This window comes from Lemur catta, chromosome 9 (genome assembly GCF_020740605.2).
Source record: "Lemur catta isolate mLemCat1 chromosome 9, mLemCat1.pri, whole genome shotgun sequence".
Lineage (NCBI taxonomy): Eukaryota > Metazoa > Chordata > Mammalia > Primates > Lemuridae > Lemur > Lemur catta.
Window position 1 is genome coordinate 44,399,940 of NC_059136.1, and position 72,089 is coordinate 44,472,028.

Sequence of the window (72,089 nt, forward strand, 5' to 3'; positions counted from 1 at the left end):
AATACATATGATTCCAAAGACAAAAACTCTAAAAACTAGTATAACTAGTTTAATATAAGAGAGACAGGAAGTGGCAATGCATATTCATCTGACCATTGTTTGAATCTGAGAGATTTAAACTGTGATCCTTAAGCTGACAGTAGACTTTTTACATTTTAGGAGGTCATTTAGCAGCTAATACACTTAAATTATTTTGAAGAAAAGAATTAAATCATTCACTGACAGAAATCGAATTTTCTGTTGTAAAGAGTTTAATTGTTAATGAGACTGTGTTGTTTTTGAGGTGATGTAACAACTGCCAATGTTGAGTTTCTTTAAAACCACACTAGCAGATAGGATGTATATGTTTCAAGCATTTAATCTGTATCAGTTGAGAAAAAGCATATTGAAAATAGTAAAAATGCTTACACCCCTTCTCTCCCCAGCTTGGCATTTTATCCACCCTTAATGACAACTTCTTAAGAGTCTCCATTAAAAAACAAAGAAAAGAATAAAAAAATTGCCCAACTAAAACAGCAATTAACTTGACGAAGCTTTGAGTTCTGGCTACCATGGCCACGTGGCTAATGGACTCCAGCCAGTGAGAAGAAGTCCGATACAAGCCAAAAACAGTGAACTCAGAATGAGTGGAGCACAAGACTGCCCACTTCCTCATGCACCTGTTATAGCAACATAACAAGGGTAAAAATATGTTGTTTTTTGTGTTGTTAAAATCCTGGAAGGATACAGCACTTAAGGGTGGGAGCTGCTGACAATGAGGAGCACATGTGCTTAAATGTCTATGTTTCCTGCATATTTTACTTTAAAAATGAGTCTAAACCCAGAAACTGGACACAAAAGTAAATTATTCCCTCATCTATATCTGTATCTGTCTCTTCTTCATGCTACAAAAAAATATTTGTAGAAATTTTAAGATTCTTCCCTAGGTATACCGCAAGCTTCATGAGGGCAGGTATTATCTCTGTTGTATTTATCATCATATCCCACAGTCTAGCTAGCACGTTGTGCGGCAAACAGAAGACCCTCTATAAATACAGGGTGACTGAATGAATAAACCCTCACATTTTATGGAGCTAGTTTGAGATTTCTATGTTACTTTCGTCGCTGTAGAGTGATTAAAATGATTTTTTTCCTGTGTCAGGGGCACACAAAATTGTACAACGACAGCCCTTTTCTTCAAAACAAGCACAAGAGGGCCCGGCGCGGTGGCTCACGCCTGTAATCCTAGCCCTCTGGGAGGCCGCGGGTGGATCGCTCGAGGTCAAGAGTTCGAGACCAGCCTGAGCGAGACCCCGTCTCTACTAAAAAAAAAAAAAAAAAAATAGAAATAAATTATCTGGACAACTAAAAAATATATATATAGAAAAAATTAGCTGGGCATGGTGGCGCATGCCTGTAGTCCCAGCTACTCAGGAGGTCAGGAGGCTGAGGCAGTAGGATCGCTTGAGCCCAGGAGTTTGAGGTTGCTGTGAGCTAGGCTGATGCCACAGCACTCACTCTAGTCTGGGCAACAGAGTGAGACTCTGTCTCAAAAAAAAAAAAAAAAAAAAAACACAAGCACAAGAATAACGCTAAATCTAAATATTAACTGTACTGGTAGGCACTGCGCGTGCGCCATTTGCCAACTCCGCCACTCGAAGACCCTCTGATAAGAGGATCACCTTTGCGCTTGCTCAGTTGCGGGCTCCACAACCAGAGGGCGGGTTCTAAAGAAAAGGAACCGGTCATGGCGTCTGCGTCGCTCCTTCTGGAGACTTTGGCTGCCTGCGCAGGCGCACAGGTACCATTTTGACCGTAAACATCCTGCCGATTTGAACCGAGGATTTGGGCGGCCGGAAGAGCCGCGGCGTAACGGCAGCCATCTTGTTTGTTTGAGTGAATCGGAAAGGAGGCGGCGGCTGTGGCGGCAGCGGGAGCTGCTCCGAAGCTACACTTCACCAGGGATTCCCCTTTCCCCGCCCCCTCCCCCAGCCCTTTTCCCCTCCCCGGGCCACCCAGCCCGCCCAACTCCCAGCGGAGAGCAAGGTAAGAAACTCGGCCGACCCCTTCTTTCCCCCCAGCTCCCTCCCCCACCCCTGCCCCGCCGTGCTGCCCGCGGGGACCGGGACCCCGGGGGCGGGAGGAAGAGCGGGAAGGCCGCCCTCGCCGCGCCCCCGCGTGCTGCCACCCCCCGTGCGCCCGCGCGGCGGCGCGGCCCGCCGGGCCCTCCTTCGGCCGGGACCCGCGCAGGCTGGGCCCGCATCGCCCCTCGTTCGGTAACAAATGGTACTGATCCGTTTGAAGACGTACTAAAGCCGCTACGTGGCCGGTCCCTCGGGGAGCCGGCCCTTATCTCCTCGAAGAGGCCAAGGAAAGCCTGGGCCGCGGAGGGAGAGGAAGGAGGTTTGAACGAGCCCGCTCTGGCGACCGGGCCGCCTACTCCTCGGGTGAAAATGGCTGTCTGGGAAGACGCGGGTTCCGGGCGGGGGAGGCGGTGGTGGGCGCTGCGCCCGCGGTGCCCGCTCGCAGGGGACAGCAGCCGTCCGCGGGGCCCGGGTGCGGGGGTCGGGGACGGGCGGCCCTGCCATTACGGGCACGGTGGCGCCGAACGGGCCCCTCGGCCGGAGACTGCTGCTGTCCCCCGCCCCGCTTTTTTTTAAGGGAAAATTTTACATTGGGAATTTTAAGTATTGGGCAGGCCGGTAGAAAACGTGATGAAGGGGAGTTACTTCTGGTTCTTTGGAAATTAGCATAATTGGTTTTCCTCTCAACTTTTCCAATCAATTTTTTAAAAATAATTAGAATGTCGGATGGTGTAGAGACTCCGGGAGGTGTGTGTTTTTGGTAAATGCTTGAAGCCTTTTTCGTCGCTGAAAAATGCTTTGCGAGTGATCGGCTCTGGTAGTGTGGGTGACAGTGTCCCCGGGTTGTTGCCGGACTTAGCGGCCCCTTTCAAATTTGAAAGAAGGAAATGCTGGGAGATTTGTTTGCTCATTCTGATTTGTTCTGGCTGTCTTCAGCGTTCAAAAACGCCATCGTGATGTAAAGGGTCTCTGGTAAAGGCTTGTGTTTATCAGTTTGTCTTTGCAATCGAAAGTTAATATTTGCTTTCATTATATACTGTTTAGAATAGTAATAGATTTCGAGGCGGGGAGGACGCCGCTGTTTTCTTAAAATGAGTGTAAATGCCAGTGAGCCATGTGTCTGCAGAATTTTTGAGGACAGGCTGAAGAAGCTTTCCTAACTGTAGTCGTTAAATACTTTCGTTTAATGTTGGAGGCAACTCATTATTTTTGGATAGGCATTGATGAAGACATATGCCATATCCAATGATTAAATTACTTAACAGGTTGTATAGTTGAGGTGACAGCAGTGCATAACTAATGGGTTGTGTAGTTGAGGTGACAGCAGTGCATAACTAATGGACATAGTGCTTTTTATAAACAAGTCAGAAATTACATTAGTGGAACATAACCTTTACCCTTACTGTGTTTATAAAGGCCATAGGCTAGTATACTGTAGAATTAAGCTTTTGACTTAGAGTGGGAGGTGAATAAAGTATTCTTAAAATTGAGACTTTCTTTCCTAATGAATTCTTATTTAGCAGAACATACAAATTCAGAAAAATTTTATCTTTTACAGTTGGGTATAAAAGGGAAATTTTCTAATTCTTGAGAAATAAAGATTATGTTTTTTGTTTAAATGTCATGGCAAAATTACTAAGCGTGATCATGCTGGCTGGTTCATTTTTTGCTGCAAGATTGTTTTCAAAGTTACTGTTTGTATTTACCTATGTTGGGTATGCTGTTCTATTTGATTTTCAAAATCCTTATTGGTGAATATTATCCCCACTTCACAGTTGAGAAAGCTAAAACTTAGACGTCAAATGACTTACCATTGCACAACAACTAAGGAGGGAGCTGAATTTGAACCTAGAACTGTCAGATTGTAAAACCCTTGGTCAAAGGATGTTAGAAATAAAAGGGAGGAGAGCTCTAGTGTGCAGGGTGAGAAATAACTTCTCTCTGAGATCCTTCTTCCACCTTGCAAAGAGATACTTCCATTCTTATCTAAGTTAGGTGTTGATGTTTTCCAAGGTTAGTAAATCACCAGACTTCAACTTTTCAGGTTTTATAATAGGGAAACTGAACTACGTAGAGGTTAAGCAGCTTAACTTGCTATTCAGTGGCAATGCAGGATTATGTCTTTACTCCCAGTGTAGTAGTTTTTATTTTGAAAGGTAATATATATGAACGCTGGGAGTTTAAATAGAAATCAGACAGTACATAAAGGAAGGCCTCACTTTCCCTGCATACTCTCTTTCCAGAGGTAATCAATGTCCCCCATTTTTTCCCTGCATACCCACTTTCCAGAAGTTAGCAGTGTCACCAGTTTTGTACATACTGCACAGATATTTTAAACTTCAACTGTTCTGCATTTATCCTGGAGATTTTCTATATGAATACAAATTTTGTATCCGTGTTCAAGACTACAATGTATAGTTGTCCCCAGGGGGATTGGTTCTAGGACCAATCGTGGATGCTCAAGTCCCTTGTATAAAATGGTGTAGTATTTACATGTAACCTATAAGCACATCCTCCTACATGCTTTAAATCATCTCTAAACTAACTTATAATACCTAGTACAATGTAAATGCTATGAAAATATTTGTTATACAATACTTTTTATTTGTATTTTTATTGTTACTTTTTTGTAGGTTTGTTTTTTGTGTTTTTTCCGGGGGGGGTTGCCTCCTAAATATTTTCGATCCCTGGTTTAGTCCTCAGATGGGTTGTCCATGTATACAGAGGTCTGTGTTCTGTTGTATTGGTGTATTAAGTTTTCATGGTGCTTATTGATGGTCAGTTAGGTTATTTGTAATGTTCTGATATTCTATTCTGGCAAGGCAGCATAGCGTTGTAGTTCAAGCTTCACTTCCATTAAATACTAGTGACATATACCTGACCTCTCCTTTGTTCTGTCATCTGTAAAATAGGCCAGTATTTACTTACAGGATGGCCATGAGGAGATTGGATACCTAAAACATATAGTGCTTAGTGTTTTCTTTTGGTTTTTCGGTGGGTTTTTTGTTTTTCTTTTGTCTTTAGTATGATATACCTCCAAATATATCTTTTATATTGATTACTGGAAGTACAATTTCTGCCTAGAAAATATGAGTTTGAAATTTCCATAAGATGTTGCCAAATTTTTCCTTCATACAGTTCATACCAGTTCACGTAACAACTATCCTACCATGCTTTCTAGTAGATGTGTGAAATTTTGGTAATGACTGATATTATTCTGGAAACATAAGCTTTGAGTTTGAGTCTTTGGAATAATCCTAAAGAAATTCCTTTTTTTTTTTTTTTTTTTTTGTATTTCTGAATAAGTTTTTTTTTTTTTTTTTTTTTTTTGAGACAGAGTCTTGCTGTGTTGCCTGGCTAGAGTGAGTGCCATGGCGTGAGTGCCATGGCGTCAGCCTAGCTCACAGCAACCTCAAACTCCTGGGCTTAAGCGATCCTACTGCCTCAGCCTCCTGAGTAGCTGGGACTACAGGCATGCGCCACCATGCCTGGCTAATTTTTTCTATATATATTTTTAGTTGGCCAGATAATTTCTTTCTATTTTTAGTAGAGACAGGGTCTCGCTCTTGCTCAGGCTGGTCTTGAACTCCTGAGCTTCAGCGATCTGCCCACTTCGGCCTCCCGAGAGTGCTAGGATTACAGGCGTGAGCCACTGCGCCCGGCCTGAATATGTTTTAAAATATCAGTCTTTTTTCCATTTTACATCAGATTTTAATTTTTTAGGATCAGTTGAAAAAAGTTGCTTGCTGCTTTAGAAAAAACTGATTCAGAAATTATGAAATTGCTAAGCTGTGCTCTAGTATCAAATGTAGGTTTTCTGCTAAGGTCTTATATAAAGAATTAGAAGAATGTAGAATCTTCAAAACCTACAGAAATTAGTCAACCTTTTTTTAAGGTTGGATAAATTTTGGTATTATTGAGGAAACAATTGGCTTAAAAGACAATAATGATTACACTTTCCCTTTATTCAGATAAGAGTCAATAGTTGATGCACCATAGCTCCTTTAGCTTCCTTTAATTATTAGGGTGATTTCCTCTTGCTAATTATTTCCCAGATTAATTTTAGCACCACTCTGCTTTACTTACCTTCCATCCCATGCCAAGAAGGCATCTATTTAGGAATCTCTGCCTCTGCATAGCTGGGATATTTTGGGCATGGTGCTCTGACCAGCTGCTGAAGTGCTGGCCATGAGCTACTGACACCTGTTAAAAAGTGCCAGTAGTTTTAATTTCTAAAACCTCTAAAGTTTTTTACACATGTTAATTATGAGATGACTTAGTATATCCTGCTTAATTATTCATTAAGCGCATATTTAGTAATTGTCATGTGGCATACAGTATTCTAAGAACTAAATATTAAGGAGTTTTTTGTTTATTTGGAACACAGTTGTTTGCTTCCATAATGAAACTTGGGGTTTGTCATGTATTAATACAACAGTAACTGTATTTCTCAGAACATCCTGCCATATTGGGTTTCTATAAAATTCTCTAAATTTTATTTATAACACTGTATGTAGGGGCAGCTCAAGTTTTGCACTAACAAACTTTTTTAAGGCCTGAAGTAGAAACCGTTTGAAACTTAAGAGGCTCTCTTTGATTATCGGAAGTATATTTTGATGTACAAAATAATAAGTGGCAAATAAGGCACCCTTGAAATGTTACTATTAAATATTTCTTCTACCTTAGAGTGTTTGATCTGAATTCTTCTTAGTATAGTATTCCTTAGTTCTTAACTCCAAATTTAGGAGAAAGAGTTTACAATGTTAGGCACTGAAGTCTGTTTTTGTTTTTTGTTTTTTTCCTTTTGAGAAAATTTTCTTAGTATGAATTAATGGTCCACTGGGAGCATTATGTTCAGAGAACGAGAATTTCAGGACCCTTTGCTATTAAGTGATGGAAAATGGAGATGAGACAAACCTGACTGCATTACTCTTGTACCACTACCCCCTACCGTCCCACATATTTTTGACATGCTTAAAATCTCTTGCCTGTGATATTTTTAATTAAAATATATATTCTGTGCAGTGTTGGAAAGAATGAGCATGTTTTTATTTGAAAGTACAATAAACACAATTCTCATTTTAAAATTTACAGTCTCTTTGTGAAAACATGAAAATTAGAGTTATGTATATCTTTTTTAAAAAGTTAATTCAAAAAAGACTTTACATTCCCACCAACAGTGTCAGAGATCCAGCTTTTTCTGTATCTTTGCCAGCATTTGATGTTGCCACTATTCTTCATCTCTTGCAGTAGGTGTGGGGATAACTTGTTTGGCCTTAATTTGCATTTTTCAAATGGCTAGTGATACTAAATATCTTTTCATGTTTATTTGCCAATGGTAATCCTCTTCTGTGAAATTTTTATTTCTTTGATCATTTCCTAATTGGATTTTTTTTTCTTGCTCTTGAGTTTTGGTAGTTCCACACATATTCTACATCCAAGTTCTAGTCAGATGTGTGGTTTGCAAGTATTTTTTTCCAAGTTCTGTGGCTTATCTTTGCATTCTCAGTGAGGCCTTTTGTAGAGCAAAAGTTTTTAATTTCATGAAGGCCAATTTATTGAGTGAGAACTTTTTCTTTATGGGTCGTGTTTTTGGTGTTGTGTCTAAAGATTCTTACCATGCTTTAGGTACTGAAAGTTTCTCCATTTTTTTTTCCTAAAAGTTTTGTAGTTTTACATTTAAGCCTATGATCTATTTTGAATTAATTTTTATATAATATGTGAGGTTTAGGTGGGTTTTTGTTGTGTTTTTTTTTCTTCTGTTTATGGATAGTAGTCAATCAGTCCAGCACCATTTGTTGAAAAATCTATACTTACCCCTTTGAATTGCTTTTGCAGTTTTGTGAAAAATCAATTGAACCTGTTTGTGTGGTCTATTTCTGGGTTGTGTATTCTGTTTCATTGATCTATGTGTTTTTCCTCTCTGCCAGTACTACAGTGTTGAGTACTATAGCTATACAGTAAGCCTTCAAATTGGGTGGACTAATTCTTCCCACTTTTTCTTTTTCAAAGTAGTTTCAGCTTTTTCTAGTTCTTTTGCCTTTCTGTATAAATTTTAGAATAATCTTCTCTATAGGTGTAAAACATCTCACTTATTTTGATAATTGTAGTAGAAACTAAATATACAGTTTTCATACTTACCAGCAATCGCAGTTTGGTACATTTATCCCAGAGAAATGAAAACTTGTTCAACAAGTCTGTACACAAATATTTATAGCAGCTTTATTTGTAATAGCCCAAAACTGGAAACAACCAAATGTCCTTCAGTAGGTGAATGTCTAAGCAAATTCTGGTATATTTATTGCATGGAATCCTACCCAGCAATAAAAAGGAACATACTATTGATAAATGCAATAACTTATCTGGATCTCAAGAGCATTAGGCTGAGTCCAGAAAAATCACATACTATATGATTCCGTATGTAACATTCTCAAAATAACAAAATTAGAAATGTAGAACAGAGTGGTGGTTGCCAAGACTTCGGAATGGTTGGGAGCAAGGGATGGGTGTGACAGAGCTTTGTGGTAATAGATTAGTTCTGTATCTTTTTGCACAAATCTACACATTATAAAGTGGCATAAAATTATGTATACACATTGAACCAATGTCAGTGTCTTGGTTTTGATACTCTCTTGTAGTTATATAAGATGTCACCATTGGGAGAAACTGGGCAAAGGATATGTGGGACCTCTCTACACTGTTATTACGACTCCTTGTGAATCTATTATTATTTCAAATTAAAATTTTTGAGTAATTTTATGTATTGTAGGTGTACTTGATTTTATTTCTGTAAAAGCAAGATGTACATCTTATTCTAGTCATGAACATTTTAGAAATAAGCAGAATTCATTTAGTAAAGTAGATTTCTTTTAAATCTTCTCTGAAACAGGGAAACTAAATAATATAAGGGAAATATCACACAGTTAATATACTCTTGCAGATGGGGGTTTTCAGTCTACCTTTCTTTTCTTAATGCATTGGCATTGGCCTGCTGAAAGAAAAGTAAAATGTCAATAACATAGTTGTTATTCCAAGACTATTTCAGTCATAAGATAAATTTTATATTGTGCCATTGTCCTGGATTTAGTATTTAAATTATAAGTAGACAAGTGCTTTTCAAGTTCTTGAGTTATAAAAAACTATGTATATAATACTTTTTTTGAGCCTCAGTGTTTCTAAACTACCCACCTATAAAATAGAGGCACCCTACCTGCTTAGCTTTGCCTGATTGAATGTGAAATGCTTAGCACAGTGCTTGTCCACATGGTAGCAGTTTTACAAAGCATTTAGCTGAGAATCTCAATTTTTAATGAGATTCTAAAAAATGGAAATTTCCACATGGATTATTATCTGTGCCTGGGTATCTTTCTTCTTAGATATTCTTTTGCCATGAAAAATACATTCTCTAGTTTTTGGCCAGTAAGCAGTTTCCACCATCAGTAATCAGGGTAGGGGTAGAATAAGACATGAAAGAGATTTAATCTTTTTGTCCTTTTTACCTTTAGCTCTTAGTATTTTGGGGACTTTTTTTGGCCCTCTCAAAATTAAAACAATAGATTGCTTTTTAAAATGCATATTACATATTTACTCACACTTTTTGTAGTTCTTGTATTTAAAAGAATAGGAAACTTTTCAGATTTCTTATGTCTTGATAAATATTTCAATTCTCATATGATACTTACATTAACTTTTTGTTCCTCTCAGGTTTTCTTCTAATTCATAGTCAACCGGAACAATGTTCTACGCACATTTTGTCCTCAGTAAAAGAGGGCCTCTGGCCAAAATTTGGCTAGCGGCCCATTGGGATAAGAAGCTAACCAAAGCCCATGTATTTGAGTGTAATTTGGAAAGCAGTGTGGAGAGTATCATCTCACCAAAGGTATGTTTGATGTTGCTATTTCTATTTACTTTGTTGATGGTTTATTGATATGTGAAATAGAACTTATAAAACAACTTTTTAGGTAGGCATCTGTGTATATTGGAGGCAAGAAAAATCCATAGATTGATTATCCAAAGTTTTGCTCTATTATTATATGAAGTCTTTATCACTGCTAGATATTTGTTGTGATCACAGTTTGATTTTTCTCTTTAAAAATTCTCTAAGTGCACAGATATTTTCATTTGTCTGTTTTAATGGCCAATAAGCGTGAGGTGGGGCAGTGTCCAAATATTTTATATTTAGCTTTCTAGGTATTAGAAACATGTACTTAAATATATATATAAATGTTTCTGATCTAGGAATTTACAAAATATCCAAAATAAGAGACCCATTAATTAGAAAAAGGTTCAGGGGCCGGATCTAACTATCTTATTCACATGGCAAATATTGTCCATGTCACTTGCTTTATTACATCAGCTTCACAGGCCTGCTTGCTTTTTCTTGAAGATACTAAAGTTTTTCCCTATCTTAGAACTTTTGTACTTGCTATGTCCTTTCCAAGGAGCACTTTTTTCCTAATATTTGCTCCTTTCCTTAATTACTGTCTGTCTCCCACTAGGATGGAAGCCCCACGTATGTATGTCCTTATCTGCCTTGTTCACTGATCTGTTCCTAGAGGAGCTTTTATTGACATCCTCTGAAACTGTTCTGAAGCAGTGGTTTCCACACTTAAGTGGATTTCACAGATATTGATAGTATAACTTAAACTAATAATTCATGGAGTTTTTGCTTTGCCAAGAAAGGACTTTTAAAACACACAGATGGAATTACCATCTACATCATCATTAGCATTTCATTGAAGAACAGACATAGAAGGACTAATCTCAAAGGAAAAACCCTTAAATATAATTTACATGTATCTTACATGTGTATTTTTAAAGTTCTTTCCTGCACCTTCTGTTTACATACACATACACACCTGTGCACACGCATCGCATGCACCAACTATCTTCTTGTGAAAATGTTCCAGATCACAGCTGTGTGGACAGCATTGGGAACTACTCATCTTAGAAATGTCAGTTTAGACAATGTTGGCATACTGTGTTAGATAAAAAGAGTAATTTTTATTGCTGGAAGAGTAAGAGAAATCTCAGCAGAATAAAGCTGGGGATGTATCAGAGACTTATTCAGAAAAGTTATGTGGAAAAGTGTATTTTTTTAGGTGGGGGAAGTGAAAGATTGTGCTTGGAATTACCGTAGTTTCCATTTGCATATGGAATTTTGCCTGGTTTTAGAGTTATTGCTAATGGAATTTGTTAGTATTAAAGACATTTATATCATTCTTTCTAAGAGTATTATTAATTTGAAAATTTTAATAAAATGAAGACTTTGCAAACAAAAAGAGAAAAATACATAGTCTGTAATTCTGTCACCCGGAGAAACCTCTAGTGATATTTTGGTATGCCTGGTAGACTTTTGTATGTGCGTGTATAACACACATAATTTTTATGTATGTGTACTCAAAAACTGCATTGTATTGTTTGTAACAAGACTGCGCTCAGGAACAGACCCACCATCATTTTTAATGATTGGAATTTATAGTGTCATAGCCTCTTATCCACAGAACCTATATAAAATTTGAAATAGACTTGACCTAAACTGAAGTAATTTAAATATTCATAAGTTTACTATGGAAATGCTTATGTGTATGATTGTTGGGAGCTGCTCTGGCCCATCTTAGGAATATTGTATGCATGTGTTTTTGTGTGTACACACTGCATTGCCTTTATTGTAATCAGAAAGCTCTGAATTCTAAAGCACATTTGGCCCCTAGGCTTTCAGGTAAGCAATTACAGACCTATAAATCATGATTTATTTTACGTTTCTCTTCTCTTTTGAACAGTTTACATTATTTCTAATTTTCTGAAATTTGATTCTTGTCCTGTACAATGCAACCATTAAAAATGGTAGAAGAATAGTACAATGGAGAAAAGATAGTCTTTTCAATAGTGCTGGAATGACTGGACATCAACATGCAAAAAAAAAAAAGAAAAGAAACAAGCTAAACAGACCTTATGCCATTCAAAAAAAAAATCAACTCAAAATGGATCATGGACTCAAATGAAAAACACAAAACTATGAAACTCCTAGAAGATCATGTAATGCCAAATCTAGATGATCTGGATTTGGCAATGACTTTTTAGATACAGTACCAAAGGCACTGTCTGTGAGGAAAAAATTCATAAGCTGGACTTCATTAAAATTAAAAATTTCTGCTCTGCAAAAGACACTGTTAAGAGAATGAAAAGAGAAGCCACAGACTGGGAGAAAAATCTTTACAAAAAAATGTATATAATGACTGTTATCCATATATACAAAGAACTCCTAAAACTCAACAATAAAACAACCCAATTAAAAAATGAGCCAAAGACTTTTAACAGACATCTCACCAAAGAAGATACACAGAAGACAAATAAGCCTATGAAAAGACACTCCATTTTATATGTCATCGGGGAAATGTAAATTATTATGTCATTAAATATGAAATGTCCAATTTCAAATCAAAAGTGTAGTTTATTATATCTCAAAGAAGAAGCAGTACAGTTAATCAAAGTATGTGCCTAAACTATCAACACAGTTTTACCATCTTAATGGTAGCTTATTTATACCAGCAATGAAGAAACCTGGAGAGCAAGTGGCAGTGAAATTGCCAAAGGCTTTTTCCACAGCTTGTTGAGTTGCATATTTTTCATTGCAAGAAGTGGTCCAAAGCCTGGAAGAAGTGGTAGTCAGTTGGTGCAAAGTCTGGTGAATACGGTGGATGACAGAGTGTTTCCAAGTCCCACCTCTGTAGTTTGAGCAGCATTGTTTGTTGACATGTGGTCAAGCATTGTCTTGCAAGAGGATTGGCCTGTCTCTATTGACCAATGGCTGCTTAATTGCAAGCATCCCCATGAATTCGTCCAGTTGGCTGCAGTAGACGTTCACTGTAATCTATTGACCAGATTTCATGAAGCTGTAATGGATAATACCAGTACTGGACCACAAAACAGACACCATTAGCTTTTTCTGATGAAGATGCAGTTTGGGCCTATTGTTTGGCACTTCATCTTTATCCAACCATTGTGCCAAACACTTGCAGTTGTCAAAAAGAATCCATTTTTAATCCCATGTAACAATAAAGTGTAGACATGGTTCGCCTTTATATCATGACAGCAAAGAAAGGCAAGCTTCAAGACGATTTCTCTTCCGACAGTCATTTAACATGTTAACTGTCATGTGAGTTTTATTTAACTCATACTAGTTTTGAGCCCGGGGCCTCTTGAAGCATGTGTAACCCACACTTCTCTTCACCTTGGGAGCCTTGAGAATTGTAGCATATATCTCACACACAGAAAACAATAAAAAATAAACATTTTTCATTAAATTAGAAAGTATTACTTTGTTTTCAAAGTTTTAGTTCTGTTTTTGTAATAAAACAACATGCCCCCAAGGAAAAATATTTTTTTCTAGTGTGGCAGTCAGTGTGTTCATCCATGTGGTACCCAACTGTCCAGCTTCTTTACTTTGCCAATTTGTTTGAAATGATCCAATATTGTTGGAATAGTAACGTCAGACCTTGCTGTTAATTCACACATAGGTTGTAAAGGATTCACTTCCACTGGAGATTTCAGCTCATCATTATCCACCTTGGTCTCAGGTTGCCCATATGGCTCATTTTCAAGATTAAAACCACCAGAACAGAACTTTTCAAACCATCAGCTTACTGTGCATTCATTAGCCATATACTTTCCAAACACTTAGTTGATGTTATGAGCTGTTGGCTTTGCATTGGTTCCACGATGGAACTCATATTCAAAAATAACTCAAATTTTTGACTTACCCATGGTTTCACAAAAATTGCTCTAAAAAAAATTTGAAAGATAATCACAAGCCAAACTGTGCATTTGAAAGAATGAGGGTGTGCCTTCACAATGAAAATAAAGCAAGAAATGTCAAAGTGAAATGTCAGAGATAACAACTGTCAGACTTACTATTTAAAGGATTCAGACATTTCATACATAACCTAATAAAACAATGAGATACCACCACATACTTGGTAAAATGTCCAAAATCTAAAATGCTGACAACACCAAATAACGGGCAAGAATGTGGAGAAACAGGAACTCTCATTCATTGCTGGTGGAAATGCACAATAGTACAGCCACTTTGGAAGACATTTTGGTGGTTTCTTACAAAACTAAACATAATCTTACCCATACAGTCTAGCTCCTGGTATTTACTCAAAAGAGTTGAAAACTTATGTCTACACAGAAACTTAAAGGTGTTTATAGCAGTTTTATTCATAATTGCTACAACTCGGAAGCAACTAAGTAAGATGTCCTTAAATACATATTACTGAATAAAATAAGCCAATCTGAAAAGGCCACATACAATGTAATTCCAGCTATAGTACACTCTGGAAAAGGCAAAACTATGGAAACAGTAAAAAGATGAGGACTTGGGGAGGCAAAGCACAGAGGATTTTTTTAGGGCAGTAAAGCTACTCTGCATGATACTGTAGTAATGAATACATGTCATTGTACATTTGTCCAAACTCATGGACAGGAGTGAACTCTGATGTAAACAATGGGCTTTGGGTAATGATGTCTCTGTGTAAGTTTATCAGTTGGAATAAATGTACTACTCTGATGGGAAATGTTGATAGTGGGGCAGGCTGTACATGTAGTGGGGAAGGAGGTATATGAGAAATCTATGTATCTTGTACTAAGGTGTGATCTTAACCTAAAACTGCTTCAAAAAATAGTTCATTTAAAGGAATGGTGGTAGAGTTTATGGAAAGACCTTTTCTTGAATGCAGTCTTGCAACAACCGATATAATATATTTTAATACAGTTTTGATGTATATACACACATACATGAAAAAAATTATGTGTACATATGCTCACCAAAACATGCATATAGGACAGCCTAGAAGGCTTACCAAGATATTATTAAAGATTTCTCTAGGTGATAGGATTACAGGTTGTTTCTATTTTCTTTTTTAAACTAACCATTTACTAAACATTTGTTAAATCTTTGTTCACATCCGTAAGTCTTTCCTAAGATTGATGTTTAGGAATATAATTGATGGGCTAAGTGTTATACAGACTTTTAAGATTTCTGATATACTTTAACAGTCTGCTTTCTGGTGATACTCTACTAGTTAGCACTGCTGGTCAAATTATATGAGAATGTGGTATTCTCTATTTTTTTATAGGTATACTTAGATAAGCAAATGGAAAAGGAAGAAACTGTATGCTCTTTTCTGGAAATTGATATGTATGGCTAATGTTTAATATCCTAAGCAAATATTGAGTGTGTTTGGCTTAAAAGGATAAAATTTTTTTGTAGTCTGTGCAGAGTACTTTGTACCCCCTTAGGAATACTACAAAAGAGTATGAAACAATCTCACATATGAAGATTTGCACTAACAGCCACAAAGCAAAGCATACAGTTCAAGAATAATGTAAAAAGATTGTAGAGTGTATGAATGAGTGAATAACTTTAAATTTGTAAAATATTTCTAAGTGAGTTTTTACTCGATTTTGTTTAAATTGTAACAGGATGTAAAGATATTTCCACAGACTGAAATACCCTGAAAATTTGTAATGTTTGCTTGGTGTGCAGTTAGTGTGGGAAATGCTGGTTTAGTTGTTTAGAACAGGTGTCACATGTCTGACTCAGTTGCGACTATAAGCTTGAATGCTTTTTCTCTTTTCTCTCCCCTGCTTCCCCATTGGAAGAGTCCCTGGCACCCTTTGCAGAGCTCTCCCTGAATATGTAGCCTATGGTCTTTATTATACTTACACTCTGTAACACACGCTAACTCAAAAGCAAATTTGCTTTTTACCTACCCCTAGGCAAAATTTGCATTTTACCTACTCCTAGGCTAAACTCTGAAGCAAACTAATCCTGAAAGAAAGCCTCTGCCCAAACACCACTTTTTGAAAGTTACCAGTTCTAGAGAGGGTAATGGTGAACAGAGATTTTTTTTTCTCTTAGTGAAGGTGCAGTTAATAGTAATTTTAAATTTTATAAGACCACATAAAAGTAGATTCTGTTTTTCCATTAGGAACAATATTTTAACTAGAAATTCTTTGTATCAGGGATTTATCATCTGTTAAGTCCTAGATTTGATCACAAATTAGTATAACTTTGGATATCTAAGAATTTATAGCCATAAACTTTATAATTTATGTTATAAGTCACATAAAATGCCCATAATATAGAGCCTGAGAACACAAATGGGGTCCAGAATGCTATCGAGAGTATACGTATAACTTAAAATATAGCATTTTATTTTACATATGATACACTAATCATACTTTAAACTTCCAGCAAATGTTTAACAATTTTCTTGTTACCTTGGAATTTTATAAGTTTTATGGTGTGATTTGGGAAACTATCTGGGGAAGTTTGAGTTTGTATTACTTTGATCTTTGAATAAAATTTTCTTCTGATAGCCAGAGGAATTTTAAATACTTATGTTCAAATTAGGTGTGTGTTTGTCTCATTCTTTTCCTGACCACTGCCTCTCACCCCACATACTAGATTCCACATTAGCATTGATAAAGATCAAGATCTACCTTGTAAAAAGGCTAAGCAGTATATTTTCTGGTTAAAAAAGATGGGTACCATTATCCTTTATTAGTTAATACACTTGCCAAACTGCTATCCTTTATCAGTTAGTGTGCTTTCCAATTAAGTAATACCAGCTTAATTAAAAATGGCTTAAACGATAACTGAAATAACAGTTTTATTTAACTAGAAGTTTGAAAGCGGGAAGAAGATCTGAGATTGGTTCGGCAGCTTGATGATGCCATCCAAGGACTCACAGTCTTTAGCTTGTGGGCTTTTTGACCTTGTACTTAAGGCATTGTGGTTACAGGGTGACTGCATACAGCACCACACCAAGCCCTACCTACTCACAAAGCAGGAATCGGTGAAGGAAAGAATTTTTATTGGGAAAATCCTCAAAAACTCTTTGGTATGCTTTACACCTGTTTCTCAGTTGGCTGATCTGTGTTACATGTCCACTGAAGAACAAGTATTAGCATAGAGGAGTGAGATAATTATCTTTCAAGGCTGGGAACACTTGCTTCTCAAACAAAATTTGAGTTCAGTTAGCCAGCAAGGAGCAGTGGCTCTGGATTAGCAAACAAAGGTGCTTCATAATGGGCTGATGACACAATCCATGGAATGGTTTAGTACTACCTTCAAGTTTATATTAATTCATGAATTACTGCCCAGTCTGTCTTTTGGGGATACTCAGGGAATTTATGGTTAAAGACAGTGAAAAATAAAATATAGGTGATTATGAGGCAACTTTAAAATAAATGATATTTTTTATGGAAAAATAAAGCAAAAATTCCTATAAACAGTACAGAATGCAAGCTTTGAAGTATGATTACCTCTGAAACTATACAATTTATAAATTAGAATATTAATGTTTTATTCGTAGGTGAAGATGGCATTACGGACATCAGGACATCTCTTATTGGGAGTAGTTCGAATTTATCACAGGAAAGCCAAGTACCTTCTTGCCGACTGTAATGAGGCATTTATTAAGATAAAGATGGCTTTTCGCCCAGGTATTGTTGAACTTTTTTTTCTTCTTACTGTGGAATTTCTCATGTTTTCTGTGGAAAATAGCTAAGCACATATTCTAGATCAACATGTTTTGTTTTATGAAATATAATGAACCCATCAGAGATAGGGCAGGGCTTGAGAAGGTAATGGTTAAAGGGAGGAAAGCTACTTTACTTGCCATCTGTACTACCTGTGAAGTAATGGAAATCACCCCTGTTTTGATCTTCCTTTGGAGCTTTGTCTTTTAACTCTTTTTTGGCGTTTTGCATAGAACTAAGTCATTAGAGGTTGAAATGTTGAAAACTAATTGTTACATGAGGATTTTTTAAATTATAGCTCAGAAAAGACAATCTTAGGATTTTATATTTTTTCTGAATAATTTTAGTATACTCTTAAAATCAAATTCATTTGTTGAGCCTTTTTATTAAGTGTCTTTGTAGTTATTTTATTTTAGATAATGTTTAGCTCTAAAACTAGACTCTGCCAACCAAACTTCCCTCTGAATATGGTTTTAATTACTAGGGTATTTATCTGAATTCACCTATCTTGTATTTTTTAAAGCATTGATGACATTTTAATCAAAATAATCTGAATGTATAGCAGAGATGGCTTATACAATAGTTTCTACTGAGGATACATTCTAATACTTCAATTTATTTTACTATAAGAACAGTAAAATGTTTGAGATATAAGATTTTTTGTAAAAGCAAAATATTTAGGCAAAGGCCGTGACACTTAGATGAATTCTAACATATTTGGCCACTTAAGTGCCTTTTGTTTAAAATACATGCTTTTTTTTTTTTTTTTATCTTTCTCTTAAAGTAAGGTGGATATGTAGGGTACTCCTTTGCAGTCATTCTTTGTCCTCCTTGAAAATATCATGCTTAGTTAGAAAACTTTATTAGTATTGTTGGTATGTCCATTTAAATATTTATCAGGTTCATACATAATTAGTGATTTGACCTTTATTTGTAAAGCAAGGAGTATGAATTATGATTATGCAAAACCAGAAGTATTTGTGCTTCAGGGTACTTTGCATTCTAGAATATAAACCTGGGAAGTTATATTGCCTTTACCTCCCTTTGATCCCTAGGTAATCTATGGTGTAGCTAGACCTTCAGACTTAGCATTTCTTTTCCAGGTGTTGTTGACCTGCCTGAGGAAAATCGGGAAGCAGCCTATAATGCCATTACTTTACCTGAAGAATTTCATGACTTTGATCAGCCACTGCCTGACTTAGAGTATGTGTCTGTTTTGTTTTGTTTTGTTAATTGTTGGCTTGGTGTATAAAAGTAATAATACTAGCTTCCAGATGTATAGTTTTCCTTGGAATGTTTTTTGACACTGAGTTAAGATGTAGCTAAAATGCGTATGCTTTCATTTAGGGTAGTATATAAATATGAAGCATATAACCTAAAAGTTTTTCTTCTATAAGAAGATCACGTGGGTGTCAACTTTAGCACAGCTAAGAGATGAGAATTTTGATCTGCTTAGGCCAAAGCTTGTGTAAACTAAATAGTTGTCCAGGTCTGTACTTTATTTACATAATGATATCAGTAAATGTGAAGTATTGCTTCGTGACACTTCTCAGTTATATGTTAAAGTCAGCTAATGATTATCTTCTTGGCCAGGCTGTACTTGGAGCCATAATTTTTTTTTTAATTTTTATTTTAATAACCATATGAGATAACTTTCTTTAAAGAGCAAAAAAGGGTCATTGTCCTGATATGCATTTAAGAGGAAAGAGTTATACAGAGATGGCCATTATAACAGAGTACTGTGGTGTGTTTCCCTCTTAAGTCCTTAAAATCCAGCTATCATACCATGATGGGGAATGTGGCTGTAGCTTTCTAACTGTTTGAGTAACACAAATGACAACCAAGAAACGCTCTATGTGAAACCCCATTTACTTTATGACAGATTTTCTCTACATTTTGAAATTATCTGACTTCTAATTAGATTAAGTTTATGGCCTATTTTGTGGTGTGTGTGTGTTAATTAGTTCTATACTCTAACTATTTTACTTTTTTTCCCCACTCCTTTTGTCATTTTATTTTTAAATTTTTTTATCATGGAAATTTTTAAACATAGCTAAAAAGTATTATGAACTCCATGTGTTGATTATTTAGCTGCTTTAGTTATCAATATATTGCCAGTTTTATTTCATCTATATTTCCTCAGCTCACCTCACAAGCCCCACTGGATTATTTTAAGTTAAGTAACAAATAATCTTATTTCATCTCTAAATACTTCAGTATTGTCTCTTAGAGGTAAGGAAGTTTTAAAAATATCTATGATAACAAAACACCTTTTAGAAAATTACCAGTAATTCCTTAATATAGGCATACATCAGAGATACTGTGGGTTTGGTTCTGGACCACCACAATAAAGCAAATATTGCAGTAAACTAAATCATAAAAAATTTGTGTCCCCGGGCATCTAAAAGTTATGTTTGTACTGTATTATAGTCTATTAAGTGTGCAATAGCATTATGTTTAAAAAAACAGTATGTATACCTTAATTTAAAAATGCTTTATAGCTGAAAAGTGCTAACCATCATCTGAGCCTTCAGTGAGTTGTATTCTTTTTGCTGGTGGAGAGTCTTGTCTTGATATTGATGACTGCTGAATGATCAGGGTGGTGCCTGCTGAAAGTTGGGGTGACTGTTGTAATTTCTTAATATAAGACAACAATGGAATTAGCCACATCAATTGACTCTTGCAGAAGATTTCTTTGTAGCATAGGATGCCATTTGATAGTATTTTACCCACAGAACTATTTTCAGAGTTGTAATCAATCATATCTCAAACCCTGCTGCTGCCTTATCAACTAAATTTATGGAATATTCTAAATAATTTGTTATTTCAACAGTGTTCACAGCATCTTCACATTCCATTTTGAGAAGCCACTTTGCTCATTCATAAGATGTAACTCCTCATTCATTAAAGTTTTATCCTGAGATTGCAGCAGTTCAGTCATATCTTCAGGCTCCATTTCTAATTCTAGTTTTCTTGCTGTTGCCACCAAATGTGCAGTTACTTCCTCCACTAAAGTCTTGAACCCCTCAAAGTCATCCATGAGGGTTGGAATCAACTTCTTCCAAACTCTTGTTAATGTTGGTATTTTGAGCTCTTTCTGTGAGTCACGAATGTTCTTAGTGGCATCTAGAATGATGAATCCTTTCCTGGAGGTTTTCAGTTTACTTTGCACAGATCATCAAAAGAGTCTCTATGGCAGCTGTAGCCATACAAAATGTATTTCTTAAGTAATAAGACATGACAGTCAAAATTACTCCTTGCTCCATAGGCTGAAGAATATCTGTTGTGTTAGCAGATATGAAAACATTAATCTTTTTGTACATCTTTATCAGAGCTCTTGGGTGACTAGGTGCATTATCAGTGAGCAGTATTTTGAGAAAAATCTTTTTTTCTGAGCAGTAGGTCTCAACCACGGGCTTAAAATGTTCAATAAACCATGCTGTAAACAGACAGGCTGTCATTCAGGCAGTGTTGTGCCATTTCTAGAGCACAGGCAGGGTAAATTTAGCATAATTCTTAAGGGCCCTAGGATTTTCAGAATGATAAATGAGCATTGACTTCAACTTAAAGTCACCAGCTGCATTAGCCTCTAATAAGAGAGTCACCCTGTCCTTTGAAGCTTTGAAGCCAGACATTGGCTTCCCTTCTCTAGCCATAAAAGTCCTAGATGGCATCTTCCAATATAAGGCTGTTTCATCTGCATTGGAAGTCTGTTGTTTTAGTGTAGCCACCTTCATCAGTGATCTTAGCTATATCTTCTGGGTAACTTGCCGCAGCTTCTTCATCAGTACTTGCTGCTTTACCATCCACTTCTGTGTTATGGAGATGGCTTCTTCCCTGAAGTCTCATGACCCAACCTCTGCCAGCTTCCAACTTTTCTTCTGCAGCTTTCTTACCTCTCTTAGCCTTCATAGAATTGAAGAGAGTTAGGGCCTTGGCTCTGGATTAGGCTTTAACTTTTAAGGGAATATTGTGGCTGGTTTAATCTTCTTTCCAAACTACTGAAACTTTCTCCATCTGAGCCATGAGGTTGTTTTGCCTTATTCTTGTGTTCACTGGAGTAGCACTTTCAGTTTCCTTCAAGAACTTTTTGTTTGCATTCACAACTTGGCTGTTCGGTTCAAGAGTCCTAGCTTTGGGCCTGACTTGGCTTTCAACATGCCGTCCTTACTAAGCTTAATCATTTCTAGCTTTTGATTTAAAGTAAGAGACTTGCGACTCTTCCATTTACTTGAGCACTTAGTGTCCATTGTAGGGTTATTGACTGGCCTAATTTCAGTGTTGTTGCATCTCAGGGAATAGGGAGGCCTGAGTAGATGGAGAGAGTTGGGGCACATCCAGTTGGTGAGCAGTCAGAACACACATAATATGTATCAAAAGCATGATTCGTGGCATCCCAAAACCATTATAGTAGTAACTTCAGAGATCACTGATCACAGATCACCATAACAAATATAATGAAATATTGTGAGAATTAGCAAAATGTGACACAGAGACACTAAGTGAGCATATGCTATTGGAAAAATGGCACCAATAGTCTTGCTCAACGCAGAGTTGCCACAAACCTTAGATTCGTTTAAAAAAAAAAAAATTAGTATCTGTGAAGTGCAATAAAATGAGATCTGCTTGTATATTATCCAGTCATCGCTTACATGTCCCCAGTTGAAACATAGGCTTTTTTTGTTTCAGTTGGAGACTACATAAAGTCTACAAACTACATTTAATTGATAGGTCTCATAAGTCTCCTGAGAATCTTTAACAATTCTGCAACCCTTTTATGTTTTGTTCCTTACCATTTATTTGCTATACAAACTTGGTCATTTGTTTTGAAGTGTTTACATTCTAGATTTAGCCAGTAGTATTCCAGGTTGGTGTTGAATGTTACATGTTTTTTTAATATTTTTAAACTATATGAGAGATTATTCTTATCAGAGGAAGAAACTGAGTCTCCAAAAAGTCAGGTAGCTTCAGAATTCGCACAGCCTGTAAGTTGTGGTGCCCTGATGAAAACCCATGCCTATCTAGCTTATCATTTCTAATTTTTTCCCACAATATTTACCTTAGTGATTTCTGCATTATTATTAATGTATTTTACTTTCTGATCATTAATGGCTTTGAAATTTAAATACAAATTAAATTAACTTCCATGTTATCTGCATTCTTGGGTTATGTTGGAATTATTGAATATTAAGGCTTCTAAAACTTGGTAGGTTGTATGCATATTTTATTCTCATAGATAGAATTGAAATTTTTTCCTTATAACTGCATTACAGTGAGACTTGTGACTGAAATGTATTTGATCTTCTTTTAAAGTGACATCGATGTGGCCCAGCAGTTCAGCCTGAATCAAAGTAGAGTGGAAGAGATAACCATGAGAGAAGAAGTTGGGAACATCAGTATATTACAAGAAAATGATTTTGGTAAAGGAGAAACAAATTACTAGCCACTAGATAATAATGTTATAGTTATGTTGTGGCACTACTAGCAATTTCAGAAGAAAACCAGATTTGTATTGCATTCACACTGACAGAAAGACTTAAAATTTCATCGAATGGATTTTCATCAAGAACACAATTTGGCTTGCCACCATTATGTTAAGCATCATTTCCATGCTTAGAGTTCATTCTTTGCCTACTCCTGCTTCCCACACACAATAAAGAACCTATATGTTGATTTGTGTGAAAAGTCCCGATATGGAAATCATGCTCACTTTTAAACTAATCATTTGGAGCATTATTGTACCTACTATTCAAAAACTTAGGTTTTAAAACTGGTAGCAAGCCTTTTTTTTTTTTTTTTTTTTTTTTTTTTTTTTTGTTTAAGAGATAAGGTCTCTGCTGTGTTGTCAGGCCTGGAGTGCAGTAGCTATTCACAGGCTGGATTTTAGCAACATTACAGCCTTCAACTCCTGGCCTCAAGCGATCCTGCCACCTCAATCTCCTGAGTAACTGGGCCTACAGGTGTGCCGTTGGGCCTCACACCAAATTCTTTTCTTTTTTTTTTTTTTTCAAATTCTTTTCTTGATGAACCCCATCATAACAAGAAAGTTTAAGCTGTGAATATTAATGTAACTTAATATATATACATATTTAGGTTTACCTAACGTATTCAGGATAACATAAATTTGGATCTAAGTTTGAATTTACTAGTTGTACCCCAGAATTGTAGCTGTGTAATTAAGAGTCCATTTATGAAATTTAGTTTCTAAAGATTTAAAGTTTAGATGTTTTAACATTTAAAGATAAGACTTCAATAAACAAATGTGACATAATTGTAATAAATCGCTAGTTGTTTTTTAACAGTGGTATTTCTAACCTTTTTAAACTAATGACATACTAAAATTTTTAGGCGACTTTGGAATGGATGATCGTGAGATGATGAGAGAAGGTAGTGCTTTTGAGGATGACGACATGTTAGTAAGCACTAGTGCTTCTAACCTCCTATTAGAGCCTGAACAGAGCACCAGCAATCTGAATGAGAAGATTAACCATTTAGAATATGAAGACCAATATAAGGATGATAATTTTGGAGAAGGAAATGATGGTGGAATATTAGGTATGTCATAAATAGGTGGTTATTCTAATATAAACATAATTTCTTCATTCACTTGTGAGGTTTTAGAGCATTTGCTAATTCTGGGTCTTGAACAGCTATCTAGATTCTATATGTGAATTGTGATGGTTCAATAAAAGTTTTCAGTAAAACTACCCTCTAAAAATGTTATAACAAAACCTAAAAGATGCTTGTCTCTGAGAGCTAAATTTTACTAGTCCTTAAAACTACTCTATTTGTGTTTGATAACTAGGTTAAACAAATGTATTTTTAAATAGAGACTATAAAGGAAGAATGAGAAATTGTTTTCATATACTGTTTTATACTTTTCTAAACTACCTTGAAGGAAAACAGATACAGATGGAATATACCTTTAAGTTTAATCCATTTTAACATAATTTTAGGATTCCAGTGATTGGCTGTTAATCTTTTACCATTTCTCTTTGAAATTATAACTAACTGACATTTCCTATTTCAGATGACAAACTTATTAGTAATAACGATGGTGGTATCTTTGACGATCCTCCTGCCCTTTCTGAGGCAGGGGTGATGTTGCCAGAGCAGCCTGCACATGACGATATGGATGAGGATGATAACGTATCAAGTAAGCATTTCATGGTCAGTGATGCTGGGAGTGATTAGAAAGATACTACACATAGAAGACTGAAAACTAGAAGTTCTAGCTTTTAATGAACTATAAATGTCCTCAAATACAGTGCTTCTGATTACTCGTTCTGATTCTTTTTTGTGTTTAATCCTGTGCCCCTCCCCACTTTGGCCTTCAGGTTCAACTCTGATGGGACTTCCTTATCATTAGAAAAGTGGGTTTTTTCTTAGTACCAATGGGGTTTCTTTCAGTTTCACAGGGGGATTTTTTCCCCCATTTGTAGGGTCTGTATTATATACCCAAGTCTTTTGTGACTATATTTGTTTTTATAGTGGGTGGGCCTGATAGTCCTGATTCAGTGGATCCCGTTGAACCCATGCCGACTATGACTGATCAAACAACACTTGTTCCAAATGAGGAAGAAGCATTTGCATTGGAACCTATTGATATAACTGGTAAGCAAACAAACCTTTACATTTGTACAACATAGAACATAAGGTCTTATTTCTGGTACTTGCCTGTTTCCTGATCTGCTACTGCTACTGTTTTAGATAACTAAGTTTCTTTCTCTTATGTCACAGTCATTTGTCATTGTCTTTATTTTATCCAATTAGAATTTGAGTATTTTGTAAAGTACCTGTACAAGTTGCTGCAAAATATTAATAAGTCTATATAACAAGCTGTCTACTAACATGTATCTTAGTTTTTTGGGGTTCCCAAAATGTTAGCTGCTCACATGTATAACAGTTAGAAAATAACGCAGGACATTTTCTAATAAAGTACAAGATTGACTAATCAGTTATCTTTCAAAGTTCTAGATTCTGTGCATTTGTGCCATAATCTAAAAAACCTAAAAATACTTGAGATGGTTTATGGGGACAATAGAGTAAAATACTTGAAATCAGTCACAGTGTAATTTAGACATAATTTTCACTTTTGTGGCGGGAGAGTCACACTTTGTCATCTAGGCTGCTGGAGTGCAGTGGCCCAGTCATAGCTCACTGTAACCTCGAATTCCTGGGCTCAAGTGATTCTGCCTCAGCTTCCTATGCTTTAATATTTGACACCACCACACCCAGCTAATTATTTTTTGTAAAGAGAAGGGGTCTTGCTTTGATGCTCAGGCTGGTGGCCACAGGTGGTCCTCCCACCTTGGCATCCCAAAGTGCTGGGATTACAGGTGTGAGTCACTACTCCTGGCCAGTTTTCACTTTCAAGTAGAACAAGATTAATTTGGGGGGTTTTCTACTGAAGATAATCTGATAACCAAAAATTGTAGCTTTGGCTTCTGATCTCTAAAGAGTGCTTATTATGAGCCTAGTTCTGTTTAGGAACCTAAAGATATAATAATGAACAAATCCTTATCCTCATACAACTCATACTAATTAGGGAAACATGAGTAATTAGGTAAAATCTGTACCGTATCAGATAGTGACAGATAATCAGAGAAGGAAACTGAGTAGCTAGAGGACAGAGGTTGAAGAGAGATATAATGCCTTTTTGTATTTTTTAATACTGAACTTCATGACTGTTTTATATGTAAAAACCTATAGGTTGTAACATGTCTGACAGGATGAAATCTTGAGGCATTTATTTAATCTCATGAACTTTTCTCCTTAAATTGAGATAATGCTACCTACTTTGCAAGGTTGTAAGAATTAGAAACGAATATAGAAAAGTATCTAGGATGGTATTTCAGATCCATTTGGGCTTGAGTTTGTTTCACTTTATCAAGCAGCTTCTACAATTGCCATGTATGAATTACAACTTTTCTAATAAAAATAGTAGTATTTGTTATCATTTAAGATTTACTCTATGCCAGATACTATGCTGAGTATTTTACAAACCCTGTAAGTGGTTGGCCTTATTTCAAATGAGAAAATAATGAGCGCAACTCTGAATCAAGTGTGGTATGTTCACTGTTTACAGTAGAAAGCTATATGGGCAAAAATGTATTGGCCCTTGCATTATTTTACTCATTTTGTACTAAAAGTCTATACATACTCATTCAGCACATTTTATTTATTGTGTGCCAGCCTCTATTTTAAATGTGGTTAGAAAACATTACATTCTACCCTCACGAGGTTTAACTTTTCTACTAGAGTCTGTGTGTAGAAAAGCAAGGGAAACCATCAGGCCACGTCTAGTAGCTATATGTTCCAAGCTGGCCTCTCAGGAAAATAACCTTATTTTCTTTTATCATTCCAGTCAAGGAAACAAAAGCCAAGAGGAAGAGGAAGCTAATCGTTGACAGTGTCAAAGAGTTGGATAGCAAGACAATTCGAGCCCAACTTAGTGATTATTCTGATATTGTTACTACGTTGGATCTGGCACCACCCACCAAGAAACTGATGATGTGGAAAGAGACAGGAGGAGTGGAAAAACTTTTCTCTTTACCTGCTCAGCCTTTGTGGAATAACAGACTACTGAAGGTAATGTACCTTGCAGAATTTTTTATTTCGTATATATTTTGGCTGTTTTTTTAAAAAATAAACTTCAAAAACCTTTGAATCATTTTGATCAAGTATTTTTCAACTAAATGGCACTTTTCCCTTTTTTCTCCCTTAAATCACAGAGTAACGGGAATAACTTCATCTGAAATATAGGGATATGTGACACCTGCATTTCTAAAAGATGTATTAATAGAATGAATTTTCTTGACATTAAAAAGCCACTGACATTTTTAGTAGTGGTTCTCTGTCCTCAGCTTCCTATAAAAAACTATTAGTTATGTTGCCTTAGTGTGCTTTACATCTGCATTCTTTGTTTTCTGAATAAAACATGAGTGGGTCAACTTTTCCCACAATAAATAATTCTGGCTTTATGGGAATTTAAGGTTCAGAGGTTTCTGATGAGTAAAGCAGTGCTGTTAGGCTACTCTTCTGTCTGAAGTTGAAATACGCACAGAACCAATTGATTTTATTATGTATTTGACTATATTCTAAATCTAAAGTATTTCAGAGCAGCAAGTTCATGATGAAACTGCTCTTTATAGGAAGCGCTGGCATATAATCATTTTTCAAGAAGATCCTAAAAATATTTATATTTTGACTCTGTAGTCTCATTATTAGAAATTTTTCCTAAGAAGGTATCAAAGTATTGAAAAAGCCATTTGTGTGAAGATGTTAATTACATTGTTGTTTGCCGTTTAAAGAAACCTAAAATATCTTTTAAAGAGTAGACAAATGAATCAAATATTTTCCCTCTCATTCTCCTTCTCCCTCTCCCCTCCCAGTGGATATGTAGCCAATAAAAATATTTTAAACAGTTAAGGTAACCATATAATATGAAGTGGGAAAGCACATTGCATAGCTATTTGGTGTGATATTAGTTGGGTTGAGTTTTAAGTTTATGAATGAAAATAAACTGTAGGCAGATAAATTTAAAACCTTAAGAGTTGTGAGATAATGGATAAAAAATTTTTTTAGTTTAAAATGGCTACCATCATAACTTGAAAACTCATTTAAAATCATTTTCAGATGGAATGAAGTGTGAATATGATACAACATTAAGTAAAACTCATGCTAAATTATATATATTATGTACATGCTGATTACAGCTACATTAGAACATAGTTATGGAAGATAGAAATCAGTGGTTGATTTTCAGTTAGTTTGCTTTACTTTATAATCTCTCTCTTTTTTTTCATAGCTCTTTACACGCTGTCTTACACCACTTGTACCAGAAGACCTTAGGAAAAGGCGGAAAGGAGGAGAGGCAGATAATTTGGATGAGTTTCTCAAAGAATTTGAAAATCCAGAGGTTCCTAGAGAGGATCAGCAACAGCAGCATCAGCAGCGTGATGTTATCGGTTTGTTCTGTTGGAATAGTTCCCCGATGAAATTTAAATGAGTATTTGGCTAAAATTTACCTTTATATTGTCAGTAAAAGAAGTCAAGAATGAAAGGATATACTTAAATTTTTGGACAGGGAAATCCATTAAATCTGATTGCCTTATTTAGGTATGAGGTTTGCTTTCTTCAGAGAGGTTTATGGTTCAAGACTGGCTGGGTTGATAGTCCGCTAAAGGATTGTCCTGCACTGGATTGGGGGTAGGACTTGTCCTTTTAAGACCCCCTTCTCCCCTTTGCTAATATTGTTACAAATTGATCTTGGTGGAGGTAAAATTTTATCTGGCCACCTTCATTAGAGAAAGTACCTGTCTTAGTGTACTTGTTTTAAAAGTAAGTGGTTCTAAAATATTATTCAAAACCATATATTTTATGTCTTCTCTTCACATGACCACTTGCAGATGAGCCCATTTTGGAAGAGCCAAGCCGCCTCCAGGAGTCAGCTATGGAGACCAGCAGAACAAACTTGGATGAGTCAGCCATGCCCCCTCCACCACCTCAGGGAGTTAAGCGAAAAGCCGGACAAATTGACCCAGAGCCTGTGATTCCTGTAAGTAAGCAAATCTATCCATCAAGACATTTGAAGGTATTTGTACAGTCAGTAGCAAGTGATATTTTGAAGTATTTTGGTTTAGACAGCAAATGGCAAGGAGTAGGTTCAAAGGAAGAATGGCAACTGAGGATATATGAACACAATCTGCTTTAAGTGGGAGAAGCTGGTCTGGAAGTCTGCAGAGTCTTTCTGACTCTTCAGGTCTTGCTTCAGATTGGTCCAGAGTGAGCATCTTTGGCTAATGTGGAATCCTTGACTCTGAACTTGGTTCTGATTTATTCTTTAGCAAACATTTCTGCATTATCTCCAGTACTGGGCAGTTTTAGGTTATTGTATTGAGTAATCAAAATAAATTTGTCAAATACCTGGAAAAAAATGAAGCAGTATCTGGCTACTTCATTCAGAGTTTGGCTACCTTTAAGTTCAGCTAGGATATAGGAAAACTAAATAAGTACAAAGGAAGTAGTAGAGTCTGATTTAGGACTTCCCCATATTAAGTCTATAGAATAAATTAATTTGAGCAAGGGCTGGGCGTGGTGGCACACGCCTGTAATCCTAGCACTCGGAGAGGCTGAGGTGGGAGGATCACTTGAGGTCAGGAGTTGGAGACCAACCTCAGCAAGAGCGAGACCCTATCTCTACTAAAAATAGAAAGAAATTAGCCAGGTGTTGCGGTGCCACCTGTAGTCCCAGCTACTCGGGAGGTTGAGGCAGGTGGATCGCTTGAACCCAGGAGTTTAAGGTTGCTGTGAGCTAGGCTGATGCCACAGCACTCTAGCCTGGGCAACAGAATGAGATTCTGTCTCAAAAAAATAAAAATAATAATTATTTGAGCAAAGGGAGTCATTTTGATAACCTTAGCCTCCTGGTTCAGCCTCCAACAAGACACACTCTGCCAGTTTTTAAGAAGCAGATCTGATCTCTGTGCCCTCTGGTGGTAGGGAGTTGTCAGAGCATTTTTCTGTGTATGCCTGGGAATGGGAATAGGTAGTGAGTAGGTGACTCTAATATCACTCTCCTGGTAATTCTTTGGTTTCGTAAAAACTTCATTTTTTAATGTTCTCAACTTTTTGTATTAAACCCGAGAAGAAGGAAATACAGGGGACACACCCAGAAAAGTAATCTCCTCATTCCTATTTGCTGCCATAAGAGCTTCAAGGCTTCTCGAGTCAAAGCTTATGGTTTTTAGTTACGTTATAATAGCCTCACAGCAATTTTATGCAACAACAGTTGATAGTACTGGGCTAATTAATATTTTTATTTTGCCATGGGATAAATGGATTATTTGTTCTTTTTTTCTAAAATGCCACTGGAGAAACTTTTTGCTTTTGTTTTTACTGCTTATCATTTTTATTTGCAAATTTCTTACATAGACTTTTTAAGTATTTGACTCCTAAAAAGTAAGTATAAATGAAACAATTATGGTTTAGGATAGTAAGATAAAAGTTAGTTCCTTTTTGTAAGCTACTTTAATGTAGCCTTACAATAAATGAAAAAGAATATATATACTATTTTAGATTTTTAATTGTTGGGAAGCATGGAGATACCCCAGTATTTCTTTTCATCCAGAAAACTTCAACAGTATTCTTAAAAGAAAATACCTTTAAAATGTGCATCTTAAATTGTATTTTTTTTCCTTTAAGCCTCAGCAGGTAGAACAGATGGAAATACCACCTGTAGAGCTTCCCCCAGAAGAACCTCCAAATATCTGTCAGCTAATACCAGAGTTAGAACTTCTACCAGAAAAAGAGAAGGAGAAAGAAAAGGAAAAAGAAGATGATGAGGAAGAGGAGGTAAGGAAACTATAAGAGATATCTGATCAATAAATTTTCATTTCAGAGTTAGCAAAAACTTTTCAACCAGTTTTTTTTTACTTTTCATATTAGGACTAAATAAATTAATGTTGAGCATCAGAGTGATGAAAAATGTTTGAATTTAACCATATTCTCAGTCGTATAGATTATCATTAAGAACATTAGATTCTATGCTGTGTTGTAACTCATTAGCTCCTTTGTGGGCTTTTGAAGGACAGGGGACTGCCCTTACACTGGTTTCTTGCCTGGCTTCTAAATTGTTTGAAGCTGCTTTTATTATCTTGTCATCAGTGGTCAATTCTTACTGCTGTTACCGTCTGCCTCTGATATAACTTCTTTTCTGTCTGTGGCCTGGAAATCAGTTGCCGAAACATTTTCCATTTGTCTGATTTTGTTTTTGTTCTTAAGTAGACCAGGGTACAGTGTGACTTTGCTGAAATAGACTGAGTGAAGGCTTGGATTACTTTTACTGTTTTAAAAAGTAGAGGTGCTTTAGGAATTGATTTCTTTTTCCTAGGGCATGTTTAAACTATTCAAGGCCTTTTGTTCTTTTGGCTTTTTTTTTTTTTTTTTTTTTTTTTGCCTTTTTCTTATTTCTGGATCATTGGGGTTGTTAAGACTTAGAATTTATTCTTCTATTTGATGATTTTGTTTAAACTCTTAAATTTAAAACACAGTGTTTTTCAAATAGCATTGAAGCTGTTTAAATTTCTTCCATAACTACAGGTTATGGATTGGATATATTTTCATTAGCATATATTCTTATTTCTAATTTATCATTATGTCAGCTGTAGATTTTATAACACTTAGTGTTTATTTTTAAGGTGAATACTACAGTATTTTAAAGGCAAAATTATCTTCAGATCTGCTCTAACCTGTGTACTAGGGTGTGCTATTATCTCAAACTTAGTGTTGAATCAGTATTAAAATTGTTGTGCTTTCTGTTACTTACGAAGCTGCTGACCCCTCGCTCTTTAGAACCTGGTATATAGTTTTAGCTTAGCCTCAGAGCATCTTAGCTGCTGCCCTGTGCCAACTTCAGAGTGCAAAAAGCCATTTAGGCAGCAGGTCTGTAGATGGCAGGTGGCTGAGAGCTAGGTTGCTTAAATAAAATGTATATTATCGATGATAGCCTATTTCTAAGTTCCTTAACAAGGCCAGTAACCGAAAGCTCCATGACCAGCAGCAGTTTGTAGACCACAAATCACATCCTTATAGAGGAATACAGAATCATACATTCAGCCAAATGTTTGCTTGTGGATACAGGAGAATTTCTTTTGTAATTTAATAAAGATAAACTTCAGAGTTCATACTAGATGTTAAGTGATTTTTCAGCAGCAAGTACAGTTTATTAATCAAAATACACAATCTAGAGCTTTCAGAAGCTATAGAAATGCTTGATTTTGCAGCAGAGTAGTTTTATCAGCTTATTTTTTGGGGGGGTCATTTTCATTCAGGATGAAGATGCTTCAGGGGGTGATCAGGACCAAGAAGAAAGAAGATGGAACAAAAGAACTCAGCAGATGCTTCATGGTCTTCAGGTATTGCCAGTATAGTCTTAGAGAAAAATGCTTCATCAAAGACTTGACATTATTCCCTCAAAAAAAAAAAAAGGTTGCATATTATAAATAGAAAGAATAACCTTTATGAAACCTTTTCTAAAACTACATTATTTTTAAATGTTTTAATTAGATATGTAAACTGTTAGGCCAAGAGGCTGAAAAGCATTCAGGAGAATACTTTCTCAGAGTTATCCTAAAAAGCAGAACTATGGTGATATTTTATGGAACTTGTTTGTATGTTTACACCTTCTTATTTTCAGTTGTGCAAATTTAATGTATTGAATCATTAAATTTCTTGAGTCATTATAGAGAATCAGAAGTCACTTATCCTTTAATGTACCAGATACAGTATATCTTGAGCATCTATTAAAAAAAACCAGGCAAGTTGCTCAAGGTTTCCTAAAATAGATTCAAAGGATAGTTGACATTTAAAACATTTTTTTTTACTTTAAAAACTATAAGTGCTAGATTTTACTATAATATCACAATAGATATCCAAAGAAATGAGTTACTTTAGTAATACACGTCAGAACAATGTGACTTGTTTTTCTTTTGATTTTAAACATCCGATAATAGGTCTTGGCCCTTTACCTTCTTGATTAACATGAGAATCATTCAAATACCATTCAAAAAAGTCCTGAGCAGAATATACTCATATTCAAAAAAGTATACTCAAAATACTCAAAAAAGTGTACTTTTTCCAGTAACCAAAATTGGCATCCTTATTAAATTGCTCCTTTATTGTGCAGGTTATTTTAATTCATCCCTATTTTGGTTTTATTTCAGCGAGCTCTCGCTAAAACTGGAGCTGAATCTATCAGTTTGCTTGAGTTATGTCGAAACACGAACAGAAAGCAAGCTGCAGCAAAGTTCTACAGCTTCTTGGTTCTTAAAAAGCAGCAAGCTATTGAGCTAACACAGGAAGAACCGTACAGCGACATCATCGCAACACCTGGACCAAGGTTCCATATTATATAAGGAGCTAGAAGCATTATAGCTAGTGTTCGTTTCACTAGTGCGTACAAATTGCCCCCATGTGTAGGGCACACAGAACCTTTCGAGAAAACTTAGATTTTTGCCTGTACAAAGTCTCTGCCTTTTTCTTCCTTTATTTTTTCCCAATATTTTAAATTTATCAATTTCATTTTTAAGGGAAACTGATTATATGGGTTGTTTGTGTTCTGATGGAGAAAACAGCACCCCAAGGACTCAGAAGATTATTTTAACAGTTCAGAACAGATATGTGCAATATTGGTGCATGTAATAATGTTGAATAGCAGTCAAAAGTCATGATTTTATCTTGTTCTCCATTACTGCATTGAAAAGGAAAACCTGTCTGGAAAAATGCCTGACAGTTTAATTAAGAGCTATGGTGTGAGTCTTTGACAGGGAAACAAAAAATGTCTTTCCATCAGTAACACTGGCAATATTCTTGTTAACCACTGTACCTAAAACAGCAGAGGTCATCCTCTTGATACGTTTTTAAAGTGTAATTCCATAATGAGCAAGGGTGTACGTGAAATTGTGTTGTGACTGATCCCCTGCAGCTATAAAAAGATAGGACTTGGTGTAAAGTGTTCTATTTTGTAAATCATTCCATTTGAGTCTTTCTGATGAACTTTGCTATCCTGAAATCTGTTATTTTAGTGAGGCTCCAAAATGAGCAGAATAGACTTAGAGTAGAACGACTATTAAAAACATTTATAACTTTCCAGGAGCTATAAATCAAAGTTTTAAAAAGATGTTTTGATATATTTGTTTGAGTATTCAGATCATGAAAATAGAAATTGCCCTGCCTACTAGAAGGACAGACTGATGGGAAATTATACACCTGGTTGACTTAACCTTTAAGCAGACAATGCTGTAAAAACTAATGGCTTCTCTGATATTTATTATAAATTTTAGTACTGATCTTTTTCCATTGCTGCACACTCCTGTGTTTGGAACTTTATTTTAATAGCTTTGCAACTGAAATCCTATATCCAGTTTCCTGTAATTTAATTGAAAAACACACATTCAAATAAAGGCTTTATTATTAACAGACCAGATAGCACCAGAAATTATGTGACTATTATGATTGTCAAAACATGTCTTAACTTTTTAGGGCAAAATTAACAGTGAAAGTTCTAGCTTAAGTGTTGGCACTTTTGTGGGAAAAAGGATCATTTTTAAAACTCAGACATCAGTGTATACCCAATAATTTTAAATTATGTGAAATGTTTTAAATTTGTGAACTCGTAATTACTGTTTTAATGATTCAGTTTCTTGAGAGTGATAATTGTATAAAATTGCTGTTGCAGCTTTATTTTCAATGATGTGCCTGTAAACCATGATTTTTCCCCCTTTGTAAAAAGACATTGTAGATAATTGAATGTTTGATTATAGAAAGGTCATTAGTCTCTTGTTACACATTTTGTTAGTCTGGTTTTTGTTGCTTATCGGGTTTAATATTGTTCTTGAAAATAGTTGATGCTATGTTATGTATAACTTTTCTAATAAAAGTTGTGTTATAAGCTGTAAATTTTGGAATATTGGTTATTCAGTTGGTGTTCCCCTGGGAAAAGTTGACTGAAAAAGTTAACAGCCAAAGCCCTCTTGTCTTTGCCTAATCCAGAAGAATTATCCATACAAATGAAGTGAATTTTTCAAAGGAGGTCTTAGACTAAAAAATAGAAGACTAGAATATTTTGTATCTTAACCTTTGTTAACGGAACTACATAATCCAAAATTTTTAATAAATGTGTAAGTTATAATGTATGTAGAATGTATTAAGATTAAAATGAAACCAACAGATGTCTGGTGCTCAGGAAGCTTTGGGGCATGAATATATCCCTGTAACTGCTAAGTATGTACAAACCATGTACGTCCTTGGATCTAAACAAACTATGTGGGTGGGCAGATGCTGGAGATTTCCTGCGTTGATCTGAAAGCCAGGGCATTCAGTAACTTGACATGTAACCACCTTTACAGTCAAGCCTCTGACTGTCCTGCCCTTAACTGTGAGCTTTAAGGCACTTAGGATTTTATGGTTTAAACCCTGATGTATCTTAACCATTAATAGTTTGATGCTGTTTGTAATAGGAAAGACAGTTTTTATTAAGCACCAATTATCCTCAAATCCAGAGCAGCTTTAATTTGGGACTCACTGCCATAGAGACAGACTACTAAGGAATAACAATTAATGTGAAAGTGACAGGAGCCTCAAATATAGCATACCAAAGTACCTGGGGAAAGACCAGAAAGAAAAGATTCTCAGATGGTAAAAAGCTTTTGCTAAGATTTACAACATGCCTCAGTGTAGTAAATAAAGTGTAATGGTGTTGTTTACACACAGTAGAACTGTGAGTGTTTGACTTGGAACTCAAAGGCCTAGGTGGAGACTGACAGGAGAATCTCGTTTTGTGACTGTCCTTCCCAAACTTGGAGTTACCAGAGTGGTGCTGTGGAAAGAGCAAAGGGCCAGAGTAGAAACCCAGGCTCTAATCTTAATTTGGTTATGGAGCCTAAAATTTGAGAAGCTTCATTCTGTATCTGGGCCTACCATCTAAAATAAAATGAAAGACAAATCCCACCTGTTTCCAAGAGTTGTGAAAACTCTATTAGCTAATTAAAAGCAATTTTAAAAGCAGCTAACATTTGTATGATGGAGATAACATTGGCTTTGATTAGGCCACTTAGGTTCACGTGCTTGATCGAGGTTTTTAACCTTTCTGATCCTAAGGCACCTCATGTGAAGTGGGCATTTCTACTTGGAGGGACCACATGCACCTCAACCTAATTTATCTTAAAACTTAATTCTACTTTACTCCTTTAGGCCTCCCTAAAACTCTGGTGAGTGGTTCCTTCACCTTCCATGTCCCCACTACATGGTGAGTCAGTGTTCTTGTATTTCAAAATACACATTCTCTTCCTCACACTACTGTTTAAGACTCTTACAGAGATTACTGCAACAGCCCTGTTCACTCATTCAAAAGATACTTAGTGCTGTCAACAGTTCTTAAATTGTGGATAACAACACTCATATAGACGTCACATATCAAAGTTCTATTTAGTTCTTTTTCTTCTTTTAAGGCAGAGTCTTGTGCTGCCCATGCTAGGGTGCACATGTGGCTATTCACAAGCTTGATCATAGTGCACTGTAGCCTTGAATTCCTGGGCTCAAGCAATCCTCCCACCTCAGCCTCCCAAGCAAGCAGCTGGGACTACAGGCACATGCCACTGTGCCTGGCTCTATTAAGCTAGTTAGTGAGGGAACCAGCAAGATAAAGTGCAATAAGAATTGAAGAAATGGGATTTTTCTTATGTTGAAATAAGAAGGGGAGTGCCAAAATAATAAGATTGCTGGTTTAAATACAAAACTGGCTAAAGTTGGCAGGGCAATGAAACAGAAAACTGAGTTATAAGTCATTTGGGACCTAAACAGTTTAAGTCCTATGTTTATATTCTTTCAGTGCTGTCTAATATGGGCCACATATATAATTCTAAATTTTCTAGTCACATTAAGAGACAACTGAAATGAATATATTTTATTTATTACTTATATATATATACAAAATATTATTTAAAACTAATCAGTGTTTTTAAAATTTATGAGATATTTTTCTTTTGGGGGATAGTAAATCTTCAAAATCTAGCATATATTTTACAACTCACTTCAATTCAGGCTAGCAGAATTTCAAAAGTTCAATAGCCACATGTGACTAGTGGCTACCATATCAGCACAGCTCTAGCATGACATTACAAGGTTACATAATCTTAAAATAATTCTAAACGTAGGCAAGGTGCATAGATTCCGTGAATGCACACACACACACAAATATTCTCTGCCTTTGTAGAGCTTACATTCTGGCATGGAGACAAACAATGAATAAACTTCAGTTAAAAATCTAAAATGTTAGGATAGTTGCAGTATTAATAGAGTGGTCAGGAGAGGCCTGGTTGAGAAGGTGAGGTTCTGAGCAAAGACAGTGGAAGTAGGAGTTAGGCAAGAGGATGGATAGGGGAAGAAAGATTCAGAGAGAGGGACTGAATAGAGCAAAGGCTCACAGGCCTAATTGTGCCTGACTTGTTCAAGATAAAGCAAGACTAGTATGGCTGGAGCAAAGTGAACAAGGGGGAAGGTCATAGGAGATAAGGTGGGAGATTTAACAAGCCAGATCATGCCCAGCAGGAATTCTCAAGGTTGCTGCCTATTGCAGTCACCCAGGGAGCTTCAAAAAGTACTGATGCCTGGCTGTGCGCGCCCCCCACCCCCATGGAACATCTCTCAAGCTTCTTGCCCATTGAATAGATGGAAGCAATTTATAAAGTATTATGACATCTCTGGCCATCATCTGAGTAAAGTTGATGCTTCTGGAAGGTGTGTCTAATTTACTGTGTGACTGGGAGTAATTCCTGATAGATTGCCACTGGTACCTGAACTTGAGAAATACAGGTCAAAGAGACAGAGGACTGGTATTTGCAGTGAAATGGACCAGGGTTTGAAGCTTCACTGCCTTTTACCATCAAAGTGGCCTTGGGTCTCAGTTTTCTCTAGTACAAAACCATTGGTGCCAACCTTGCAGAGTCTTGTGAGGATTACATGAAATAAAGAATGCATGTTAAAGTGCCTGAAACAGTGGGCACTCAATAAATGGTGGCTATTGTAAACATGATTAAAGCAAGGGAATCATAATAGAAGAATGGAGTTTTCAGAATATGGATTTGACAGAGTGGGATGTTAAACGCAGAGGAGAATGGAGAGGCTAAAGGTTATTGTAAATACTGGGGACTCTCACTGAGAAGCCAGAAGGAACCTGGAGAATGGGCTCTCTCTGACCGTTCTCTCCCTTCAAGCATGTTATCTTCCCTCTGCCTGCAATGCCCTTTGCTCACCTGTAGCCAGCTGCATCCCACTGACCTTTCAAGTTTCAGCTGAAGTGTAAATTCCTCGGGGGAAATTCTGCTGAGTCACACACCCCATGCCATAGTAAGTCAGGTTTTCTGAATAAATGTTCTTGTAGCTCCCCGAAATGAAATGACAATGAATAAAAGACTGTTATAGTTAATTGGCAACACTTTGCCACCATCTTAGAAAGGAATTGAAGGGTTGAAGACCTCTTTTAGAGATCTCTATCCAAATAATTAGATTATATAGCACTACATAAAGGGAAAATAACCACAAATTCTTAGAAGTCAGAGGGAGTCTTTCAGTAGTCACCTGTGAGAAAATCCTAGCTCAAAGGCAGGTTGAACACCCACACCCTCTAGAATACCCTGCATGTTAAATTTCTAAAGTGGTATGACCTACTGGTTAATATAACACAATCCACTCAGTAGCATTATACATGTCTCCTCTCATAACATGATGTCTCTTTAAACCATGTTAAGAATAAAGGGGTATATCCAATTAGATATCCTGGTAGAAAGATCACTTCACAGACACACGTGGATAAACCCCAGCTCTGTCACTTATCACAGAGTGTGCCCTGGGCAAACCTCTTCACCTCTCTGAACCTCAGTTGCCCATAAAATTGGGTAGCACCACCTACCTCATGGGTTTGTGAGGACTGAAGGAAATGCTGCCTGAAAGCAACAGGCATCAAGGCAGGCCAGGCCAACAGCTCAGTAGCAAGAAGTACGTAGTTACATCCCTCTAAGCTTTTTCTTTTTTCGCTAAATTCACAATAACAAAACATGAAAGTGATCTAAGTCCTATAAGAATATTTTAAAAATCCATGTATTCTAAAAACTGGAAGCCAAGGATCATACGCAGAGAAGCAGCCATGTTCCAAGAGGAGAGGAAGCCAGGCCTGGTCGTGGTCTCCCACACGGAGCTGGGGGCCCAGAGCGTTAGTGGGTGGCTGAGCAATCCCGAAAATAAGGAGTCACTTTTGACACCTTGTTTTCCTTTCTTACAGTCTTGCTTTCACACTGTTTCCTCTAAACATTCTTACATTGTCATCAACTAGCAAGTCAACATGGGGACTTTTAAACAGGTGGGAGGACTGAAAGATTTGCCCGGGAGCATCTGAGCCCCATTCCTCCTGCTGGCCTCCCCGCAAGACTCTTAGGTGGGCCCGGCAGGTGATGGGAACGGTGAAGTGGCCAGGCGTGTAGCAGTGGAGGGTGGGCAGGGACAGTGGGGAATCGGCTGAAAGGAGGTGGCGGTGAGCACAGCGTCTGCTAACATTTCACCAACTGCTGGTTCAGAAAAGGTGGCGCATTGCCACATTTGGGAAGAGGCCAGGGATCCAGATTCTTATGTGAACACTCCTGATTTTTAAATATGATATGTGATTTAAAATTGTTTTCAACACCATGCAGGCCACACACACATCTGCAGACAGATCCAACCCGTAAGCCTCAGGTTTGTGGCTTCTGTCGAGTCGACTGTGAGGCCTACAAGGAGAGCAAGTTGTGCCGCTTAAAACAGGGCTTCCTGGGCTCTTTCCTCCAGCACTGCTCCAAAGGCCACAGGCTTGCTGCCTTCTCTGGAAGAAGACTGTCTTCCTTTTTTCCCAGGCCTGTATTTGATTCTCCAGGCCCACACGCAGAATTCATACCTGACTTAGTTTATGCTTCAGGTGTGCCCGGCTAATGCTTTGTGTGATGACTGTTTCATAGGCATTCCCAACTCAATGGAGATGTCTTCTGAAAAACAGTGCTTGAAAAAACGTAAACCTAGAGACAAAAGTCTCATCCCCTCAAATCTCCCAAAACCAAACAATGCACGGATTTGCAGATGTTCATCAGCTGAAAGTCATATGGAAGATTGTGACTCTGTAGGCCTGAAGTTTGGCTCAGGAATCTAAATTTGTAGCAAGCACTCCTGTGGTTCTCAGGCAGGCAATTTCCAGATGACATTTTCAGATACCAAAATTTATCCTTATCCTCGGAGTTGCCATTGCAAACACTTGGCCAGCATCTGGAGCCCCGGCCAGCGGGAGGAAGTGCCCTCTGTGATCAGCCATTACTTATGCTCTAGGACTAATTAGTTCTCAATTGGCCAACAGCTGTTTGGTGGGAAATTCAGCAGGAATGAGGCTCTCCAAGTTGAGCAAACTGCTGCAGTGTTATTTCCAGAAGGCATGTGGCCAAAGGGGTTCTCATGTCCTGTTGTAATTTTCCCAGCTGCTGACAGTTTCCTATGTGCTGTGAAAATTAGTAACGACACCAAAGAACGGACAGTAATCCTATCAACAGTGATAATCAAAGCAGCAACACAGCTTATCTTTATCGAGTGAGTTTGGCCTAGTAGTCGAGAACATGGGATTGGAGTAAAAGAGAGGCGAGTTCAGCATTAGCTCTTCCTCTAACTAGAAGCCGTGGTGAACGTCTTCACTTCTCCAAGTCTTGGTCTTTCCTGGGAAAACTCATAAGGCTCCTTTGAGGAGTAAGTGACATCATGCAAGGAAAGCACTTAGCATGGTGCCTGGCCAGCTGTAGCTGCTCTCTATTAGCTGTTTCTCAGGCCAAAATATTCATTGAGTGTTTTAGCCTGAGCAAGGAATGATTCTGGTGCCAGGTGTACTGATATGAATGCAACAGACACTTTGGGTGAGTTCAAGAGAATCAGGACAGCTTTTCCAAAGAAGTAAACCTTCCTTCCATTTACCCAGAGAAATCATTCTCCCCATCTTCTCTATTTCCATATTTATTCATACCCCTTTGATGAAATTTATCACAATATACTGTACTTTGCCTGCTTGCTTCTCGTGACTACTTGACGATGAACTTTAAGACTTGTCTGTCTGTGATCCCAGAACAACTTGACCCAGTGCGCGACTGAGTTGGGGTGTGATCAACTTTTATTGGCTTCAGCATGACCAATGGTAAAGGATGAAAATGAAATAACTTCTATGAAGTCAATGTCTGCAGACATTGGTCTTAAGAATAGAATATGAATTCTTACAGTTTTTAAAAGCTCATTATTTTGCCTTAAAAAACAAGGGAAAAAAACTAAAAAGGAAGGAAGAATAATTTATCTACCACTTTCCACCTCCCAGCAGTCAAAGCTTTGCTCCGTGGACACTAGTTACCCATCGCTTCCAGGGCCACCAAGCAGATGCTCTGCCTTACCTGTGAAGGCAGGAGACAGAGGCCCTGGCGGGTTTGCCCTTGTGCCATTGGTTCAGAGCCCACCTAGCAGAGATGGTTGGATCAGAACAAATGGCCAAGGGCCCCAGATTCAGATGCTACATTGATCAGCTTGGATGAGAGCCCGTCAGTTTAAATATATGGTAAATTATAGGAGAATACTTGATTTGGAATTCCAAATGCCCACAGTAATTCTTGGTATGGAACCTTGCTTTTCAGGAAACAGTGTCATTTTCTTCATGCTGTTTGGAAGGTAACAGCAGCTGGTAAATTCTGAGTTTCTTTCCCCTGAGCCATCCCAAATTTGTTTAGGTTGACTCTGCCAAAATAACAGAGACTGGCAGCTTCACTTGATTATAGACGTTGTGTATGAAATGTTATTCTCTGCTTTACCTAACCCCATGATCATGATGAGTACTAAATGAGGTAATGTATGTGCACCTACTTTGCAATCTGGAAAGCTTCACAAAAGTAATTATAATAATAACAACATAGCTTCCTCAGGAAGAAGAGTCACCATTATGAGATGAAGATAATGTTAGGCCTTAATTTGAAAGTCAATTTCAGCAAGGTAAAGAGGATACAGGATAGTTAAGGTTGATTTCTTGGGGGAACTGTCCCAAGTATTATAAGCTTCAACATTTCAGAAAATCTCAGCACTTAAGGCTTTCCTTGATGGGATTCTGAGGCAGAAGCAACTTTCCACCAACTTCTTGAAACTATCACAGCAGATGGTCTTTCTCCATAAGCATAACCCTAACGGATAAAATTAAACAAGAAAAGGGATTTCAACTCAACACTTATTGAACACCAGACACTATTCTAGGTACTAATATATGAAGATATAATCCTTGCAATTATACCTTCAAAGATTGTAAGGAAGCCGTGAGTGGCATTTTAAACGATACTTTGAAGAATGAATGGGTTTTCATTCAACAGGTGGAGTGGAGAGGACAGGAGGAAAGGGTGTTTCAGGAAGAAAGAATGGCATGGGCTAAGCCATGAAAGTAAAAAGGAATGGGGTTGGTTTGGAAACCCAAATATAAGGAGGCAAAGCCCTCGTAGCAGTCTGAGGACAGAATTAACTCTTAGGCTAAGCAATATTGCTTTTCTACCAGATACTAGTCTCAAAGACCATCTTGCATTTCTCCTTCCTTCAGCATAGAAAGTCTGCTGTACATTCTTTACCAACAAATTTGACCTCCCTTACAACAACCTTTTCTGGTTTTAATTAGATCATGGGGGGTCTTTATTCCATTACAAACCAGGCAGAGAATAGAAAGCTGAAAAACATTTCCAGACAAGAATCTGCTGGTGGAGTAGGGCCATTTTCATAAGTCCTGGTTCCAGCTCTGTTTGCATGAGCCTTACTGCCAGGAAACCTAAGTCTACCCATCATGACCCTGGTGGCCACTGCAGGGTCTCATGTTGACTGCCTGGGACTATAGGAAGAACACTGGGCCCTGGAAAATTGTGTAGGAGGAGAAAGAACAGGAGGCTTTCAATATCCTCAGACTTTTCCCTGGGTTGCTGACAGGGGAATTCATGGCCAGGAGTACTGGCGAAATGGGTAGGCCAAAGGCAGAGGATAAGAGTGGCCACCTCGGGGATTCCAAGATGGTGGAGTGGAGGTTACCTCCTGGATTTGTGCTCCCAGGGAGGAAGGCATGGATCTCGACCTGCCACAACGCTAGAGGATTGCTCCCCTGCAGGAACAGCGGTGTGAACCCACGGAGAATCACCGTGGGACACAGAGAACAAGAAAAAACAGAGGCGAGTGGGAGTCAGACAGAGATAATTTGGAGAGTGCGGGACGGAAAACAGACAGCGGAGTGCGGGACGGCTGTAGCCGCCTCACCGATGAGTGAGGCGGGTTCAGCCCCACAGCAGAGCGGCTTGATCTCCCCACTGACCTCCACACTCACTCAATCAGGGATCTGACTGAAATTGGTGCAGAATCACCGCGGGAGACGCGGAGCTCCGAGGACAGGTGACATAAGAGAGAAGGAGCTTAGACTCTGGCGGGTTTCCGCGGCGACCTAACACTTAAAGGAACAGGCTCGGACCTGCGTGGAGGCGAGGGGCCTCGAGCGTGAAATATTGAGGCGGGATTTTTTGCTCTTTTTTTTCTTCTTCAGCGGCTCCCGGGCCGGGGAGCTGCTGTGGGCTCTGGCGCCTGCCGAGCTCTGAATATTCTTCCCCAGCGCCCGCGATCGGCGGGCACGCGGTCGCCATAGCCGCCGCGGATCCATAGGGGGCCGCACGGATCCTCGCGTAGCTCCCTGTTTTATAGCCCGCGACCCAACGCCAAGAGCCATGGCTCTGTGTGAACCCTGTGGACAGGAGACATCAGCGGGAAAGAGCTAAGACTCTTGGTCGCGGAATAACGTTTTTGGTTTTTTTTTCTCTTTCTTTTGTTCTTTCTTTCTTTTTCTTTCTCTTTTCTTTCTTGTTTTCTCTTTTTCTTTTTATTCGTATTGTTTTTTTAAAATATTATTATTATTTTTTATTATTATTATAGTGGTTTTTTGTTTGCTTGTTTGTTTTGTGTTTTTTTTTTTCTTCTTTCTTTTCTTTCTCTTTCTTTCTTTTCTCCTTTTCGGTGGCTCTCCAGCCCAGGAGCTACTGTATACTCCTGAGTGCTCCAGACCCCCAGCTCTGATTTCTATCGGACCCTGAAAATTGCCCCCCAGTGCCGGTGATCTGTAGGTGGGCAGCAGCAATTGTGCGGGCCAAGGTCTAACTGCTACAGAGCCATAGGGTGCCAGGCGGCTCCCCAGGAGGCTCCATCCCCTGGTCCGTGGACCCTCTCCAGGTCCCCTTCCCAGGTGTGAACACTGAGTGCTTCCCCAGATGCAAGAGTGTGGAGCCTGGACCTTGGGAACACTGGGACAGGGTAGACATTTGCCCGTGGGAGCTGCAGCAACTGGGGCACTGAGTGAGCGAGGGTACTGCCTCCTCCCCCTAGCCAGTGTCTTTCCTGTGGAAAGAGACAGAAACCACACATCCAGAGGAAGAACCAAAAGACAGGGGAAAAAAGAAAAAGAGAGGGAGAGGCTTTCTGCTTGCAAATAGTGTGAATCCTGCCTACTAACTGACAGTCCACAACACAGTGATTTAACTTGCCAAACTGGTCCCAGGTCAAGCCAACCCTCTGGGGTGGACCCATCAGAAGCAGTCCCCCAACTGAGATAGAAAAAAACTCTAAACAACACACAACAGTCTCCCCCTCTAGACAAAGGAAGCAACATACCTAGATTGTTTCACAGCCTAAGAACAGAGTACAAGGCATGCTGTTAACCAGACTAAAGCTGTGAGAAAAGATCTAACGATAGAGCCAGATGGGAAGGGCTCAGCAGAAAAATATGGGGAGCACAAAAAACCAAACAGAAACCTCGCCCCCAAAGAGAAATACCAGCTCTCATCCAATTGGCACAAACCAGATTCAGTATACCAACATGTTAACAGAAGAATTTCAGTCTTGGATTATAAATAAGCTGAATAATATACAAGAAAAAATAGATAACCAACACAAAGAAACCACAAAAAAAATCGAGGATTTGGAAGAAAAATTCACTAAGGAAATGGAAATATTGAAGAAAAACCAAACTGAACTCCTAGAAATGAAGGATTTATTCAGGGAGCTACAAAATACAGTGGAAAGTCTCAAGAACAGAGTAGATCAAACAGAAGACAGAATCTCAGAGATTGAAGATAACTCTTTCCAATTAAATAAGACAGTCACAGAGATAGAGCAAAGAAATAAGAAAAAAGATCAGAGTCTTCAAGAAATGTGGGATTATGTGAAGAAGCCTAACATGAGAGTTATCGGCATCCCTGAGGGTGAAGAAGATAATAAGCAAGGGCTGGATAAACTATTTGAAGACATAATAGAAGAAAATTTCCCAGGCCTTGCTAAAACTCTAGATATACAGGTTCAAGAAGCTCAAAGAACCCCTAGTAGATTCATAGCAAATAGGAAAACACCATGCCATGTAGTCATCAGACTGACCAAAATATCCACTAAAGAGACCCTTCTTCGAGCTGTAAGGAGAAAGAAACAAGTAACATACAAAGGAAGGCCCATTAGAATTACGCCAGATTTCTCAACTGAAACTTTACAAGCAAGAAGAAGTTGGGGCCCCATTCTCACTCTTCTGAAACAGAATAATGCCTAGCCTAGAATCTTGTACCCAGCTAAGCTAAGCTAAGCTTTCTATATGAAGGAGAAATTAAGACATTCTCAGATAAACAAGGACTGAGGGAATTCACCAAGACAAGACCACCCCTCCAAGAAATACTCAAAAGAGAGTTACACACGGATCATCACAACAAAGACCCATGAATGTAAAACCACCCAAGAGCTAAAGATCAAATTCCAGCCACCACAATGGCTCAAGAGAGAAAACATAGCAATGAAGTTCTACCCAATAAGATGAACAGAAATCTGTCCCACTTATCAGTTCTCTCACTAAATGTCAATGGCCTGAATTCCCCACTCAAGAGACATAGACTGGGCCAATGGATAAAAAAACACTGCCTTCAGGAAACTCACTTAACCGGCAAAGATGCATTTAGACTGAAAATAAAAGGATGGAAATTGATATTTCAAGCAAATGGTAGCCAAAAGAAAGCTGGTGTGGCAGTTTTAATTTCCAATAACTTAGTCTTTAAACCAACAAAAGTAATAAAAGACAAAGATGGTTACTACATACTGGTGAAAGGCACAATTCAACAAGAAGACATAACCATACTTAATATATATGCACCCAACCTAGGCGCACCCAGATTCATAAAGCAAACTCTACTTGATCTGAACCAAATGATAGACAACAATACTTTAATAGTTGGAGACTTTAACACCCCACTGACAGCACAGGACAGATCCTCCATGCAGAAAATAAGCAAAGAAATAGTAGACCTAAACAGAATGCTAGAACAAATGGGCCTGACTGACATCTACAGGACATTCTACCCGAAATCCACTGAATACACATTCTTCTCATCAGCTCACGGGACATTCTCTAAGATTGACCATATCCTAGGACATAAAGCATGTCTTAATAAATTTAAAAAAGTAGAAATCATACCATGCATCTTCTCAGATCACAGTGGAATAAAAGTAATAATGAACCCTAACAGGAACTCTCATTCCTACTCAAAGTCATGGAAGCTAAACAACCTTCTCCTGAATAACAATTTTGTAAAGGAAGAAATCAAGTCAGAAATCAAAACATTCTTTGAATTAAATGACAAAGGGGACACAACTTATTAAAATCTATGGGATGCAGCTAAAGCAGTCCTGAGAGGAAAATTCATTTCCATAAATGCCTATTTCAAAAAGACAGTAAACTTACAAATAGACAACTTAATGAATAGACTCAAAGAGCTGGAGAAAGAAGAACAGACTGACCCCAAACCCAGCAGAAGGCGAGAAATTACGAAGATCAAATCAGAATTAAATGAAAAGGACAACAAAAATACTATAAGGGAAATTAATAAAACAAAAAGTTGGTTCTTTGAAAAGATAAATAAAATAGACACACCACTGGCGAGACTAACCAAGAGCAGAAAAGAAAAATCTCTAATAACTTCCATCAGGAACATGAAAGGAGAAATCACAACCGATGCCACAGAGATACATGACATCATCTATGAATTTTACAAAAATCTTTATGCACACAAATTGGAAAATGAGGAGGAAATGGACAAATTTTTAGAAACACACAGCCTTCCCAAGCTCAATCAGGAAGAAATAGAATTCGTGAATAGACCAATATCAAGAACTGAAATTGAAACAGCAATAAAAAACCTTCCCAAAAAGAAAAGCCCTGGTCCAGATGGGTTCACACCTGAATTTTACCATACATGCAAAGATGAACTGGTGCCCATCCTACATAAACTATTCTTCAATATCGAGAAGGATGGAATTCTCCACAACACATTTTACCAAGCCAATATAACATTGATCCCAAAACCAGGAAAGGATGCAACAAAAAAAGAAAACTACAGACCACTTTCTCTCATGAACATAGATGCAAAAATTCTCAATAAAATCCTAGCAAATCGTATCCAAGTGCTTATTAAAAAAATAATTCATCACAACCAAGTAGGCTTCATCCCAAAGATGCAGGGGTGGTTCAACATATGAAAATCTATAAATGTAATTAACCACATAAATAGAAGCAAAAATAAAGACCATATGATCCTTTCAATAGATGCAGAAAAAGCATTTGACAAAATTCAACACCCTTTTATGATAAGAACACTTAACAAAATAGGCATAAATGGGACCTACCTAAAAATGATACAAGCCATATATGACAAACCCACAGCCAACATCATACTGAACGGGGAAAAATTGAAAGCATTCCCACTCAGAACTGGAACCAGACAAGGCTGCCCACTGTCCCCATTACTTTTCAACATAGTACTGGAAGTCCTTGCGAGAGCTATCAGGCAAGAGAGCAGAATCAAGGGTGTCCAAATAGGGACAGAAGAGATCAAACTCTCACTCTTCGCTGATGACATGATGTTATATCTGGAAAACCCCAAGGACTCAACCAAGAGACTCCTGGAATTAATTAATGAATTCAGTAAAGTCTCAGGTTACAAAATCAATACACACAAATCAGAGGCATTCATATATGCCAATAACATTCAATCGGAGAACCAAATTAAGGACTCAATACCTTTCAAAATAGCAACAAAGAAAATAAAATATCTAGGAATATATTTAACTAAAGAGGTAAAGGACCTCTATAAAGAGAACTATGAAACGCTAAGGAAGGAAATTGCAGAACACGTAAATAGGTGGAAATCCATACCATGCTCATGGATTGGAAGAATTAACATTGTTAAAATGTCTATACTACCCAAAGTAATCTATAGATTCAATGCAATTCCTATTAAATTACCAACATCATTTTTCACAGATTCAGAAAAAATAATTATACACTTGGTATGGAATCAGAGAAGACCCTGTATAGCAAAAGCAATTTTAAGCAATGAAAACAAAATGGGAGGTATTGATTTGCCTTACTTCAAACTATACTACAAAGCTGTGGTTCTTAAAACTGCCTGGTATTGGCACAAGGGCAGGGACACAGACTAGTGGAACAGAACAGAAAACCCAAATATAAAACCATCCTCATATAGCCATCCAATCTTTGACAAAATAGACAGAAACATACTCTGTGGACAAGAATCCCTATTCAATAAATGGTGCTGGGAAAACTGGATAGCCACATGTAGAAGACTAAAACAGGACCCACAGATTTCACCTCTCACAAAAATCAAATCACGGTGGATAACAGATTTAAACCTTAGATGGGAAACGATTAGAATTCTAGAAGAAAATGTAGGAAAGACTCTTACAGACATTGGTCTAGGCAAAGAATTTATGAACAAAACCCCTAAGGCAATCACAGCAACAACAAAAATAAATGAATGGGACCTGATTAAATTAAAAAGCTTCTGCACAGCCAAAGAAACAGTCACGAAAATAAACAGACAGCCTACAGAATGGGAAAAAATTTTCGCACACTACACATCAGATAAAAGACTGATAACAAGAATCTATTTAAAATTCAGGAAAATCAGCAAGAAAAAATCAAACAATCCTATCAAAAAGTGGGCAAATGACATGAATAGAAATTTTTCAAAAGAAGATATAAGAATGGCTAAAAAACGTATGAAAAAATGCTCAACATCCCTAATCATCAGGGAAATGCAAATCAAAACCACAATGAGATACCACTTAACTCCGGTGAGAATGGCCTTTATCAAAAAATCCCAAAACAACACATGTTGGCGTGGATGTGGAGAGACAGGAACACTCATACACTGCTGGTGGGAATGCAAACTAGTGCAACCCCTGTGGAAAGCAATATGGAGATACCTTAAACAGATTCAAGTAGATCTACCATTTGATCCAGCAATCCCATTATTGGGCATATACCCAGAAGAACAAAAGTCATTCTATAACAAAGACACCTGTACCCGAATGTTTATAGCAGCACAATTCACAATCGCAAAGATGTGGAAACAACCCAAGTGCCCATCAATCCACGAATGGATTAGTAAACTGTGGTATATGTATACCATGGAGTACTACTCAGCTATAAGAAATAATGATGATACGACATCTCTTTGGTTCTCCTGGAGAGAATTGGAACCCATAATATTAAGTGAAGTATCCAAAGAATGGAAAACCAAGCATCACATGTACTCACCAGAAAACTGGTTTCCCTGATCATCACCTAAAAGCACATCGGGGAAGGATACCAATTGGATATCAGACTGAGATGGGGGGTGGGAGGAGGGGATGGGTGTATGCCTACATGATGAGTGCGTTGCACACCCTCTGGGGAATGGTCATGCTTGAAGGTGCTGACTCGGGGAGGTGCAGGGGGGAGGGGATGGAGGTATGACTACATGGTGAGTGCCAGGCGCACTGTCTGGAGAATGGACATGCTTGGGACTCTGACTCAGGGGGATGGGTGGGACATGGACAATGTATATAACCTGAACTTATGTACCCCCATGATGAGCTGAAATAAAAAAAAAAAAAAAAGAGTGGCCACCTCAATAGTTATTTTTCCTGTAATCTTTTGTCAATGGGCCTTTTCTTGATCCTGAAGCAGAGCTCAGGACAGAATGCCTTCCTGATGGCCCAAAGGTGACAAATGGTTGAGATCTTAGGGACAGTCACTTCTGCTCTTGGGAGAATTGTATAATAATATAATTTATTACCAATTTAATAACAATAATATGTTTATCATGGCTAGAATTTGTAAAACACTTTGTATGGGTCAGGCTCTATGTTAGTCATATCTCGTATGTTATCTCATTTAATCCTTCCAGTATCTCCATGTGGTAAATGCTATTAATAGTAGTATTACTATTATTATTAACTTTATCAACAGATGTGGAAACTGAGTGTGGCCTAGACTGTAATTGTCATTGAAGATTCCATTTGTTTCTCTACATTTCACAGCTCAACTCTTGTTAGGTGAGGCCATGTGACTAGTTCCGGCCAACGGGCTCCGAGAAGAAGTGAAGCATGGTGGTTCTGAATCACGGCAGTGAAAAGCCCATATGCACATCTCCCCCAGTGATTAAGGAGGGTAGGAATGCCACAGAAGCTATTAGATGGTGGAACCTCCATCAAGCTGGGTCCCTGAGTGACTTTAGGGAGCAGAGCCTTCTCTCAGACCTGGGAGAGATATATATACCAGGACCAAGAGATTAATCTTTATTGGGTTAAGCCACTGAGATTTCAGTGTTAATTTATTACTGATACATAACCTAGCCTATCCAAACAATATACTGAGGCCTTAAGAAGTTTAGTAACGGCCGGGCGCGGTGGCTCACGCCTGTAATCCTAGCTCTGGGAGGCCGAGGCGGGTGGATCGCTCGAGGTCAGGAGTTCGAGACCAGCCTGAGCAAGAGTGAGACCCCGTCTCTACTAAAAATAGAAAGAAATTATCTGGCCAACTAAAAATATATATACAAAAAAATTAGCCGGGCATGGTGGCTCATGCCTGTAGTCCCAGCTACTCAGGAGGCTGAGGCAGTAGGATCGCTTAAGCCCAGGAGTCTGAGGTTGCTGTGAGCTAGGCTGATGCCACGGCACTCACTCTAGCCCGGGCAACAAAGTGAGACTCTGTCTCAAAAAAAAAAAAAAAAAAAAAAAAAAGAAGTTTAGTAACTTTAGAATGAGTTGAGTGATTGAGCTGGAACTAGAGCCAAAATTTCCTAGTTCTTTTTACTATACAAATTCAAGTCTATGATAAGGGCCATAGTTTCTATTGCACCAACCACTATAGCACATGAAACTGAATTCAAAATCCTATCCATGAAAGACCCAACATATGTGGGATGCCCCTTAAAGACAGCTAATAGATTAGCTCTGATAGGGCAGGCTGGTTAGAGGCAGATGTGTAGACTGAATTTCCAGGCAGACCCACCATGTGACAAAACTTAAATGTCACTAAAACCAGAGTATAAGCAGAATGGTCACCAAATAGCCTCAGAAGGGAACAGGAATTTACTATGGTCCAGACCCAGAGACTTGTCCAGTTTGGTCAGCAAACCCAAAGCAGACTCATTGCTCTGGGTCCAATTTGGAGTGTCCAGCCCACAGAAGACTTAAGAAGACTTATACCAAAGATCCAATTTATTAATTTGTAATAAGAAATATGCCATTCCCAGGGCCCACAATGATTTTGTTGGCCTGACTAATTAGCACAGTCTCACCATTGACACAATTGATCCCTAGTTCAGTCTTGAAACAAATTCTTGACCTGGCTTCTGTGACATCTCACTTTTAATCTCTTTGAAATTTGTTTGTTTTTCCTACCTCACTAGAAGCTTGTTCTCAGATTCCTTTGTTGATTCTTCTTCATCTCCCAACCCTTAATATCAGAGGCCTCAAGGTTCAATCCGTGAACTTCCCTTTTCTATCTTTGCATTCCTGTGGTAATTTCTTCCCGTCTCCTGACTCTAAATACCATCTACATAGTGATGACTCTTAACTTTATGTCTCCATCCATCTGTGACTTCTCTTTTAAACTTCTAGCTGCCTGTTTCATATCTCCACTGGGATGTCTAATAGAATCTCAAATTGAATGTGTCTGGAGCTGACTTACTGTTCTTCACCCACAAGCAAGCTCCTCCTGCAGCTTCACCATAGTTGTTAGTGGAACTTCACATCGTAGTTAGTGGTAAATTACTCAGACCCACAACCTTGGAATCACCCTTGACTCACAAGTTTCTCTCACACACACCATTCATACCCTCCAACAAGGTTCTCTCACATACATACCCTTCAAACGCTCCTGCTGCTCTATTTTCAAAATATGGCCAGAATTTAACCACTTTTTACCACCTTAATTGCTACTACCCAAGTTCAAGTCACCAGCCTCTCTTTCCCTAGACCATTGCAATAGCCTCCCAACTGCTGTCCCTTTCCCTGAGCACACTCCCTTCCCCCAAACTCTTCCCAATGCAGTAGTTGGAGGAGGGATCGTGTTAAAACCTTGGGCAGATCACATCAGCCCTCTGTTCAAACCTTCCCAATGGCTTCCCGTCTCACTCAGAGTAAACAACACTCATTAGAATGGCCTATAAGGTCCCAGGCAACCTCACTCCCCCACCCGCCTTACCTCTCATCACATTTCCTACTTCCTTCCCCCTGGCTCACTCCACTGTCACTCTGGCCTCCTTGCTAGGCCTGGAACAAGCCAAGCCCATACTACTTCAAGAATATTCTACCAGCTGCTTCTTTCACTTGGAACGGTCTTCCCCAGATAGTTGCATGGATCGTGCTTTCACCTTCTTCAAGTCTGCGTTTAAATGGACTTTCTTGAAGAGGCTTTGCCTGACCACCCTAACAAAAATTGAAACACTCCCAGCACTTCCTATCCCTCTCCTCTGCCTTATTTTCCTCCATAGCCACAATTAAAGTACTATGTATCGCGTGTGTGTGTGTGTGTATCTTAACTAGAATAAATGTAGACTTCATGAGGACTAGGGGTTTTGTCTCACTAATTCACTTCTGTATCTCCAAGACCTAGATTTTAAAAACTCTGAAGCACAGTAGATATTTGGGATTTATTTTGGATGAATGAATGATTATCCTACAGCATATACATACAGCCAAACTGTGTTCAGAATTTTGCCTGGTGAGCATGGATTTGAGCACCTCCTGACTCAGGTCTGGGTAAGCCTCACTGGTTGGTCCAAGAAGAGAACACATGACCAAGCAGAACCAATCAGATGCTTTCCCTGGGAGTACTATATGGGAGTGGGGTAGGGGTCACCCTCTGTCTGCTAAAGGATATAAATCTGAAGCTAAAAGTCAGTAGTCATATTCCCAGCACACAGGAGAATCCTGTCAGCAGACTCAAACAAATCAGATAGAAAAGAGGAAAAAAGAAAGGCAGTGACCCAGTGGCATTAAATTCTGGTTCTAGTTTATGAGGTCCTGGTTCCTACAATAATTCCTTCCATTCTTCTTTACTGCAGTATCCTTTTTAAATAAGTAGTTACCCAATATGTTCTCTTTTCCTTAAGCTAACTTAAGCTGAGTTTTCATCATTTGCAACCAAGAGCCCTGACTGATTTGAAACCCTGTAATAGCTATTAAATCAACTCATCTTTTCATTCTGGCCCAATCACCATCTTCAGCTGTCAACTCCCGAATGCTTTAAAACTGCATAGAGAAAGTGCTGTCACGAAGGGGACTTGGAGGAGGAAGGAAAACGAGCCTGAAGAAAATGAATGGACCACTGGGATAAGGAAACAGACAGGATGAAAAATTACCTCTCAGACAAAAGAGAGAGGAGACAGATAAATGGCAGCCAAGAAAGTAAATGAAAGGATAAGAAAGATGACATAGAATACGAAGAACAGTATTACTTCAAACACTCGCAGGAGTAAGAGCTCAGAACAATGGCTTCGGGGTTGTCAGTGGTTGTTTACTGGAAAAAAAAAATACTTAGGATGGTCATAAAAAAGAAAAAAAGGAGGGAAAGAGCAATGAGGAAGCCACCACCCTGCACATTAAAATGAAAAATGGGTTGTGAAGAGAATTACTTCTTGATAGAAGCACAGCCCTGTTACTTTAAATTTTTGGTATTCTATCAAAAATCCATTAAAATGATACAGGCTTCTCCTCCCATACAGAAGCTATATTATATACAGCTTTCCCAAAGGATCACATTGTAAGTGTAATCTAGGGTAATTGTGTTCCAGCAGTCTGTTCCTTTTGGCATATAACTAAATTCCTTTTCAGCTGCCTATCTTGTTTTCTAACACCACCTTAAATTTTTTCCTCTCCAACATTTATATTTGTTTGACATCTCCCTAATCTCAGTACCCTCACATACATCCACCAACCAGGAACACCCCAAACTTTTATTTTCAAACACACCACCCTTGCTTCTACCCAGAAACCATTTCTAAAAGGATGCACATATAATGTAAGTACTCCACTCAACCATTTTCAGTAATTGTACTAATATCTATGTGGTTCGTCTGCAGTGTTTTAATTGGAGATGAAAGGGCCTTTGAGAGACTATGGGGAACATGCCTTACGGTAGTTGTCAATGATCTTTGACCCACTGTAAGTACAGAATCTCTGCTTATACTACTGGATTTATCTGAGCATGCAATAAAATCATATATGTGAAAATGTTTGAAAAGTAATTTCAAAAGTTAATCATAATTTTAATTATATTTGTGTATTTCCTGTCTTAATTTGTTCACTCATTTCATTCAAACTATAGTTTGTTTCCAGATTATATGGAAGTGTGTGTTGACCCACTAGATTTATGGCACAATGGTCCTTAAGAGATAAATCCTGACCTTGTGTCCAGCACAGCTGCCTCCCTGTGGCTGTTTCTGGCAGGTGCCCCAGCACCCATGTCCCCATAGTCCTACCCTTCCCACCCTTCAGAAAACCTGGCCTGGACAGGATATCTGTTGAATAAAATAGATTAATATTAAGAAAGAAAATGTTATGGGAGCCAGAGTTAGAATGAGGGCCAACTTAGGGCCCAAAGGAGAGACGGAACAAAGTCCTGAAAAACAGAATGGTCCCATGGGTTTGAGAATTAGAAAATGAGATTCAAATCCCAACTCTAACAGGTACATGCTCTATGACCTGAGAGCTCTACCTAACAAATAGTAAACAAAGTTACTTTATTTTCAGAGCTCCAATTCCAACTCCTCGTATGTATTATAAATGTGGAATTACTTACTGCAGATCGTTGTTGTAAAGACTAAATAAAACAATGTATAAAAAGTGAACAGGAGAGTCCCTGATATACAATTAGTGCTCAATAAAAGCTATCTACAATGACTCCTATCAATATTATTATCCTAAAAAGGCTGAAAGAAAACATCTTTGATTCCCCTAAATACTTGGTCCAGACAGTAGGGTATTTGACATTATAACAAATTTGTCTTTGTCTTCGGAGTAAGAAAAGTGGTAGCAAGTAAATTACAAAGAAGTCCCAATTTTTCATTTTTGTCTTGGGACAAATATATATATCAAATATATATATTAAAATCTCCAAATATATACATATGTGTGTGTATATACATAGAGAGAAAATTTCCAATCTAGACTATCATCTGTTTTTTTAAAAAAAATTCTCAGAGAAAAAAGTCAGTTCTATGAAATTAAGTACGTATTGGAATAATGATGTCTAGGACTTAGGAAACCAATGTTCAAGCTCTGATTTTTATCTTTGACTATCTCTTCGTACTTTTGTTTTTCAGATGAAGAAGCTAGAGACAGGAAAGGGAAGTAACTTCTCAAAAATGCTAACTGAGTTCTAGGTCCCTGTCTTAGGCGGCTTTGTACTGCTATAAGAGAAAACCATAGGTGAGGTAATTTATAAAAAGCAAAAATTTATTTCTCACAGTTTTGGAGTCTGGGAAGGCCAAGATCAAGGAAGGCACGAGCAGGTTCAGTCTCTGGTTTCCAGAAGGCGCCTTGTTGCTGTGTCCTCACATGGCAGAAGGCAGAGGGGTTGCAAAGTCACTCCCACAGGCCCTTTTATACTCAGCATTAGTCTATTCACGAGAGCGGAGCCCTCACGACCAAAACTCCTCCCATTAGGCCCCTCCCAGCACTACTGCATTGAGGATTAAGCTTCCCACACGTGAATTTTGGAGGACACATTCAAACCACAGCAGTTCCTGTCAGTGTAAATGAGGACATGGTTGTGTGAATTAGCTACGGGGTGGCAATCAGCACTGATGTGATCTCCTGATGTCTTTTTGTTGGTCACCTGATAAGGCCAAACCAGTGAATCAACTGATGTTCCATGTATTATAAGCTCCAGCTGGGCTGTTCCCACCTGACTGCCCTCAGCTGCCCGTCAATTCCTGCTTTACCTGCGTTTCCTAGCACAGGGTTGTTGAAGGAGCCTCGGGGGGAAGTGGGGTCTGCTTTCCATAAGAGGGCATTCTAAAGAAAGGGTTAAATCAGTGATTCCGATCAGTGATTTCCTGATCAGAACAATCTAGGGGGTTATAAAATTACAGATTCCTAGGGCCCACCCCTAAAGATTCTGACTCAGTGGGTCTATGGTACAGCCCAAAGAGGTGTATTTTTTGAAAGCTTTCCAAATGATTACAGTGAACATCCACATTTGGAAACAATTGTCTCTACAAGGAATCACATACTCAGCTGCCTACAGGGCCCAGGCAAATCAGGCTAAAAATATACATAAATTTTTCTAGGTCTGTATTTCATTTTCCCACTTTTGAGACAGAAGTGAGTTCCAAAACTGTTTTCTTTTCCTCTTTTAAGTCCACTATAAGAAAAACAACCACATGAAGATCATAATAAGTGATAACTGACAGTCTTAATGTTGGGACAATAGGGAGTGGTGGGGACTGCGGCATCTGGAAAATTCACACTCCATCTAGAAGGAGCACCACTACTCACCTCTAGCTAATGGATGCCTCACAGTAATGTACGCCCTGAAGAGTCAGACCTTTTAACTCATCTGAAGGGAAAAAAGATCAGGAATCTGGATTTCAATATGAAATTTTCAAATTTTTAAATGTTGGGAACTCATATGAATTCTTTAAAAACATTGTTTGAAAGAAACAAAAGCTCTGTGCAGAACACAAACAGCAGACAAGCCAACAGACTGAGCTGTCTCATGGGTGTCAAGCACACTAACCTCTTCCTAGAGCAGGAAGTACAGGGCCTTGGAACAAGCATTGCTTCTGCAGGCAGGAGTCCTCGGTTAGCTCCCAGTTCTAGCGCATTATAGAGCTAGCCTTGAACCTTTCTGGGCTCAGATATCTTATTTGTCAAATAGGAGCAAGAAAACTTGATGTACACAATTGCTCTAGAGGATTAAACGAAATCATAACTAAGAAAGCACTTCATAAACTGTAAAATGTTAATTCTCATTCCTACAGTTAAACCAGAAAATGGAGATGCGTGCAGTAAAATGTTCTCAGTTAACAGAGACTGAAAAGTTTTGTCTTTGAGTTAATCTTAGAAAAAGAGAGTTCTGGGTCAGCGAGTTTTATGGTCAAAGAATGACAAGATCAGAGACTTCAATTCCACATGGCCTTTGCTTTTGGCTTGATGTTGTTTCTGTTCTCTTTTTGTCAAATAGTGAAAGCTGCTAGCTTGTCTCAGCATGGGCTTGCAAGGCTTAGATGCTGAAATCCTCCAGTCTCTTGGCATCATCACTGCCACAGCTGGAGGGAGTAGGGACAGAGAAGGAGTATTGGGAGGGCAGAGGCAGCGTTAGAGGCGAGTGAGATGACACAGATCCTGTGGCCTGAATGTACCGGATTCCAAGACGGAGAAGGGAATTGGTGCTGATTAAATGAAAGGAGGCCCCAAGCTCAGAATGTCAGATATAAAGCTCTTTCATTGATGTGGAAAGTCATCTTGGCACCAGCTCACAAGGAAAGAAGAAAGGCAAATCTGTCATCAGCTAAGCCTTGCAGAGAAGTTTCGGCCCCCAGAACCTGGTGAGCCCTGCTCCTGGTGGAAGCTATTACAGCCGGCGGAGAAACTGCTGGGCTCCTGCAGTTTTCTGAGCCTGCAATGAGTGCAGGAGGTCACATTCTCTCAGAGTTAGGTTACATCCTCAAATCTTCCAGCTGGGGAGAAGCTGGAAATGAAAAGCTAGGAACTGCCTCATTGCTACCTCTTCTCTTTTTGAGGTGACTCCAGCCAGGAATTATACAAAGTCTAACTAAAACAGGGGCTCATAGCCTATCTTATCTGTCAAAGCCTATTTTTGTCAGAATAATGTTTCTACATGCACAAAATAAAATATATTGATTACAGAGAAAATTATCCTGTAATGTAATTACCAAAATATTTTTACAACATATTTGTGAGTTATAATAGTGCTTCTTATTAATTAAATAGTAAGACCTAGAACTAAGTGTAAAACTACCATAATTTTTAGCCATGAGTAGTAATGAACATAAACAATATTTTCACATATCTGAAATAACCATACTGTGATATAAAAAATGTATGTGGTTCCTTATTGCTGACAAAGTCACAGGTATTACTAAACTCTTAGGGTTTATTGCCTACATGTACAATTGAAGGAAAATTACATTTCAATTAGAAGTTGGTAAAGATATAATCTTTTTGCTTTCAAATTCAGACAGCCCTTAGGAGTTTGTAGACCTCAAATTAAAAATCTCTATTATAAATTGAGAGAAACTAATTCAGTTGATTCTACCCTTCCACCCCTCAAGGCCTACCACTTCCCTTTCCCCTTTTGCTCCACATCTGGAAAAGCTGATACAAAAGCCTACACATGCCATCCATTGGCTCCAGCAGGCAAGAACATAAGCCCTGGCCCCCACACAGGAACCCTCATCCCAGCCCCAGACCCTAACCACCATAAAACCCCAAGCCAATCTTCTTTCCTTGCTCTCTCACACCATTTTTGGACCAGCTTGAGAGCCAGCCCTGCTCTCCCCAGAACACCTCATTATTTGAGTAACAAACATTCTCATATCCTCTTGGTGCATGCGCAGTGTCATCAGTTTTAACATATAAATTAAATCTGGGGGCAAGGGTGGGAAGAGTCCATCCCATCCACACAGAGTGAGTATAGCAATCATGTTCAAGATGGTATCCAGCCACGGTTATCTTTGACTCACTACTTGCAGGAAAATAAATATTACTGCTAGCATAGGATGGGGAATACACACAGTGTGAGAATGGTAGGCAGCCTCTAAGGTGGTCCTCAAAGATTCTCACCTCCTGAAACCCATGCCTTTCCCTTTACCTCAATGTGGGCTGGACCTACGGCTTGCTTCTGATGAATAATAAGTATATGGTAACAGTGATGGGATGCCACTACTGAGATTAGGTAACACAAATATTCTGACTTCCTTTTGCTTGCCTTCACTTGCTCACTCTCAGGAAAGCCAGCTACCATGTTGTGAGCTTCCCGATGGCAAGGCCCATCTTGGAAGTTGATCTTCCTCCAGTAGAGTTTTCAGAGGGGATTGCAGCCCCAGCCAAAACCCTTATTGCAGCCTTGTGAGAAACCCTGAGCCAAGGTACCACCTAATCTGCTCCCAAACTCCTGACACAGAAACTGTGAGATAATAAATTTATTTGTTTGTTTTAACGCACTGAGTCTGGGGGTAATTTGGTTACTCAGCAATAGATAACTAAAAGGAGTGAGTTCCTCAGTAGGAGGATTCCTAAAGAATGAAAATAATTATCAGTGAGAGAAGAAAAAGGAAAAGATTAGCGCCTTGGAGAATACTGGGAAGAGAAAGAAGGGAGCATAAGCTAGTTTCAAGGAATAAACTGGAAGCGAGTGTCACATTGACTAGACCAGTGTAGCCAGAGATCCAAGTGAAGCAGATGATTGCCGCCAGTAACCAGGAATCGCACGTGTCCTCTCAGTCTGAGAAAGCTGGTGACCCCATCACCTTGGAAGGAAAGCTACCGCTTTCCCTATCCCTTTTGTCTATGACATGAATCTTTGGTTGATCCTGTGGGAACATTAAGACATAAAGCAATTGCTTTGTTCCTGTAAATGTGGAGTCAATGAAAACAGCTTAAGCCAGTGCTCCTTCATCAGGAGCTTTTTTTTACTAACAGTTTCAGAGAGAGCAATTTCACACTAATTACAGCCCAGTCTTGATTTCCTGTCATTGTTACTGATTGCATACAAGAAATTTGTCTTCAATGAGATGAAGTTCAGTCCTCCATACCCTGTTTCAGTAGGAGAAAATCATCATTTTATCTGACATCATTTTTTTTAAATCAGAATTTTCTTCAACATCATCAGTAGAGAGCTTCACCCTGCTATTATCCTGAGATGAATGAGCAAGGGCATGCAATAGAAGCTCCTCAATTGCTCTTCACTTCAAATCTCTCTTCATAATTGTCAGTCATCACCTCCCTGTGCCCTGTTTCAGAAGCAACAAGAGCTCTCCTTTTTTTGCAAGGTTGGTCCCTTTACTAGAGTTCTTAACCAAATTCCACTCTCCCTTCACTGAGCCATCAATCCCCTCCCCTCAGGTCTTCCTTTCCACTTGCTCCTTCCCCTCACTCAGCAAACCTTTCCACCCACAGATGTATTCCCCCTCCACGAATGCCCCTTCGAGCTACCATCCTACATTTTTCCTCCCCCCATCTGAATTACTTCTTGACTTCTCATTCACTCTTCAGCCTACAACAATTTGTCTTATATACCTACCATTCTACTAAATTGGGTTCAAGATCACCACTGCAAGCAGAATAGCAGAATGGATCTTAAGTAGCTGTCAGTTCTAATGAGCTCATAGATGTACCACAATTCAATCATTCTCCCATTGATGTCTTCACTGCCTACTATGTGCCAGGCAGGCACCGTTCTGTATTTATCAGTAGTCTATAGATTGGGCCAGGAAGTACAACTATACCAGAGAACAGCGGTAAACAAAGAAGACAGAAATCGCTGCTCTCTTGGAGTTTACATTCTAGTGTGAAAAGACAAACAAGAAAAAACAAACATAATCAAGCAAGTGTGAAGTATGTCAGCTACAAGAAGTGCTATGGCAAAAAATAAAGTAGGGAAGGGGGTTAGGCAGTGCAGTGGAAGGGAAGAAATATGAGGCAGGACTTTATAGAGAACCTCTAGGGTGCAATGGTTAGGGGAAAACATTCTGGAGCCAAAGGACCTAGGTTCTTATCCCATCTCTCCCATTTTCTAACTGTCCTTAGGCAAGTCATTTAACCTCTCGATGCCTTCATTTCCTCATCTGTAAAATAGGAAGAGTGTTAGAACCTACCACATAGAGCTGTTGTGAGGCTTAAATGAATTTAACACATGTAAAGTATTTAGAACCATGCCTAGATTCACAGGAAGAACCCAGTGAATGTTAGCTATGACTCTGCACAAGCCTGTATTTGAATCAAAACTACTAACTAACTCTGTCCTCTCCCTGGACAAATGATTTCACGCCCCAAAGCCTCAGTTTTCTCATGGGAAAGATGAATACAATTAATTTTAGTTCATGAGTTTCATGCAAAGGTAAAATCAAAAGATGTATATAAAGCACTTTGCAAAGCATTCAGCCCATAATAAGTACCTAATAAAACGGTAGCTTTAAAAGAAAAGACAAAGCAACACGTCTCCCTCAGTTCTATGAGTTTGTCTGCAACTTGGTGAGGATTTTGTGGGAAGCCTCCAAGTCACCTTCAGACTTGTGAGACAGCACCATGCATACATCAATGTACACAGAAATGAAATACGGGAACTACCCCTGAGTCTATGAGAACAAATGCATTTCTTCCTAAACCAATAATTTAGCAAACTTCTCATTTGCTTATAATCTCTTTAGTGACAAAAGACCATATTTTAAAAATATAGATATGGAGTTTTCTTTTTCTTTTTTTGAGATCTGTATTCAAGCCATGTCTGAGGATTTCAAAACACTGACTAATAGTGTATTGAGCTCTTGACATATGAGCTCTTGAAAAATTTCACATAAATTGGGTTTTGTAGATCATCTCAAAGGTACAAGAGAAGCTTTCAGTATAAAGAATCTTGGGGGCCAGGCACAGTGGCTCATGCCTGTAATCCTAGCACTCTGGGAGGCCAAGGCGGGCGGATTGTTTGAGCTCAGGAGTTTGAGACCAGCCTGAGCAAGAGCGAGACCCCTGTCTCTACTAAAAATAGAAAGAAATTATATGAACAGCTAAAATATATATAGAAAAATGAGCTGGGCATGGTGGTGCATGCCTATAGTCCCAGCTACTCGGGAGGCTGAGGCAGGAGAATTGCTTGAGCCCAGGAGTTTGAGGTTGCTGTGAGCTAGGCTGATGCCATGGCACTCTACTCAGAGCAACAGAGTGAGGGCAAAAAAAAAGAATCTTGGGAATGAATCCTTTAGAAAAGCAATGGATTATTGCTATGTTGACCCAGTTTATCTATTTTAACTGCTTTTAATGTGACATTTTTCAAATATCCAGCTGAGCTAAAGCAGCCCACCTGACTTGAGTCAAAGCCAGGTTTCACTCTCCAGGAGAGAATAACATTAGAGACTGGTGAGAGTGGTGGTGTCTCAGATAGTGGGCAAATGTGTTTGTTTTTAGTAGCAGATGCAAAGCTTAGGAAATTCAATTTCCATAACCTTGTGAAAGCTGTCTGTGGAAGGCATTTTTGGCTCAAATAGACCCTAAGAAATATGAGTCTGCTCTGAGATTATAAACAATGACGCTGGGATGGAGCAAAGTTCTCAGATTTCAGCACCCTGGCAACAACCTACATCGATAACTTACTCCTAAATTCCCCCTGAGTAGTCCAGCTTGCAATTGAAAAAGACAGGGGGATTAGTAATATTTCACATTTGTTTCAAAGGATGTGTGATCTTTGTGCATCAGAGAAAGCTTCACGAAAGATGGCATCGCGGTGGTGGGTACCATCAGCAGCACATACAGGAACCTGAGAGGCAGAATGAAAGATGAGGCCCGAGATCTACCAAGCTCCAGCAAGACATGAAGATAGTGATGTGGAAATAGATAAACTGAATACAAAGGCAATGTGTACTCAAAGTATATTCTCTTCCAAGTATATTCTCCTCCTTTTATGGCTCAGTTAAATACAGTTGAGGCAACTGTCATTTAAAATAATCTTTTCCAGATCGCAGTACTGCAATGTTTTGCAGCCTGCTAAATTAGGTCTTTTGTTTCAAGGCTTCTATAAGCAAGTCTAAATCCCTGAAAGGACCTCTATAGGGAGAATTACGAAACACTGAGGAAGGAAATTGCAGAACATGTAAATAGGTGGAAAACCATACCATGCTCATGGATCGGAAGAATCAACATTGTTAAAATGTCTATACTACCCAAAGTTATCTACAGATTCAATGCAATCCCTATTAAATTACCAACATCATTTTTCACAGATATAGAAAGAATAATTTTACGCTTTGTATGGAACCAGAGAAGACCCCATTTAGCAAAAGCAATTTTAAGCAACAAAAACAAAATGGGAGGTATTAATTTGCCAGACTTCAAACTATACTACAAAGCTGATTATTAAAACTGCTTGGTATTGGCACAAGTGCAGGGACACAGACCAGTGGAACAGAACAGAAAATCCAAATATAAAACCATCCTCATATAGCTATCTAATCTTTGACAAAGCAGACAAAAACATACTCTGGGGAAAAGATTCCTTATTTAATAAATGGTGCTGGGAAAACTGGATAGCCACATGTAGAAGACTAAAACAGGACCCACAGATTTCAGCTCTCACAAAAATCAAATCACGGTAGATAATAGACTTAAACCTTAGGTGGAAAACTATTAGAATCCTAGAAGAAAATGTAGGAAAGACTCTTACAGACATTGGCCTAGGCAAAGAATTTATGAAGAAGACCCCTAAGGCAATCACAGCAACAACAAAAATAAATAAATGGGGCCTGATCAAATTAAAAAGCTTCTGCACAGCCAAAGAAACAGTCATGAGAGTAAACAGACAACCTACAGAAATGGGAAAAACATTTTGGGAATGTTTTTCAAAAACATTCAAAAACAGAATGGGAAAAACATTTTGGGAATGTTTTTCAAAAACATTCAAAAACAGATTGGGAAAAATTTTCGCATACTACACATCAGATAAAGGACTGTAACAAGAATCTATTTAGAACTCAGGAAAATCAGTAAGAAAAAATCGAACAACTCTATCAGAAAGGGGGCAAAGGACATGAATAGAAATTTTTCAAAAGAAGATATAAGAATGGCTAACAAACATATGAAAAAATGTTCAACATCTCTAATCATCAGGGAAATGCAAATCAAAACCACAATGAGCTACCACTTAACCCCAGTGAGAATGGCCCTTATCAAAAAGTCCCAAAACAATACACGTTGGCGTGGATGCGGAGAGACAGGAACACTCATACACTGCTGGTGGGACTGTAAACTAGTGCAACCCCTGTGGAAAACAATATGGAGATACCTTAAACAGATTCAAGTAGACCTACCATTTGATCCAGCAATCCCATTATTGGGCATCTACCCAGAAGAACAAAAGTCATTCTATAGAAAAGATACCTGCACCCGAATGTTTATAGCAGCACAATTCACAATTGCAAAGATGTGGAAACAACCCAAATGCCCATCAATTCACGAATGGATTAGTAAATTGTGGTATATGCATACTATGGAGTATTACTCAGCTATAAGAAATAACAGTTATACGACATCTCTTTGGTTCTCCTGGAGAGAGTTGGAACCCATTCTATTAAGTGAAGTATCCCAAGAATGGAAAACCAAGCATCACATGTACTCACCAGAAAATTGGTTTCCCTGATCATCATCACCTAAATGCACATTGGGGAATGATACCAACTGGATATCAGACTGAGGTGGGGGGGGTTGGGGCGGGGATGGGTGTATGCCTACATGATGAGTGCATTGCGCACCGTCTGGGGAATGGCCATGTTTGAAGGTGCTGACTCGGGGAGGTCAGGGGTTGGGGGAGGGGATGAAGGTATGACTACATGGTGAGTGCCAGGCGCACTGTCTGGGGAATGGACACGCTTGAGGCTCTGACTTAGGGGGAATGGGCGGGACATGGGCAATATATATAACCTGAGCCTTTGTACCCCCATAAGAAGCTGAAATAAAAAAAATAAAAATAAAAAATAAAAAGAATATGAAGTGTTAAAAAATAAATAAATAAATAAATAAATCCCTGAAAGAAAACAAGGAGGTAAGGGGACTTAATTGTGTCGGGCTGGATGGCTGGGAGAGAGATAAAGGGAAGAAGCACAATCCCTCCCTCAAACCGTGAAGGACACTGCCTAGGTTGCACTTCATCGTCATGTGTGGTACTGGGCCAGGCTCCTGCACTCAGAGGATTAAGGTGGCTCTTGATGTTGGCATAACGAGGCCCTTCCGATCGATGGCCTGCTAGAAATGTCAGGCTGTTCTGGCCACTGGCTGCCCTACCAACAACCTGTATTATGGCCATGGACTTTAGAGTCAGGTGGTCCTAGGTTTGAATCCTGGTTCCTCTGCTCACTAGCTGTGTGATTTGGGCAAGTTGCTTAACATCTCTAATCTCTATGTCTTTATCAATAACACTGGGATCGTGATATTCCATGCAGGACCTCGTAGCTCTGTTGTGACATTTGAAGGAGATAATACACGCACAGCCCATGGCAGAGTCTGTCATAGCGCTAGGGCTCTGCATGGCAGCAACAGGCAAAGATGCCATTCAGGCAGCATCAGGAACCCTCAGAGGACTTTTGCCATGAAGATATTCTGGCCACGATACTAACAGTCTGACAGTCAGAGAGCACTTACCATAGCCCAGGCAGGCCGTGTTCTAAGTGGATTACTATGAATTAACTAATTTAATCCTCACAACATCCCTATGAGGTGGGTGTAATTGTTATGCTGGTTTTATAGAGGGAGGAAACTCAGGAAGTAATTATATTATACCAGGTCACTCTATCAGTGAGGGAGGGATGGAGCCAGGGTTTGTGCCCAGGCAGTCTGGCTCCAAACCCATGCACATAACTTCAACACTATACTGCTGCATTAACATGGCACTAAAAAATGAAAGAAAGAGATAACCATAAACACATGGGAGCTCACTTAGCCAAGTGGAGGTCAGTATATATGTCAAATACACATACATATATGTGTATATGCACACACACACATCTAAGTTTGCGTATATGCCAAAACTATTCCTAACCTGCAAGAATGTGCACAAGTCAACAAGCTGTCTGTCTGCACCATCGGACAGTGGTGCCTTCTATGCACGGCAACCTGAAACAGCAACGGAACATCCAGGGTGATTTCCTATGGTCCCCATGGCATCACCATGTGTCAGTCACTTGAGTCATTAAAATCAGAAACCTAATAGTCACCCTGAATTCTCCCTTCTGATGCGCCTCATCCAAAGCCCCAATTCATGTTTATAGATCTATAGATTCCATTTCCTAGGTCTCTCTTGAATCCATCCCTTCTCTGTTCTCAACACCACTGGTTTTTTTCTTTTTTTAATTTAATTTTTTAAATTGACAAATAGTTGTACATATTCATGGCATACATAGTGATGTTTTGATACATGTAATGTATAGTGACCAAATTACGGTAATTAGCATATCCACCATCTCAGACATGTATCATCTCTTTGTGTTGAAAACACCACTGCTTTTTGTTCAAACACTTATTTTCCTTTTAGACAACTGGATAAGACTCCTGATCTTTCTCCCTGACAGTGTTACTGCTCACCCCCATCCCCAAGAAATCCATTTTCCTCCTTGCCATTGAAAACCTTTCTAGAACGTGAATCTTACAATGTTGAGCCTCTGCATAAAGTCCCCAATGTCTACAGAAGGAAGTTCAAACCCCTTACTAAAATACGTAAGTCCCTTTATAATCTGATCTTTCCATCTCTTCCCACTCCCCAGATGCACTGGCAGATGCTGTTTCCTCTGGCTAGAAATCCCTTTCTCTACTCCAAAGCCTCCCCCATAGCTTCCACCCCCTGTAGCCTTCATTTGGAAAGTCCCTACTCAATTGTTAAGGCTTAAGTATCACCTCCTCTGGGAAGTCTTCCATGATTCCCCAGTTGAAGTTAGATACCCTCACCTCTGTGCCCAAAACAGCCAAATTGTAACTTTTCCCCTAATGCTATTGTACAATTTCTTGGTGGTAAGTGTTGTGCATACATAATTATATCTTCAGCCCCAGAACAGTGGGAGAGTGGAAGGGGAGGCAGAGAGTCTGGATGAAGGAAAGGTAGCACTCTGGTCATCTCTGTCCTTTTCTCCAGAAGGCAGCCCACCTGGAATGTCCAGGCTCTGGGATCATGCAGATCTCCTGGGCCCACCAGCCCCTGTGGCTCCTGCAGTCTGGGCCTGAGCTGGGAAATGTTTGTGTGCAAACGACTGAGATGCAAACTGAGAGGCTGAAGCCCCCTGGGGAGGACAAAGGTGCACAGTGGGTGGAGAAGCGATATGGTGCCTGCCATCTCAGCTCAGGTCTGCAGTGACCCTGAGGGTGCTGGCAGCCCGGTGCTTTGTCCTCAAGAAGCTCCCAGTTCACTGGCAGCAGCCGTTTTGGGGCTTATGAGGGTAGAAAGGTTCTCCAGCAGCTCAGGAGCCTGCTGACTGCCAGAGATGTGAGGGAGAAAAAAAAACCGCTCCATCTAACCTTTTTGCTGGACTCTAAGCCTCATGAAGTTTGACCTCTGCCAGTATCTTGCTCCTTCTTGTTCTGCTCAGCAACTTCTTCCCATGGAATCTCTTGTAGGTTCTGGCACTTTTCCCTTGGAATTATACCTGATCTATGTTTGTTTGTTTATTTTTCATCTAAAACTTTTCCTTCTTTATGAGATAATCTGGCAGCTGGTGTCTCTGGGGGGCCATCTTACCTCCTAATCCACCTTAAGCCTATTTTTAAAAATATTAAGGTTTTTTTAAACCTCAGGCTCCATCTAGGCCATTTGGATTAGAATCTCTAGCATAAACGTTGGTCATATTTTGAAATTTCCCTGAATTATTCTAATCTGCAGCTGGAGTTAAGAATATAAATAAAATCCTTAACAATCAATGTGTACCAATCCTTTAAAAATGTTTACTTCTTGGATCATTGGTTAGTTTGTTGTAGATTAAATATGACCCAAGATCTTCTATATTCTTTCACGAATAGTCAAAGAGGTATTTAATTGCTTATCATAAGTCCAGATCAATTTAGCACTGGTACTGAGAAGCCCAAAGTAATATATTTAGTTTACTATATTAAGAAAATGTAGACCTACCATTTGATCCAGCAATCCCATTATTGGGGATCTACCCAAAAGAACAAATGACATTCTATAAAAAAGACATCTGCACCCGAATGTTTATAGCAGCACAATTCACAATCGCAAAGATGTGGAAACAACCCAAATGCCTATCAATGCATGAGTGAATTAGTAAAATGTGGTATATGTATACCATGGAGTATTACTCAGCTATAAGAAATAACGGTGATACAGAATCTCTTACGTTCTCCTGGAGAGAGTTGGAACCCATTCTACTAAGTGAAGTATCCCAAGAATGGAAAAATAAGCACCACATGTACTCACCAGCAAATTGGTTTCCCTGATCATCACCTAAGTGCACATTTGAGAATAACACCAATTGGGTGTCACGGAGATGGGGGAGGAAGGGATGGGTGTATACATACATAATGAGTGCGATGTGCACTGTTTGGGGAATGGACACACTTAAAGCTCTGACTTGGAGTGGGGGGGAGGCAAGAGCAATGTACATAACCTAAACTTTCTAACCCCCATAATATGCTAAAATAAAAAAAAAAAAGAAAAAGAAAATGTATAAACATCACACATGTAAACATCATAGAAACCCAAAGTATGTATTGTAGCCTATGTTAAGTTTGGCTGCCCAAGGAGGAAGTTAGTCCACATTTACTGCCCACCTTTTGCGAGCTAAGTATTTTATGTATATTATCTTTTTTAATGGGCAAGTTAATTTACCATAGTATTTTTGAAACATTAAGTTATAAAATCACTTTAGTGGGTCACAACCAATATTTCTTATATTAAAAAACGATAGAAAAAGAAGAATAAAAATATGAGTGCATCCAATGCAGTTATGTGACATATTTTACAAAAACTTTGTTTCAGTTATACACGTGTGGACATATGTATGTATCTAGCACATTGCATTGTGATAACTGACTATATTTCTTATTCCAGGTTGCTGCTAAAATATTTTAAAACCACCATACATAGACACAGTTATTGTTAAATCCAATTTACAGATGTATGAACTGAGGCTTTGAGATCTTAAATAACCTACCCAAGGTCACATGGCTAGCAGGTGGTGGAACCCATTTTATTTACCAATATACCACACTGGAGAAAGCAAACCTTTACTGATAAATAAATAAAAGATATCTGCAGAGAGGAGACCCACACGTGTTAATAATTACCGTTTTTTCAATAACACTAGTTTAATGACAGTATTGCCACTTCCTAATTTTATTGTTGAAACTTAACGTTTTCCAGACTTGCTCACTGATTTATTAACTGTCACAACCCTAGCCACAGTTTGAACTCCAGCTAAGTTTTCTTTTCAGTTTCATCACTTCTAAGCATGGTTGGAACTCCTATGCTGTGGGTTTCATTTGTTGTGATTTCTCTCCTTTGTTATTCCAGGCACATCGTTTCACGGTTCCCGCCCTGGTTCCCCCCAGCTTTGTGGGAGAGGCAGCCTCCCCCAGGCTAAGCGCATCAGTACGGGGCCCACCTGGCGGTCCTGGCAGACCCTTGGGGCAGAGTGGCTGAGTGGACAGATTTGCACACGATCTGCACCTGGACAAACAGGACTCCAACGTGCCAGCTCCAAGGGCAATATTGCTGTGCCGGATCATCTTACTGGCTGCATCCTCAGCCACCCAACAGAGAAATTCCTTCCCAAATCAGTGTCTGGAAAACCCCAAGCATGCCTCTCATGAGCAGGACAGACTTCAGAGTGGTTTTGACAATTTGGAAATACCACTAAAGTGATAGATTAGTGCTTTTGTATGTTTTCCTTCTTGAGCCTCCAGTTTCTTCAAGACCCACAGTTTTAGGGTTTGTTTTGTTTTTTTTTTAACAGTGACAGAGCATAGCCCTGATCTTGTCCACAAAATCCTTCTGTCTAATGAAAAATGATCAAGCAAAAGTACCCGAACCGACAAAGTTGGAAGGGAAACCCTCCACAGGCCATCCCCACCCATATACTCACAAAGCCAATGAGGTTTCCACCTTAGACGTTATTTTGGTGGGATTTGGGAGAACAGCTCTGTAGGCAGAACTCCCTCTAACAAGCTGAATGAACAGCCCAGGCTGCTGGGGTACAGGGGAGAAGTCCCATTGCCCTCTATGCTGGAGAGTAGGCAGTGACTGTCAGTCTTGCCCTCTCTGCAGAGACACTGGCTTTGATTAAAGGCAGGTAGGATTAGCTGCATAATTGTGGTTGAGTGCAAAAAAAAAAAAAAAAATGAGGTCTTTTGTTGAAAAACGGTGACAGCAGAACATTTTTAAACCAAGCATGAGACCCTTTGAGACTGCACACCCACAAAGCCTGCCTGAAAAGGAGGTTATATTTTTAGGAACCATATTGTCCCTGTCACCTGGAAATAGAGTCATTAAACAAAATGAATACTTCTTCTAATCCCATCCCCTGTAACCATGTGTGCACCTTTTTACGTAGACACTCTGGTTATCATGTTTTGGCATGGCTCTACAACTAACGTTTACCTAGAATTTACTATATACCATGCCCTGGACTAATTACATGCATTATCTTAATTAATCCTGACAAAAACCCTAGGAAGTAAGAACTACTGTCATTCCCATTTTGCATATGGGGAAACTGAGGCTTAGGGGGGGATATCTTGTTTGCTTAAATTTATTTACTAAAAAAGTGGCTCTCAGCCTGCATATGAGATGGGACTGGGAGGAGACAGGAGAGGCACTCACACCACAGGAGAAAAATTTAAGGGGATCCAAAACCACTCAGCAATCAAGATAAATACTACTTTAATGCAGTGTTTTAATTAAAGGATTTATTTTGAGATAATTGTAGATTCACATGCAATTGTAAGGCATAATACTTCAGGTACCCTTCACCCAGTTTCTTTCGATAGTAACACTTTACAAAGCATCACAACTAGGTCACTGATGTTAATACAGTCAAAACACAGAACATTTCCATCCCCACAAAGGTCATTCATGTTGCCCTTTTACAAACATCCCCAACTTTTCTCTTGATCCCCTCCCCCATCCCTGTTTCATCTATGGTCCAAAACATCCCCAGAGCTCCACCTCCTATCTGCAGAATTAGAAGGAAAGTGTGGTGGGATCCATTCTTTGAAACACCTTGTGGTATCTCTGATGTTATTTCTACTTCTGGTAATAAGATTTATATTTACTATATTTTACAAGGAAAGCCATTGGAAAACTTTTGTTTAAAATGGAGAATGTTGTCAGAGTGACCATTCCTTCTCCTTAAAACCTTGTCTAGCACCACAGAACACTGTCAGTGCCCAAATAAATTCTGTGGCTATAGATGCTACTGTGACCTCTTGTAGCAGATGCTGTTGGTTGTCCACCCAGTCAATATACATCTATGCCTCAGCCATTTCTTCTTTCCTAACAGAATCCTACTTTCATTTTATTCATCCTGCTGTGAGCATCCTATGTGTCCAGGAAGGTGGGCCCCATCTTCAAGTCTAGAAAGCATATTTTCATTTGTCTAAGCCAATAATGTGGACCTGTTTTCTTTGCTCCTGGTGTTGGCATGGATGTAAAATTCAGGCCAATGAAATGTGAGAACCAATTCCTGGTATGCTTGTGGCCATCTTTTTGTCAGTCTAAAAGTGAAGCCAACACACAGAGGAGAATCAAAAGAATTGCAGGGA

General features: G+C 38.7%; 1 protein-coding gene across 2 annotated transcripts; it reads left to right on the plus strand.

The window, feature by feature from the left end:
- Positions 1-1,766: 1,766 nt before the first annotated feature.
- RAD21 (RAD21 cohesin complex component) lies at positions 1,767-35,072 on the plus strand. Of its 2 annotated transcripts, none has more exons than XM_045561451.1 (14): positions 1,767-2,025; positions 9,768-9,942; positions 17,447-17,576; positions 18,716-18,815; positions 22,926-23,032; positions 23,961-24,167; positions 24,643-24,768; positions 25,104-25,226; positions 26,980-27,203; positions 28,423-28,582; positions 29,024-29,172; positions 30,819-30,968; positions 32,447-32,530; positions 33,338-35,072. In XM_045561451.1, exons 2-14 carry the CDS (start codon positions 9,799-9,801, stop codon positions 33,527-33,529), a joined length of 1,896 nt encoding a protein of 631 aa, XP_045417407.1. In that variant the 5' UTR covers positions 1,767-2,025; positions 9,768-9,798; the 3' UTR covers positions 33,530-35,072. The 2 variants fall into 2 exon arrangements, with proteins under 2 accessions (XP_045417407.1, XP_045417408.1); XM_045561452.1 differs by lacking the exon at positions 1,767-2,025 and adding an exon at positions 2,364-2,382.
- Positions 35,073-72,089: the final 37,017 nt, after the last annotated feature.

Coding starts and splice junctions, on each gene's coding strand:
- RAD21 (XM_045561451.1), top strand. CDS start 9,799: ATGTTCTACGCACATTTTGTCCTCAGTAAAAGAGGGCCTCTGGCCAAA. Junction 24,168..24,642: donor AAATGATGGTGGAATATTAG/GTATGTCATAAA, acceptor TTCCTATTTCAG/ATGACAAACTTATTAGTAAT. Junction 32,531..33,337: donor AGATGCTTCATGGTCTTCAG/GTATTGCCAGTA, acceptor GTTTTATTTCAG/CGAGCTCTCGCTAAAACTGG.